The following is a 72089-nucleotide window of genomic DNA, read 5'->3' on the forward strand; positions in this document are numbered from 1 at the left end:
TGCGAAAGGTGTTTTCTTCAAGGACGCATGCAGAGTTTGCAGATGTTGTTAAGCGGTGGCTGCGGTATGCCCCAGAGCGTGAGGGTGGCAAGCAGCGCAAACCTTCACAGCCTTAAGATACTTGTTGCACTTTTTAAAAAATATTTTTGTATTATTTTATTTTTGATGTTTTGTTTGCCATTTTACTAAAAAGGCAGGCAGGTGAATATGTTGTTTAGGTTTTTGACATGAGTACAACAAATAAAGGTGAAGTTTCCTTATTGTCAAAGTCACTACTACATGCTGTTTGAAAAATGCTTTCCCCCCAAACCCTGAAGTTGGCTGAAAGTAAATGTTGTAAATTTAATTGTTAATAAAACGTTCTATTATTTGTACTTGCTGGTTGTTTTGTGATAATTGGAGGTAGCCAGATAAATACAACATATTAATTTAATGTTAATTCAATATTAATTCTACCAAAAAACAACCATAAACAGTAATTGAAAATAAGTTGTTGTATTGTTGTAATACATCAAAATATAACATTGAATCAACGGTATTTCAATCAAAAGTCGATGTGCGCTAATGAGTTTATTCTGATGTCAGAGATAAACATTGATTCAATGCATTAGATGATATAAAAAAGAACGTTGATTCAATGTACATTTGCTATCTGGGGATAGGTAGCTCACCAGTCCAAAGCTCGGATAGAGGAGGAGGGTTGGAATTGTGATATAAAAAAATGAATCGACAGAAGAAAGTTCATTTGTAGTTCTAAACGTATTAACCACCTTTTGTCTCTCCCACGACATTATTCCTCTCTCCTACAGTGTCCATTACAATTATATGCGCATTATGCAAATTAGGCGATGGCGTCATTTAGTGATTTCTAGCGACTTTTGGGACAACCAATAGCGACTTTCCTTGCTGAGGAGTTGGCAACAGTGTTTCCCAGTAGTCTGGGGTACTGCGGGCGGCTCCGATAGCGGATCCATCGGTAGTCCGCTGTCCAAATCCACCTGCTGCCTATTGACCTCAGCCACTACTTCCCTGAGCTGCCGTAAGTTTAGCCAAACCTCCGCGGCTAGGAAGGCGTCCTTCGTCGGGGAAATCCCCCGCAGAATATCCCCCCGTATGGATCGCCAATGCGCTAGCTGCGGGGTCCTCCTGGACCTCTGGCTGTTGTAGCCAGTATACCGCCTTGCCGACCAGATCGCCGTATTCAGCTTCCGTTAGCTGAGGTGTCTTCTTCGAGAGATCCGTTGTTCTGTCACGTCGCGTTTCTGACGAGCAGGCAAATAGATGAGTGGAGCCATAAATACGGGCAAACACAGCACACAACATCAATGACGGATCTGGGAAAAAGACGAAGACGTGGACTGATATACACAGAACAAGCCGAAAATTATGGAGGGAAATCCCTGACATTTTTCAAAAGAAATTTCAAACTGCATTTGCAATTGCATTTTGCATATGTGGACACATAAAGTGTGACATAATTCAAATGCAATTGCAAATTTTGCAAATTTTTCGCTTTCGCGAACGAACACTGACTGCCAAATTTCAAATGAAAAAGCAAAATCCATTTGCAGATGCATTTCCCATGTCTTACAAGTTATGAGCCTGTCATATTTAAATAGCAAAATCAATTATCACTGCTTTTTCACTTTCTCTGCATCGCGTATGTAGCCTGCCAAAACGCAATCGCAATTCATTTTGCATTTGAATTTCCGACGCATTACACAGAAACCTGTCAATCAGCGTCAGGGGTGGGTCTATACTGTGGGGCGTAATTGTATGGGGAGTGACGTCACTTCCAGTCGACGACCAAAGAGGGGGAAATTTGAGCAATGGAGGTGATCGGTGAAATTGTGGAAGAAGTTGAGGAACTTATGATGCTAGCGCAGCAAGTTGACGATAGTTCATACTCTGCAATTTTTCTTGTGCTCAGAAGTCATTTAGTTTTGGACAGGTTAAATGAGTTTGTCGCCCTGACGAACAACAACATCAGTAATGCTGTCTTCGCCAAACTGAGTGAAGTGGCTGACAGGCTTTTTGTAAGGGACAGAACAACTAAAGGACCAGGACGTCCTATGTTTTTTGGTGTACTGATCAACATGTTTATAACCACACAAATACCTTAAAGTATGATTTTTGCAGAACAATCTTATCCGCAAAGGGTCAGTGTGTATGCAGGTTTTTGGGTTATCTTTTAGGTAAGCTGCTCAAACCCAGGTATGAGGACTTACCAGCCAATCAGTCCTCTAATTAGTAATCTAATTAAGGAGTTGCAGCAGAAACCCGCATACACAGCGGCCCTTTCTGGATAAGATTGCTCACCCCTACTCTAGGGAATAGAGTGGGATGTGCTGTCCAATCCATGGAGTTCCCACCTCATGAATTACAGGATGTTAGGTACCGTAAGGTTTTAAGTCCGTACTGAAGGGTTCACATGTAATACATATTGCTCAATTTGCATCTGTTGCGTTATGGTGTTTCAATGGCTCTGCCCAACATGGAGATCCTCTCCTGAGTCTCTCTCGATGGACGTCATCACTTCAGCATTATGTGCAGAAGAGGGCCGACGATGCTGAATCCCCCAACTCCTCACTATTTTTGGCTTGCTCTTTTGTTGGTGGTTTGTGCTTTATTCTAATTACTTGTGTATGACTCTGGATTGTCCCAGGTTGATCACTTTTTGCTTTGCCCCTCGGTTGTTTGTCTCTGTATTTACTTTTCCTATGTACCTACCATTTTGCTTGTGTTCCTGACTACAAGAAAGCCTAGCCCTTGATGCTGATGTTCAGAATGTGTATCGTGTCTGGTGTAAAGAGTGAATGCCATTTGCTTTGTTCAATTTCTTTGTATATTTGGATAGGAAGATAGCGAGAGTGTCTTTTTTTTATTTATGTAGGTAAGCTAGTTTGGGACTTGTGCAATAGATTGTTTGTTTTTTTTTTTGTTGTGTTGGCCTGCATCACTCTTGAAGTCTGTACCTACACTGTGGTGAGCAAACTTTTAAATACACACTTTATTTATACTACCCGTATTGTGCACTGTGTTTGTTCTGTCCCCATACCATACGTCCACCTATGCATCTATTCTGTAAGTAACCCCTTAGACTGGGGCTCATAACAAGGACTTAAAGGACCTTCAAAGGTCTTGTAGAGTCCATGCCTTCATGAGTCAGAGCTGTTGTTGTGCCAAGAAGGGGACTTATGCAATATTAAGCAGGTGGTTTTAATGTAATGGCTGATCGGTGTACACAGGAACAAAGGAGGGACTCCAGTCTCGAAACCTGAGGGCTAGACTTCCACCTTTACCTTGAAAGAATAGTGGAAGGCCAATAACTGATGGCACCCCTGTAAGTAGCTGATCATCCACCCTCCATCCTATCATCCCCCCCAGGATACAAGCACTAATATAAATGTTAAGTTTGTTGTATTCATAACTAAATTTGTCCTTTTCCCATTTTACCTGAGAATGGCTGGGAGTTTTATATTAACTTGTCAGTTTTAGGCATTGATACTTATCAGACTTACTTTGTGATTATTATTTATAATCATCTGAATTTACTTTAGTTTTATTTGGTGTTGCTCTTGGGTCCTTGCAATCCAGTTTATGGTTCATCACCCTTCAGCCTAGCTGAGATCCGCTGGTCCGTCACCCTTAATTAAGGCCCACTACTGCCCCCTACCTCCTTTGATACCATCTTTCCATTTAAGGAATGCTGGGTTGTGAAATGGGATTGCAGAGATTGAGAGTGAGTCACATGATTTTAAGTTTTGTGGAATTGTATTGGGATATCTAGGTACACAACCTTTTTGTTTTTGCTGTGATTCTGTGGATTGTGATATGATTTTAGTTGCCTTCAGAGCTACCGTGTAAATGGTGTATTACTGTGTAGAATATGTATATATTTTGCAAATAATGTATGTATGCTTGTTTTTGTATTCCACGTCGAAGCTAGCAAGAATTTTTGTGTGCATGTGTGTGTTAGTGTGTATGTTTATGTCTTTTGTAATTATTACATTGTGGAGACCAGATTTCCCCATAATGTGATTAAGACCTGTAACTGTTTACCTTGTGGGGACATTTTTTCAGTCCCCAGGATAACCTGAAAGAACTAAAAAGGCTGAAAGTCTTGTATTTTGTTTGGTTACTTACGGTTTTGGTTAAGGCTGGGAAGGGGTTAAGGTTGTCATTGCTGGGATGACGGTTATGCCCATAGAAATAAATGGAGATTCTCCATAAATAAATGAATACATGGACTGTGTGTATGTGTGTTTCCTCTTGAGATGCCAGGTCAACTGGGGATTGTAGAACAGTATAAAATAAAAGCAGGCAGGTGGAAGAGCACCTAGGAACCCATCACCAAAGGGCTGCAGTGAGTCTGAAGAGACCTCCCTGTTTGCCCAAGTACCATGAATCCAGCAAATCCAGTGAGTCAACACGGAAAGATGAAGACACTGAAAGTCAAGTAGTGCTGGTTGCAGAGCTCAAGGGATGTGGAATCTCCAGAAAAACCTCAAGGGGCATTTCTACCAATAATTCTAGAATGCTGAGCACTAGTTAAGGCACAAAATGCAAGTTGCAATAAATCGCAATCCTCAACGCTGAATTTGCAAAAACACTACAAAATAATATTAGTTGGTACAATGGGAGGAGCCTAATGAGGTTCCCCGTCTATGACGTCATAAGCAGGAGGCGGCGTATCCCTTGTTCTGATTGGTCAGGATAGTGCGAGGATTGCTGGGATTGCTGCGAGAGAGTGGTGTTGAGCTGCAGCGATTGTTTGGGATTGTTTTTTTGGAGTGTTTTGAGTGTTTGTGTGCTTTACCTGTTTACGTGGGTGGCTGTTTATTTCTATTTATTGTTCTTATTTCGGTCAGCGTGAGTGCTTGTCTGTCCTGTCTGTTAATCAACAGCGCGATTATTACCGACAGAGAGCTGCGGGTGTCGCGTGCGCGGCGTTTTTCTGTCCGCGTTTAAACTCCGTAACAAACACCCGCGGGGCGATTATAACTAATAACATCTAACGTCGGTATCGCTACCAAGCGTCGGAAAAGGACAGTTGCTCCTGAGCTTTGCTCGGTCGCCAGTCGGGGCCGGGAGGACATTTTCCACTTTTTTCCCGCTCCGGCAGTAGCCTGCTGTGAGGGGGTTTTTGTGGTTTTTCGACCTCCCAAGAGCAACTTCGATTTCGCCTTGTTTTTAGTTCATACTTGGTTCAGGCAGAAGTTCTTCTGGTAAGTAGTAGTAAGTTTATCAGGTTTAAAATTTTTAATAAAATAATAATTAAGTTCCGTTTTAACACAAGTAATAACTTATTTTAGTGTACTCCGCACGTTACTGCATTTATTGTTACGCAAATTAATCTTTATAGTTAAATACACTATATAAATTTACTGGGCTGGGAGTACGGGGTCATAGTGAGTTAATTATGGGGCCAGCTCAGTGTTGCGTTTGCAAGATGTTTGCCCTTCTGGACGTTAGTGTCCAGTCGGACTTCATCTGCGAGCGATGTAAGCTAGTGGACTCACTCATGGTCAAGGTTCGCGACCTTGAGGAGCAACTGGCTCGCATCCAATGCAACAGTGAGTTAGATGAGCTAGTTGATACGCCGTTTAGGGAGACGGTGTGTACGCCACTAACGGGGGGGAGGGAGAATGAAGAGCAGAGAGGTCGAGAGAGCTGGGTGACCGTAGGTCGTAGACGCAGGAAAAGGCGTACACACGTTACAGAGGCGGCATCACCTGAGGTGTCTGTGTCTAACAGGTTTCAGGTGCTTCCAGCTTTAGAGCCGGAAGGGACTGGGGAAGCAGGTGGGCCCTTGGGCACTGAGGAGCCCCCTCCCCCCAGAAAGAGGGAGGTTGTGGTAGTGGGGGATTCAATTATTAGGGGAGTAGACAGTTATGTGTGCACGCGTGATAGAGGGTCCCGTACGGTGTCTTGCCTGCCTGGTGCCCAGGTAGGAGACCTTCCAGATCGTGTGGACAAGCTTTTGGCCCCAGCTGGGGTGGATCCAGTTGTCGTGGTGCATGTTGGCACCAACGACATAGGCAAGGGTAGAAGGGCTGTTCTGCAGGATAAATTTATAGAAGTCGCCAATAAGCTTAGAAGCAGAACGTCCATGGTGGTATTTTCCGAAATACTCCCCGTGCCACGCGCAAGTGAGGCTAAGTTAGCTGAGATAAGGAGATTAAATGCGTGGCTAAAAGGATGGTGTAGGAAAGAGGGGTTTAGGTTTATGGGGCACTGGAGGACCTTCTGGAACAGGTGGGACCTGTTCAAGCCGGATGGGTTGCATCTGAACCGGAGGGGAACCAGTGTACTGGGAAGGCGTATTTGTAGAGTAGTTGAGGAATGTTTAAACTAGGGACTGGGGGGGCAGGGAGGTTAGTTAAGTATGTAACTGGGGGGAAACGGAAAGCCCAAAAAAATCATATTATAAGTAGGCACTGTAATAAGCCTACCCTTTGTTGTCTGTATTTAAACGCCAGGAGTATTAGGAATAAAATTCATGATTTAGAGGCTCTTATCTCATCGGACTCTTATGATATTATAGCAATAACTGAAACGTGGTTGAGTGATAAGGATGGACAAGAATATAATATGGATGGTTACACATTGTTCCGTAAAGACCGTATAGGTAAGAAGGGAGGTGGTGTTGCAGTATATGTAAAGGAAATCTTGCAGGCAAGGGAGCTTACTGATATAAGTAAAAGTACGGAAGCTATATGGGTAAAATTAGATGCTACAAACTCAAATAGCCTAATTGTCGGTGTTTGTTACAGAGCACCCAATGTAGCTGTTGAGGAAAGCAGATTGTTATACAGTGATATTAGGATTATGAGCAATAAAAATGATGTGGTAGTTATGGGTGATTTTAATCTACCGGGGATACAGTGGGACATTGTTGCTGGCTCTTCTGAAAATGAACTTGAGATGGTGGAATTAGTACAGGATTGTTTTTTTACTCAGTTTGTTAACACCCCTACCAGGGGAGATGCCATTCTTGATCTTGTTTTGTCTAATAACCAGGACAGGATTGGTAAATTAGATGTTTTAGAACCACTTGACAGTAGCGATCATAACATGGTTAAATTTGAGGTTAAGTTTAGTGCCCGAAGAGCAAAGTCCAAATCAAAAATATATAATGTTAGGAAGGCTAACTTCAATTGTATGAGATTAAAACTAGAAACCGTGAACTGGATGGAGTTAAATAACAAAACTGTTGAAGAGGCATGGGAATTTTTTAAAAGCACATTATTGCAAGTACAAGAGGACTTCATACCTGTTTCTAGCAAGAATAAATCTAGGAAATTGCAACCTAGGTGGTTTAATAGGGACATAAAGTATAAAGTAAGGAGGAAAAGGGCTTTGTTCCAGAGATGTAAAATAACTGATGATGACATAATAAAGCAAGAGTATCTAAATCTACAGGCTGAATTAAAAAATGACATTAGACGAGCTAAAAGGAATGTCGAAAGGAAGATCGCATTGGAGGCTAAGGATGACGTTAAAAGTTTCTTCCAGTATTTTAACTCTAAAAGAGCTCTAAAAGCTGAAATTACTAATCTGCAGGATAGTAAGGGTCTTATAATTGAAAACGATATTGACATAGTAAATGAGTTCAATGATAGTTTTGCACGGGTATTCACTGTCGAGGACACTAGTAACTTACCAGTTCTTATTACTAATTCAACATCGTCTATAACTAATATATATATAACTGAAGCTGATGTTTTGCAAAGCCTAGCTAAGCTCAAAATAAATAAATCACAGGGCCCTGATGGCATCTTACCTATAGTGTTAAAAGAGATGAGGGATATTATTTGCCGACCCTTAACATTACTGTTTCAAAAATCCTTATCTGAAGGTGTGGTACCTTCTGATTGGAAGCATGCCAACATAACGCCCATTTTCAAAAAAGGGGATAGAAGTAATTTGTCAAACTATAGGCCAATCAGTCTAACTTGTATAACTGGTAAAGTTATGGAGGCTATAATCAAAGAGAAAATGGTAGATTACCTGGACTCAAATAACATTTTGAGGGATAGCCAGCATGGATTTAGGAGAGGTAGATCCTGTTTAACAAATCTGTTGGAGTTTTTTGAGGAAGCTACTCAGGAAGTTGATGATAAGAAGGCCTATGATGTCATCTATTTAGATTTCCAAAAGGCTTTTGATGTTGTTCCCCACAATTTAACATAGACAAATGTAAGGTACTCCATGTAGGGAGCAGAAATATAAAGTACAGGTATTTTATGGGACCTACTGAAATAAAGGTAGCTGATTATGAGAAAGACCTTGGTGTGTATGTTGATGCTTCCATGTCTCATTCTCGCCAGTGTGGGGAAGCAATAAAAAAGGCCAATAGGATGTTGGGGTACATCTCCAGGTGTGTGGAGTTTAAGTCAAGGGAGGTAATGCTAAGATTATACAATTCCTTGGTGAGACCTCACCTAGAATATTGTGTACAGGTTTGGTCACCATATCTTAAAAAGGACATAGCGGCCTTAGAAAAGGTGCAGCGTAGGGCCACAAGAATGATTCCTGGTCTTAGAGGAATGTCATACGAGGAAAGGTTATTTGAGCTAAATCTGTTCAGCCTCAAGCAAAGGAGACTGAGGGGGGACATGATCCAGGTCTATAAGATTCTAACAGGTTTGGATGCTGTTCAACCGAATAGTTACTTCAGCATTAGTTCAAATACAAGAACTCGTGGCCATAGGTGGAAATTAGCGGGAGAACATTTCAAACTGGATTTAAGGAAGCACTTCTTTACACAGCGTGTAGTCAGAGTATGGAATAGTCTTCCTGATAACGTAGTGCAAGCTGAATCCTTGGGTTCCTTTAAATCAGAGCTAGATAAGATTTTAACAACTCTGAGCTATTAGTTAAGTTCTCCCCAAGCGAGCTCGATGGGCCGAATGGCCTCCTCTCGTTTGTATAGTTCTTATGTTCTTATGGTCGAGGATTATGTCCATATGGTATCATACATGCTTATGCCACGTGTTGCCGATAGGGGGCGTATGGTTTGGGGAGCTAATGGTTGCCGTTAAACTTCAATAGAATAATAAATACATGTAATGTATTTTTAATGTGTTATTTTTAATTACGTTTTAACGAATAATAAAACATATAGCAGAATGAACGTAAGCTAGCACATACACGGTGTAGACAATCGCGCCCCGGGACCGTATTTTAAAAGAAAAAGAACGTAAGCTCATTATATTTAACCGAAATGTTTAAAGAATACTCCGTATTTTAAGCACAAAACGACACAAGTCCCAAACTTCTAACTTTTAACCCTCTGGAGCCTAGGGGTAGGAAACACACTCTCACTGACTGGGGCATGATCACACATTTCTTCAAATATCATAAACTTAATTCATGACAAATAAATTATTTCTTATATATTTGTTTTGCCATCACACTCATCTTTATTTTAATATATATTGTAAATATGTTAGATTTTTGTTAAGTTTTAAATTTGACATCAAAATATAGACATTGCAAAATGCAGTTTGGAACATTTGCAGAAACATTATAAAAGTACATCGTAAGCAATGCTGGCAGTTTGTTTTGATCCCAGATATCTGATCACCAAAGTCTTGGCTACATGAAGATGACTAAATGGTGTAGTTGCAACATTCATTTGGATAAATAAATAAGAAAAACCTAACTCATGTAACTATTTCTGGCTCCTTTCATTGAATATGTAGCAACTTTCATGTGTATGAATGAGCCATTGTCACCTGGCCACGTCCCCAACCCCCTTTTATGGCGCTGAAGGGGATGTATCTGGATCGCGTTTCACCGTTGCGCTGTTAATCAAATTACCATGCGAATGCGATTTGAATACGCGCTAATGCGGCTATTTAAAATGTGAATAGCGATCTTCAGGTGAGAGCGGTATACACGATATATTACCGATGCAGGTAAAACAAAGTAAGATGACAAGGTTTACTTTTTTGCCGATTTAACCTAATTAAAAAAACTTTAATACTTCCGACAATGGACGTTTTGAAAAGAAGACAGATTACAGATTTATCCAGCGTTTTTTTCATGATTCTACATTAAGATTTCAGCGAGATATAAACTGAAATAGACGCGAAAAGTACGCGATGTCGCCGACGACATACTCGACCCCAGAGAGTTAAACAAGGAGAGGCATGCCCGAGCGAAACACTATCAAAAGAGCAAATGCGAAACAAGCACAAATATTTTAGCCCAAGTTTTTTAAAATGAGAAAAAGCCGTAATCAGTTTAACAGTTTTATTTCAATATAAAATAGAAAATGTATTTGACCAAACGCGAAGATCCATCGATAGCGGCTCTGGGTTCCGTCGATGTCTCACAAACAGCGGGGTCAAGGCGGCCATTATTCCGCAACGGAGCGAACCGACATGCTACCGGTCTGTTCAAAAGTTGTGCGTCAAATGATTGTCCGTGGGGGGCAGCACTTGACGTATGCGCACTCACCCCTGATTTACACTGGATGCGTATCCGCTGCGGTGCGAATGCACTGCGTTCCCATTCCGTCCGAGGCCGTCCGCCAATTCACACTGGATGCGTTTGTGGTCCGTATCTGATCCGGCACGCCGCTGGTTTGCGAGATCACATGACCATGGGAGAATATCATTTAACATAACATGTATCTATGTTTCTATGGATAAAATAATGTGTCACTCCCATATAGCAGCAGCGGTTACAGCACAAAGTGTACTGTACTGTTACGTTTTACATGACAGTGTCACGCACGTAAAGGCAGTGTCCCGTGACTACGCCGGCACTGTCACGGGACAGTGTACTGTACCGTTACGTTTTACATGGCAGTGTCACGCACGTAAAGGCAGTGTCTCGTGACTACGCCGGCATTGTCACGGGACAGCGCTGCACTGTCACGGGACAGCGCAGAACTGTACTGTTACGTCTGGCATGCACGTATTGGCAGTGTCTCGTAGTACAGTCTGACTTGTCTGATTATCCCGTGGCAGAACGTTGAGTGCCACTGAAGGTATATTCGTCCAAAACAAACCAATATTCAATCATTAGCAGTTCTGTTTTTAATCACCACTTAGTCTTGTCGTATTTATTAGGCTATATTAATGGAAACATAATACGTGGGAAGATGTGAACGTGATTTCTACTGTTACTTAATGACAAAACAAAGAAGTTATGGCAATGATATGCTATTGTTTTTCATCCAAAGACGCGCCCCTAGTGGTACATGACAGTTACTTCAGATTGTCACGCTGCGGGGGAAATACAATTTCTGGCAGCGCACTCATAATCCAACGCTTTGTATAAGCGTATTTTTTCACATCGCTGTAAGCATTACACTGCTGAGAGAACGTGAATGCAATATCTACCATTTATTAATAAAAAAAACATTGAAAACCTGATGTGTAACGAAAGCTATCGTAGCTATTCCAAAGACGCGCCCCTAGTGGCACATGCCAGTTACTTCAGATTGTCACGCTGCGGGGGAAATACGATTTCTGGCAGCGCACTCATAATCCAACGCTTTGTATAAGCGTATTTTTTCACATCGCTGTAAGCATTACACTGCCTTGAGAGCGTGAATGCAATATCTACCATTTATTAATAAAAAAAACATTGAAAACCTGATGTGTAACGAAAGCTATCATAGCTATTCCAAAGACGCGCCCCTAGTGGCACATGCCAGTTACTTCAGATTGTCACGCTGCGGGGGAAATACGATTTCTGGCAGCGCACTCATAATCCAACGCTTTGTATAAGCATATTTTTCACAACGCTGTAAGCATTACACTGCTCTACCATTCATTGATTAAAAAACGATTGAAAACCTGATGTGTAACGAATGCTATCATAGCTATTCCAAAGACGCTACCCCTAGTGGTACATGCCAGTTACTTCAGATTGTCACGCTGCGGGGGAAATACGATGTCTGGAAGCGCACTCATAATCCAGCGCTTTGAATAAGCGTATTTTTCACAACGCTGTAAGCATTACACTGCTCTACCATTCATTGATTAAAAAAACGATTGAAAACCTGATGTGTAACGAATGCTATCATAGCTATTCCAAAGACGCTACCCCTAGTGGTACATGCCAGTTACTTCAGATTGTCACGCTGCGGGGGAAATACGATGTCTGGAAGCGCACTCATAATCCAGCGCTTTGAATAAGCGTATTTTTCACAACGCTGTAAGCATTACACTGCTGATAGAACGTGAATGCAATATCTACCATTCATTAATAAAAAACGATTTAAAACCTGATGTTTAACGAATGCTATCATAGCTATTCCAAAGACGCTACCCCTAGTGGCACATGCCAGTTACTTCAGATTGTCACGCTGCGGGGGAAATACGATGTCTGGAAGCGCACTCATAATTCAACGCTTTGAATAAGCGTATTTTCCACAACACTGTAAGCATTACACTGCTCTACCATTCATTGATTAAAAAAACGATTGAAAACCTGATGTGTAACGAAAGCTATCATAGCTATTCCAAAGACGCGCCCCTAGTGGCACATGCCAGTTACTTCAGATTGTCACGCTGCGGGGGGAATACGATGTCTGGAAGCGCACTCATAGTCCAACGCTTTGTATAAGCGTATTTTCCACAACACTGTAAGCATTACACTGCTCTACCATTCATTGATTAAAAAAACGATTGAAAACCTGATGTGTAACGAATGCTATCATAGCTATTCCAAAGACGCTACCCCTAGTGGCACATGCCAGTTACTTCAGATTGTCACGCTGCGGGGGGAATACGATGTCTGGAAGCGCACTCATAGTCCAACGCTTTGTATAAGCGTATTTTTCACAACGCTGTAAGCATTACACTGCTGATAGAACGTGAATGCAATATCTACCATTCATTAATAAAAAACGATTGAAAACCTGATGTGTAACGAAAGCTATCATAGCTATTCCAAAAACGCTCCCCCTAGTGGTACATGCCAGTTACTTCAGATTGTCACCTTGTTTTAAGAAATAGGACGTCCAGTTGGCAAATGTAATGCAGTATAACATAAACAATATGGCAATATGTATATGAATTTCAATTCAATTTTACATGGCGCCTTTCACAACAGTCGTCCCAAGGCGCTTGACATGGATGTGTTGTAATACATTAATACATTACAACATCATTAGACAGAGTAATACATAACGGCAAGTAAGTCATTGTGTTTGTGTGTGTGTGTGTGTGTACACATCTGTCCCTACACTGACAGCCACAGTAAAATTTGCTGTACTAGCTTGACACAATAGTTTTGACACATGCTAGTGATGCTTGTTAGAAGCTAAGAAAAGACTGATTAAAATAATATGACTTTACAATGCTTCACGCAAACAATTTAGACAGTATTACGAAACCTTTGATCGTCATAAAATGTACTTTTTTAACCTGAAAAGTATTTTTTGCGGAAGGAATGGTCATATGTGGCTCCATTCTTCCAGGAAGAAGGAGGGGCTCACTGAGTGTGTGCAGTGTGAATATCATCACTACAGTTCATTCTTGATTTTAGGAACAAACAGACAAATGCCAATGTCACAAAGAAAAAGTCATGCACTATTGACAACTACTGATTCTAAACATTACGGGCACCTGCACAAGTTCCTATGTCAACTTAGCCTCACTGTAATTTGTAAGCATATACATTTTTCTAGAATTATGTTTGCAAATCCTATACTTGACAGAATACTGGAGCCTATTTATTCATTTACCTTGCACTTTTAATCCAAATTTAGCTATTTCAATTTGTACTCATTTCTACCTTCAACACAATATTACCTTCTGGTTCATAAATTTTAAACCAATTCCATTTTCTGTACTTCTCTAGTAGTTTTTTTTTTTAACAGAATGGTACTTAAATTACTGTATATTTCTTGTCCTGTGGAACATTTACTGATTTATGTTCATTGTTGAATTGTGGCTTTGGTGAAACACTGTTTGATTCTGCTTCTGTTATTCTGTAAAATGTACTGTGAATTATAACAGGCCTAAAATTACTCAGTGTATGATATAGTTCCCGTGTGTTGTTTCTCATTAATAAAATCACCAATGATAACCAAGATGATCCTTTCCCTCTCATTTCATGAACGATGTATCTTCATCGTTCATAAATTGGAGTGATTTCTGAAATAATTTCACTGTTATTATGAATAACCTATCGACATTGCAAGCTTCAACACAAACATTTCTGACTAATCTTAATATTTGTTAAATAAAAACAAACACTTTACAATTTAAAGACGCGACCCGACAGAGTCGCCAATGTGTCTGCTAAATATCAGGCGCGATAAAAGACTTTGCCGGCGACTCCAAATCCTGCAGGTGTGAAAAGTCTCATAGCAACAGCCAATGAGAACGCAAGACACGGGGTGAGGTGAAACCCGAGACGAGAGTTGAGAAAGGAGTTGAAAAGGCATAAAAGTTCAGTTTGTTTAGAACGCATTCAATTCTAGTGTTCAGATAGTTATTTTTCTTGTAACATTTACTTTACTCAGATAGATATGACTTGTTACTAGTCAAAATTGAATTGAGGATATGTCAGGCAAAAATACAATGGAAGTCAATGGGAATATATAACTAGTAAAAATTTAATTATAGAGCTCTATAATATTAATTCTTACTAGTAAAAATACAATTCTTACAAGTAAGAGTTGCATTGTGGATATCTTGAATACATTTTACTACTAAAAAAAATCTATGTTATTTTTACTAGTAAGAATTAAGTTATGATGAGTAAGCCTTATGCCAATTAAAGACAATTTGGTTCGCCATAGGGGCGAGTCTTGGAACATTTCACCTGTGTATTGGGGGGTGGGGGTGGGGGGCTATTGTACAATTTAAATGAAGTCAAAATGTATTTGGTACAGACGATTTCTGACTATTCTTCTTTATCTTACGATTACACACCATAAATCCTAAGTAATCCCTCCTCAGATGATTCCAAATTTCTGTAACATTAAGGATTAGTTTTAGAGAGGTCTCCCTTACGGTCAATGGTTGAAAATCAACTGAAACTCCTCCCTTTTAGAGTTTGTCTATGGTCGCATCTTCATCTAGAATCAAACAGGAGAGCGTCACTGTTTAAAAATGACTCTGCAAAGTTATAATTTTACCTCATGCGAAGAATTAATAAAAAACGAAAACTGCCAATATTGTCGCGATCCAGTTTTTGCATCGTTGACACACGTTCAACAAAAGCATTGGAAATTTGCAATATGTTTTATTGACAATAACGAAGGTGAGTACATGCGTTAAATTACACCAAACTGAGAAAGATACCCATTGGCTTATATGCAAGATCTACAAATATAAATAATTTCCTAAGACGATATTTGATCATTTTAGGCCTTCTACACTCTAAGCTAAAATTGTAATTATTATTTTTTTGCTTTTCCTCTGTTTGTCATTGGGGCTGTACCCTCAAGGGTTTGCCAATTGTTCCATTAGCTGTAAGAAATTGTACCTTTTAAGGTACAGAAATGGACTATGGGCAAAATTTCTGTACACCTGATAGTACATTAATGCTGTTTGTACCTTTTGTATGTTCCCCAGAGTCCATTTCTGTACCTTAACATGAACAATTACAAGGGTACAGCCCCAGTGACAAGGAAAGAAACTATTTGACCCTTTTTTCTGAGAGTGTAGGTACTGATAATACAGGCCAAAATAATCAGCAATGCATAAATCCTTTAATTTTTAAAATTTCTGCTTTTAGTAAAGCTGAAGGACCTGTACATGTTTTGAGCTCACTCATATTGTTTTTCAACAGAAAGGTTCACCATCCCTTGTTTTTGCCATAAAGGCAAAGAACAAAAAAGAGCTCATTGGCATTGCCCTAGGTGTGAAAAGGTGGTGTTGAGGCATTGCAACTTTGCTGCGCATCTGGAAAAACATGGTAATAATTTGGAATGAACGTTGATAAACTGCACATATGTTTTAAGCATACATCTGCACAAATTAATTAAAATTACCAAGATATAATTTAATCTTGTAATCTAAACAATTAACATGTACCTATTTATTTACATTTCAGGACTTGTTCTGGCTGCGAAAAAGACAGAACTTGAAAAAGGTTTGTGAAATGATTAGCAACAGTTATTAAATTTCACAACTTTGAGGATTGGCTTTTATGTTTCTAAATAGTGTAAGGGCAAATCATAAGATGTAATTAAGGTATATTTTTATATCATTTTAAAAATTATTTTTAAATTAAATTGAGTTAGTTTGAATATAGTAATTCTTTTAGCCTTGTCTCTGTCCACTGCTTATTTTCCAGTATATAACTTTGTGTAAACTATACTCCTAACAAAGATAGAAATAACAATATAAAATACAGACAAATTAGAAAAGTCTGACATTATACAATTTTTAATTAACCATTGACAGATACATACATATGTCTGTTGGTAGAGAGATGTGAGTGCAAAATTTTGTCTCCATCATCATTCAGAATATCTGATGCTGAAATAATTGATAATTCACCGTATATTCTAAAGAACCATAGAAGTATATTTAGCAAATTGCTTCCTTTTCATACAATCATATCGTGTTGATCCGAATACAAAACGAGTATTTTCCTCAAAATACATTTGCGGGCCAATATGATAATACCTCTATATTTCTGCATTACTGTCATTTTTAAAAATTACATTATGCATATATAGATAATTCACATAATTGAAATAATATATTTTATGTCTAAAATATTTAATTTGTACCTATTGTTAATGTTATTTTTATTTTCAGACAGTGGAAAAAGATCATTTCAGGACGAGCCAAACAGTGAAAAAAAGGTTGTCGCTGCTACAGCTGTGCAGCTACATAACTGCTCCATTTGCAAGGTCTCTTTCACCTGTACTGCAAGCCTTAGGAGACATGAAAAAAAACATCATAGCTGGGATTCAGAGCCCATTGTATGTGTTGATGTAGAGAAAGGCATCTTTTTTACTGCTAAACATAAACAAGGACTTAGAACTCCAATTCATGTCTGTAAGTCTACGCCATCACAAGCAATTGACTGTGAATTGCAAGATTGCAGGGAATTTATGTCCTTAGCAAAGCTTAGTGGTAAACCAGGTACGGAGTGTGAACATCTCAGAAGAGTTTCCAATGCACCTGTTTATGTCAGTCCAGAAGAACTTAAAGCAGAGACTATGGAATCAATGGCCGATCGGGGGTTAATATCCAAAGAGAGGAGGCTGGAATGCATTAAGATTGACACTGCAGCGGCTGCTGAAGGTGCCTGCACAGTCTACCCAATCTTCTATGATCAGTATGGTTATTCTGGAAGACATGTTTATTTTTCTGTATATACAAATGAAAAAGAAGCATGGTGTCTATTTGGCCGAACCAGAGTGACCTTTGACAAGGTGTCTGGCAAGTGGTATTGCCCTTGCAGAAGCACTAGAAAGCTACGCAGATGTTCTCACATGTGCCTGGCAATGTGGTGGCTTTATCAAGAGAAAGAGGACCTTTTAACAGCAGAAGACCAGGAGATGAGCGATACAATTGAACCTGAAGCTGAAGATTTGGAAGAGACTTCTGATTTTTTTTCTTCAAGTGAAATACAGAAGATGACATGCTATTTATGGGAATTTAAACGAATTCCAGAAAGTCTTCCCCCAGATCTGAAAAGGGAACAGAAGCCTCTTCCAGCTGCCTTTGTCCCCGAAGAATCTCTATGTCCATACTGTCCTGGTCCCACACGACCACAACTTTCAAACCCTACAGTTGTGACTTCAAATGCCATAATCTATGGTCTTTATTCAGTGACAAAAGGTTTGTGATACAATTAAGGTATATTCTTAACAGCAATACTTTTCTTCAAACAGACCCTGATTAACCAATTGTTCTTTTTTGATGTAGGTGTTCAAATATCTGTCAAAAACTGTTTAGCATGCAACATGAAGGTGCGCTTCCAGGAGTATAAATCTGGCTACCACAACTTCAATAATAAAGTGCTGTTGAGCATTCCACTGTGTTCCATGCTTACTACAGCAGTTAAGGTAAAATCGCCTTTAATCACAGAACTACAGTGTCACTTTCATTCTTTTCATATTCTGCAATTATACTAATAAATATGTACTTTTTATGCAGCGCAATACTGCAATCGGCCGTTTCCTTTCAATGATGGAGGATCACCTTGATGTTCATCTACATCACAACACACTGAGGAAAGCATTTTTCCATTTCTCTGCACTGACCGATTACAAATATGAATTCTGTTGTAACCGCTGTGGACACCATCCTCCCATCCTTATTGCTGATGCTAACTGGAAAGTTGCCTTCGAACTACCAGGTGAGTATCTTATGGCAAAATTTCCTTATAAGATTAAAATATGTATAATGAGAACTAAAATAAAAATGAATTTTAAAATGTGTATTTTTTTCACAAATAACAGTAAACCTGTTGAGAAGGCCACCAGAAGATATTCAGCAGACTGATTTGTCTGTTAACATTGAAAGGAGATGGGAAGATCTTGAGAAAGAACTCATTGCTGTTGGATTCTGTGATGGTAGTATTTTACTTACATATTTATGTAGTTGATCATTTTATACAAAACAATTACATTAGAATACATTGTTACCAATTACACAGACCCCTGGCATAACTTTAAGGTTAAGTGTCTTGCTCAGGGATACTGTGATATACTAGCTGCATTTGGGAATCAGACCTGTCACCTTGTCACCTGGGTTTATAGTGCAATACAGTTTTTGTTGCATTTTTGTTCTTTTGATTGAACTTAACATTTTACGTTCCTTAGGTACAAAGTCAAAGAATCCATTTACTGGTAAAGTTTCCTACTCTGCTTTCGCCCCTTGGATTGGAGCATTGAGTAGAGTGGGACCTGTTGTGCCAAAAACAGAAGTCCTAAAAGGGTTTTCAAGACATCTGTCAGATTCTGATGCTAAACCCAAGGGTTCAATTTCAGAAGACACCTTTCTTCACCTACTTGAATCCAAGAAGGTAGTAACATTGTGCTATTTACCTGAAGCTGCTCTAGAGAGTGACCAACATTCATTGATTATTGAGATGTTTAATTGCTTATTTTATCAGATGCTTTTGTCTAAAGTGGTTTATATCTAGATTTATATGAACAATCCCATAGAGTAACCTGTGATTATGTACCTTGCTCAAGAATACAGTGATGGTGGGTATTTAGTGTGGGAGTTGCACCTGTGTGTTGCACATAGTCCAGCATCCTCAAGTGGTGTGCAAATATCTGATCAGATGGTTAAAGCAGGATATTTATTAGTATCTTTATTCATTCAGAGATCGTCTTTTGTATATTACCACACTTATCCAATAAATCACATTTAGATGTATTTTTAACATGTTTATTTCTATTTTACAGCCACAAAAGTCAGAGCTGGTTTCTGCTTGTTCTGAACTTGGTGTTTCCTCAGAAGGATCTGTATCAGATATATTGAATCGCTTAGAGGAGCTTCTACTATACAAAGACATCTATCCTAAGATGTTTATTAAACTTCAAAAAACAGGAGGTACATATTTCAAAATCAATTACTTTATGAATACTGTAAGAGAGTGGAAATTTATATATAATATGATATGTCATATTTCTTTAGGTGGAGTTCTTCATGCAAGTTGCATGCACTCAGTAGTTTACTACTGCTCTCCCCTCTGGTGGCAAGAATCAGCTAGAGACCACACTGATGGTCTTCTTAGCTTCAAAATTCCACCAACGATATACATCTCAGATGTTGCTGGACGCGTCGCAAGACACACAAACAACCGAACAGCACAGCAGTTTTTTCAACCTAATGATGGAAGGCTAATTTCGGCAACACCTGAAAATATCTCCAAGGCTTCACAAGGAAAAATCCACTTCAATTTCTCATGGGTTAAATTTTTAACCCAACCAGGAGGTCCTGTACTCTCAATGTCTAAGAACCCAAGCCTACAATCACCACATCCAGTTACACGAACAGCTGACAGATTTTCGCTTTATGATCGGTTTCACCAAAGAAACCAAAAAAGACCAGAAGAGAAGCTCAGGAGCCTTGAGCTGCTTCCAGATTTGGCAAACATCCTCAACAGCTCCTTGGCTGAACAGCTCAATAAGGAGCTTGCTAATTCAAGATACTTTTTGTGCCAGCTCAAAGATTTTCACTATATGTTTATGCTGAGACTAGTCTTCCATCTGCATAATCAACGGATCAACTTGGCATTCTTCTCCAAGATGCAAAAACAGACAGATCACCATACAGATATTGGCTGTGATGGGAGGATAACCCTTTTTGGCACATGTAAGTTTGCAAATTTTCTTAAGTTGTAAAGTATTCCAAATTGATTTCATTATTGATTGATTTCAGTATTGATAACTGATTTCATAATTTCACATTACACTTTGTGTTTACATAGTTCAACAGAAACAAGGTCCAATGGGAAAGAAGCCTTACCCATTAGCAGGAAAAAAAGAGACAGAAGGTCAAGAAAAGATTAGTTGTTCAGAAAAAGATGGAAAGCAAAGACATAAGTTCTCTTTGATGCTGTTTCCAACTGAACCACAAAACAAGGTATTCCATTATTTTTGGTAGGACACAATCAATAAACTTAAACAACTTAAACAAATGCATGTATTTATTATATTTCTTTTCTTGTCAAATAAGGACAAACTGCTGGAGTTGCATAAAAAGGTAAAAGACCGGAAGCATCTCCTCGTTAAGTTTGGCTTGAGTGGTGCAAGCTTAGAAGATCTTCGTAGCCTCCTGCCCCCAGAGTACCTAACAATGGAACATGATGCACCTACTGCTCCGCTACCATGGTTAACAGATGATGTAAGTTTTACTGACAAGATTATCCTTCCATATGAACTATCTGATTAACCCGGCATTTATTCAACTCTTTTTCTTCCCCCAGGTGGTAAATTGCAGAATTGCCCAACTTGCACAAGGCAATGAGAAGGTTTGTGAGAAAATAATCAACAATTACTGATGTATTTACATATATGTTATTACATGTATGTCTTTGTGAATACAGGTGAAGATACTGCCCACATATGTCTTTGTTTGCTGGTGGCGTGACTGGCATACACTTCTTCAGATATCAGATCGCACTCTTGAGTGGTCCTTGAAGGTAATCATGCAAACATGGAAATAGGAAGATTATGTGTTTTTCTGAGAATCTTTGCATTCATATAGATAGTTATCAGCCTTGGAACCCATGAAAATTAGCCATAAATTGAAGACAGTTAAATACATTATTATACAAGGAAAAAAGTCCCTCAATTACGATGGTCTTACAATCCAGGATCCAAATACATTTCCAATAAAAGACAAAAACAAAAGTTATTCTTGCTCTCATACTAATCAAAGATGTTGTTATCCTCTGGCAGGATATGCAGTCTCAGTGTACAGTGTTGTTTCCAAGATGTGTTGGAGGAAAAACACCAGAAAAAGGAAACCACTTCATACTTTGGGTACGAACTGTACTTGTATGTAATACACTTGTTCTCAGAAATAGTATTGTATTTCTAATTATACCACTGCTTTGCAGGTATTTGATGGGGCTCATAAAGAAATTAGAATTTATGACTCCATGCAATACCATTCCAAGATTGATAAAACAGATATGGAGATTCTAAGGTATGGAATGCAAAATTGCTTTAAAGTGATTCTAAGTTTTGGGTCAATTATTCTCTCTCTCTGTCAAAGTTAATTGCTACTCAAGTGAGAGAGTTAAACATATTAAGCTCTTGATTGACTAAAGATTTCAACTATTTAATAAAATATGACTATATTCTGAAGAAAAAAACCTCACAAAATGTATTTGCATTTTGTATGCCAGGTTTGCATTTCAGTTATACTGGAACCTGGATGAATGGTCCATCTGTTTCCCAAGTCAGTGGTTTCAATCAGATCAACAGAACTGTGGTGTCTTTGTGTGCACGGTATGTATAATTATTTTAAAAATATCTAATTATTTACATTAATGTTTCTGTTTGTAATGTTATTGATCCGGAAATTCAATATGTGACAGATGGCAGAAATGGAGGTCAGAGGAATGTTTGTTGAGACAGAAACACTGAAGATGCCTCAGCTAAAATATCTTCGTCAGTACCACGCTACATCCCTCATAAAAGACGGAGTAATCCAGGTGAGATAGAGTCCCAGGTTAGGTTCTTAATATTGATAGATACTGTACAAATAATTTTAAATCACTTTTCTGTTTCAATGAAATGGGTAACAAACATGTGAGCTGTGCATCAATCATTCTGTACCATTGTGTTTATGGGTGTCTTGTTACCAGGTTAAAAAAAGTAGAGCCGAAGTTTGCATGGCAGCTGCCTTGCATGTATGTACATTTCAGAAGTTAGCAGTAGAAGGGTAAGAACATTCAATTATACACACTACATTTTTGTAAAACTCTCCAGATTATTTTACCTAATGTTTGTCTTTCAATATTAATTTCACACCAACAGTTCATTGTATCCCGAGGTCACTGTGCTAAGCTGGGTTCAATGTGACCATTGCAATGGATGGCTACACACAGACTGTGCTGGTGTTCAGGAGAAGAGTCTAAAAGGTAGCTTTAACTGCGGCTGTCAATTGCCACTTCAGAGATCCTTTGACAGGTATGTAAATACCATACACAAAAGTTTCTAACAATAATAATAAAATTGTGTAAGACTGAAAACATGATAATGAGTAATAATGTGTACAGAACAAGAGTCGCTCTGCAGCAAAAAGGTATTGGAGGCCTTATTGAAGACAGTGGAATTGTGGTAAGCTGGACTATACATCACCATGTTAAATATTATATGGATTTCACAGAAACTTTGTCTCAGCAAAATATAGTTTTCGTTTTGCTACTTAAATCCATGAGCAGGAGAACATATCCCATTAAATTACAGTAATAACTGAGGTTTTAAACTTCCCTTTTTCCACTGAAACAAAACTGTACTGTACCGTAACCTCTTTGGCATACACAGAAAAAAATTGTGACACAGCAGAATACAGCTGTCCCAACAACATTGTTTCTGTACATCATTGAAAACTTACCATAATCTACTGTCACAGTATATTCACAGAAAAGTAATGCAACCAGCAAAATACTGTTAAATTACAATGTATTTTTATATTGTGAGGGTTGCCTGCTCTCACGCATCTGACACTCACGCTTTCTGACTCACACTCGTACAAGAAATCTTACAGCAAATCTATACAATTCCTTTATAAGTCTAAAAAAATAGCTACATCAAAACCATTGCAGTAGTTTGCAAACCCTATAGATTATTTACAAGGCAATAAACTGTTAAATACATATAAATGCATGTGCACGTATGTACGGTCTTGTCTTGAATTGAAAATCTCACTCCAGCCAGCCGATTGAAGTTGGCAGCCCTGCAGTGGGCAGTTACAGCATCAACTGTTAGTGTTTTTAATGTTGTTTTCTACAGGATTTACATGATGCATTGCTGTCAAGACAACAGAGATCATGTCGGATGTATCTATGGGAGCATCCAGAGACTTCCCTGAGACTCAAACAGCTATGCAAACCAAGGTCTTTATTCTTCAGTGAAGATGATGTAAGTGATTTAAACAAGAGTCAGGTAAAATTGGTTTCTAAAAACTGAAAACTAGGCTCATACATTTTCTACACTCATTGCAATGTAATGTCGTATCTGTTAAACAGACCAATCAGCTGGCTGAGAAAATCAAAAGGGCTCTGAAGCTCAGTGATGACCCAGACATGGTGAACTTCATGTTTGATATCATGATTCCTGAGGTAATACAAAAATGCACGAAAAAATATAATTCTGTATATTAGATAAAAGAAGCTCAGACTATGCTTAACTTTGTTATCTGTTTTAAGGTCACCATCAAAATTCTGATGACCCATGAAGGCTTTTGTCGCTACAAAGCTGAACTCTGCCTTCAGTCTGGAAATTTAACACCATGAAAAATGCATGCAGAAAACTTATAATACTGAATTTAATAAAACGTTTGTTACTGTTTTTCCACAATATTTGTGCATCGTTCCCTTTATTTGTTCGATAAAGCAAAGAGAGACCTGTGACTGTTAAACCCTAATGTAATGGTTGTGATGTTAGTCTCTATGTTAATGACTGCTAAATGAAATCTAGTGGGTTGAGAAAATACAGCAAATGGTTCATGAAGCTTAATTTGATCATCACCACTCTCATGAGAAGAGCACCTCAGCACCTGTTTATAGCTAACAAACTGAGAAGGGTCTGACTGCAGAAAACTGGGCAACCTCTGCTAGGAGGATCTCCACTGTGGGGCCGCATATGACGTTAGGCAAACTTCAGGAACACTGGGCTAAATTATAGAATATTATTATTGTCATTAATGATAATAATAATAATAATAATAATCACTACTGGCATTAAAACCAGCAAATTTCTGATTGCTGGCACAGAACCCTAGCCTCAGAGCCACAGAGAGAAAAAAATTACAAATTTTATTAGCCTACAAGTGAGTTAATCTTAAATTCACATTTCGGATATGTGTATTTTCAGATCTCTCTGGTAAGGACTCAATTATGGATATATGGACCTGGAATTCTAACTAGTAAAAATGTAAAGTAAAATTACAGTTCTTAATAATAATTTTAAAAATATAGAGCTTTACACCATAACTTTTTACTAGTAAAAATTTAATGTAGGAAATGTGAGGCAAAACTGCAATTTCTCTTTTGCAGTTTCTTCTAGTAGGAATCAAGTTATTTCGACTAAGCCTTAAGCTATTGAAAGACAATTTGGCCTGCCATATACGCATGGCATTTTAGTAAATGCTGTAATAAAAACGCCTCTGTAATTAATTTGTGCATGCAACATATTGATTGCATTGTAATTACCCTTTTAAACCCATCTAGCGTGACAATCTGAAGTAACTGGCATGTACCACTAGGGGGAGCGTCTTTGGAATAGCTATGATAGCTTTCGTTACACATCAGGTTTTCAATCGTTTTTTATTAATGAATGGTAGATATTGCATTCACGTTCTATCAGCAGTGTAATGCTTACAGCGTTGTGAAAAATACGCTTATACAAAGCGTTGGACTATGAGTGCGCTTCCAGACATCGTATTCCCCCCGCAGCGTGACAATCTGAAGTAACTGGCATGTGCCACTAGGGGTAGCGTCTTTGGAATAGCTATGATAGCATTCGTTACACATCAGGTTTTCAATCGTTTTTTATTAATAAATGGTAGATATTGCATTCACGTTCTATCAGCAGTGTAATGCTTACAGCGTTGTGAAAAATACGCTTATACAAAGCGTTGGACTATGAGTGCGCTTCCAGACATCGTATTCCCCCCGCAGCGTGACAATCTGAAGTAACTGGCATGTGCCACTAGGGGCGCGTCTTTGGAATAGCTATGATAGCTTTCGTTACACATCAGGTTTTCAATCGTTTTTTTAATCAATGAATGGTAGAGCAGTGTAATGCTTACAGTGTTGTGGAAAATACGCTTATACAAAGCGTTGGACTATGAGTGCGCTTCCAGACATCGTATTCCCCCCGCAGCGTGACAATCTGAAGTAACTGGCATGTGCCACTAGGGGCGCGTCTTTGGAATAGCTATGATAGCTTTCGTTACACATCAGGTTTTCAATCGTTTTTTTAATCAATGAATGGTAGAGCAGTGTAATGCTTACAGTGTTGTGGAAAATACGCTTATACAAAGCGTTGGACTATGAGTGCGCTTCCAGACATCGTATTCCCCCCGCAGCGTGACAATCTGAAGTAACTGGCATGTGCCACTAGGGGCGCGTCTTTGGAATAGCTATGATAGCTTTCGTTACACATCAGGTTTTCAATCGTTTTTTTAATCAATGAATGGTAGAGCAGTGTAATGCTTACAGTGTTGTGGAAAATACGCTTATTCAAAGCGTTGAATTATGAGTGCGCTTCCAGACATCGTATTTCCCCCGCAGCGTGACAATCTGAAGTAACTGGCATGTGCCACTAGGGGTAGCGTCTTTGGAATAGCTATGATAGCATTCGTTAAACATCAGGTTTTAAATCGTTTTTTATTAATGAATGGTAGATATTGCATTCACGTTCTATCAGCAGTGTAATGCTTACAGCGTTGTGAAAAATACGCTTATACAAAGCGTTGGACTATGAGTGCGCTTCCAGACATCGTATTCCCCCCGCAGCGTGACAATCTGAAGTAACTGGCATGTGCCACTAGGGGTAGCGTCTTTGGAATAGCTATGATAGCTTTCGTTACACATCAGGTTTTCAATCGTTTTTTTAATCAATGAATGGTAGAGCAGTGTAATGCTTACAGTGTTGTGGAAAATACGCTTATTCAAAGCGTTGGACTATGAGTGCGCTTCCAGACATCGTATTCTCCCCGCAGCGTGACAATCTGAAGTAACTGGCATGTGCCACTAGGGGCATGTCTTTGGAATAGCTATGATAGCTTTCGTTACACATCAGGTTTTCAATCGTTTTTTTAATCAATGAATGGTAGAGCAGTGTAATGCTTACAGTGTTGTGGAAAATACGCTTATTCAAAGCGTTGGACTATGAGTGCGCTTCCAGACATCGTATTCCCCCCGCAGCGTGACAATCTGAAGTAACTGGCATGTGCCACTAGGGGCGCGTCTTTGGAATAGCTATGATAGCATTCGTTACACATCAGGTTTTCAGTCGTTTTTTTAATCAATGAATGGTAGAGCAGTGTAATGCTTACAGTGTTGTGGAAAATACGCTTATTCAAAGCGTTGGACTATGAGTGCGCTTCCAGACATCGTATTTCCCCCGTAGCGTGACTATCTGAAGTAACTGGCATGTACCACTAGGGGTAGCGTCTTTGGATGAAAAACAATAGCATTTCATTGCCATAACTTCTTTGTTTTGTCATTAAGTAACAGTAGGAATCACGTTCACATCTTCCCACGTGTTATGTTTCCATTAGCCTAATAAATACGACAAAATGATGATTAAGAACAGAACTCCCACTGACACTTAAATTGCTAATGTTTGAATATTGGTTTGTTTTGGACGAATATACCTTCAGTGGCAGCTGTACTGCAACGGGACAATCCGCCAAGTCAGACTGCACTACGAGACACTGCCAATACGTGCATGCCAGACGTAACAGTACAGTTCTGCGCTGTCCCGTGACAGTGCAGCGCTGTCCCGTGACAATGCCGGCGTAGTCACGAGACACTGCCTTTACGTGCGTGACACTGCCATGTAAAACGTAACGGTACAGTACACTGTCCCGTGACAGTGCCGGCGTAGTCACGAGACACTGCCTTTACGTGCGTGACACTGCCATGTAAAACGTAACAGTACAGTACACTTTGTGCTGTAACCCCTTCTCCCATATAGGTTACTGAACACTTTATTAGGAGTTTACAAGTACTTCACAGTACAGGTTACTTTCATTAAAAATCAAGTATATACATAGTTAATTGGAAGATTCAACTTATCGTCAAATCCCAAAACTTCTGAAGTTTCACTCCACGCCTTCTCCCTTCTACTATTATCCTTGTAAAAAGGATGTCTGGGGTCGTACACAATTCCGTGTTTCTCCACCTCCAAAATGAATTTTTCCTAGTCCATGATGTGACGAAGAATTGGCGCATGCGCTCTGTGTTGCGTTCTTGATCCGTATCCGTCAAAAATAGACTTGATGCGCATCTCGACGGACTGCCGGATGCGTGACGGAACAGAGACGTAGCGGAGACGCAACGCAGCGGATCTGGTGTAAACTGATGCATTGACTTTATTGGCGGCGATTGCCTGCGGCTGCCGTGTCGGAAACGCACCGCAGCGGATACGCATCCAGTGTAAATCAGGGGTTACGCAGACATCCCATTTCAAAATGGCGGCACCGAAGGGGCGCCTGTTATTTCAAATAAACCCTTTAACCATAACGTTTTTTAAGTAATGAAGCACTTTTCTGCCAATGTGAATAATAAAGTAAAGCGCCCTAAGCATTTCGACAAGAATCAAGGAATAACGCGGGTAATCCTTGTTAAAATAAGCATATGGCATTAACCCAGAAGCGGAGTGGCTATTTGCATATGCCACAGCATGCCGCACTGTCGTACTGAAAGTAGCGCAGTCTACTGTTTTAAACTAGAAATAATTCTCTTTAACATGAATGTACTGTTTTAATACACTGTCTGATAGTGTATGTGAATAGACTAGACAATACATTTTAGGGCCGAACTCATGTTTTAACAAAATGTGGCGTCGACGATACTGTCGTACTAATGTTTTAAACTAGAAATAATTCTCTTTAACATGAATGTGCTGTTCTTAATACAATGTTTAATACAATGTATATGAACAGCCTAGACAATAAGTTTTAGGGCTGAATTTCATGTGTTTTAACATAAGGTGGCATAGAAGAACCAACCCTGAAAAACCCCGAGCATCAGCCTTGGGTACTACTTTTTCAGACCACCAGTGGAGGGGTATCCTAGAGTTAGACATGGGCTCTTGCACTGTAAGCTGCTTTATAAAGCTCATTTTACCAACGCTAGGCTGTCTAAAATAACCCCTGCAGATGTGTCGGTTGCAATAGGCGTGGGGCCCCTAGCGGGCTGCTTCCACATGTTTTCGGATCTGTCCTTGATTATCTGAGTTCAGGACAGACATATTCAAAATCATCGTGCAGACCCTCAACATAGTTCTATCTCCTAATCCTCTAACACCCCTGTTCGGCATTCCAACATCCAATACCATGACACCCTTACTGGTTGGCATCTCATCCTTTAAAAATGGAGACACACCACCCCCTCCAACATATGACGGGTGTATACAACAAGTTTTACGACCTATATATCTTGAAATGTTATGAATTTCATTGCAGAGGTCCTCCTATCTAGTACTTAAAAGCATCAGTCTCCTCTAGTGTAAGAATTTGGTCTTTGATAAACCTCAGGACAGGGCCCCAAGTCTTATGAAAGGTCTTTAAGGACCCTCCAATTCTGGTTGCCGTTAGGGGTATGGAGATACATCTTTTGCACAAAGTGTCCGCTTTGAAATAAATGAAACAGATGATTCTTTAGCGGGTTATACTTGACAGTTAGGATTGTGAATGTTTTCAGGGTTCAAGTGGTTACCCTTTGTTAGACATAGTGAACATTTAGCAATAATGACACTATGTTGTTGAGGCAGATCATTTAATTAGAATGATTACAAACAAATAAAAAATATTCAAACATATTTTTGACCAGAGTCAGTTACATTCAGTGCGCAACATCTGTCGGTACATGCTTGTCCCTCATCATATCCCAGAATGCTTGAGCAGCTGCATCTACATCATTACTGTATTCATTGACCATAACACCGCGTATCAATTCATCCATTTTGCTATGTATGTCCCTCTCATTTTTCAACTTATTTAAAACTGTATCAATAACCCTCTGAACCATTGTGGGAGATGTCGGAATTGGGTTAAACCTCAAGACCCCCTTCACTACAACATTTTTCAACCACAGTCTACAGTTTTTTGACCACTTTTCAAAACTGTCAAAAAGGTATTGCGGTTTTGGATTGTCGAGACATGAGTGCTGCTGTGGGTCTGAGCAGAATGTGGCACACGCCTTACAATTCTCCTCTAGGTTCTTGTCTATTATCGTATCCAGAATCCATACCACTACTCCTATAATAAATTGTATAACATTCAGTGGTCTCATGCTTTCATCCCCGTTGTCTTCCACCGTTGATGATGCCAGCTCTGTAAATCCCTTGTTGACATGCCTAACAATCTGTGCAGCCATTTCTGGGGTATGCCATCCATTCCCTGAAACTGAGAATATAAACACATTCAGACTTTGTCCAATTTAAAACAAAAACAAAAAACACCAGTACGGTAAAGTAGGTACACTCACCATTAAAACTATCAACACTTTTTCGCTTAAGGTTGTCCATCTCCTTCAGGGATCCATCTCCGAGGTCTGGTGGCGGATTGCCCCTCTGGGGGCGGTGGTGCCTAGATCTCGGAGTATAGAGTATATATGGGGAGTGTGAATGTGTGTACGGCGTTCATTTCTGTGTCTTCATGTTGGGCGAACGGGTGAATATTTGTTTATGTGTGCATGAGGGTGGGAACGTATGCTTGTGTATGTGTACGCCTGTTTGTCTATACGTATGTGTCAGGTTGGGTCTTAGACTCCACCTGAAATAACATCTCAGGCTCTATTCCCCCCCGCCACACTCCCTGCTGGTGGATGAGGCCCCCGGCTGCCGATGCGTTGGTGGTTCTCGAAGTCCGGGGCTGGATGCTCTGGTGTGTGCTGGCTCACTCTCGGCGGTTGCCTGCCGGGGCCTGGCCCTTCCGGCTCTGTCGGGGCCCTGGCTGGGGGGTGGGGGGGCCCTTGGATCTCTGGGCCCGGGGTCCGGTCTGCCCTGGTGTGGCCGGCCACCGGCGGGGCCTGCGTGCTCGTCGCCACGGCCCCCTGGGGCTCCTGTGATGTGGCTGCCGGATGGCCCCCCTCCGGAGCGCTCCTCTGCCCTTAGCTCGGTGGGGGCTGCAATTGTCCCTGCGGTGGTCCTCCTGGGGTTCCCGTGCCCTGGGGGGCCTCTGGATATCTGGGGCCCGGGTCTCCTCCGTGTCGACTTCATGTCCTGGGTGGGCGGGGCTGTGGCTCCCCACACACACTACTAGACAATTACATGGAGAAACCTTAGGAACACCAGCGCGCTAACACACAGGTGTACACACAGGTGCTCACGGACACATGCTCACGGACACACACTGTCTTGATCGGCTGTTGTTTCTGGGCATGGGTTGTAAGGCTGGTTGTGTGTGCTGTTCAACAACATTTAACGTTTGATGGTCGTTGTGATTAGTACAGATGTTGTATGTTGTCTTTCTCTTTTCAACAGACATGGAAGCAGATTATCTGTTTTGTTTTTTTTTGTTTTTTTTCTCTTTTGTTTTTTTTCTGTTTTCTTTCCATTCCTCTCTCTCCCTCTCTCTCTCTTCCCTCCTTCTCCTTTGTCCCCCCCCTCCCTCTCCTTCTTTTGAGGAAGTAAATAAAAATATAAAATAAAATAAAAAAAAATAAATAATAATAATAATAATAAAATAAAAGATAACTGCAAGCAGTGACAATCGGGTCCAAAGCAAATGGACAGAAGCAATGAAGAGGAATGAAGTGAATGGCATAAGATTAGAAGTTCACTAATTATTGTAAATGAAGTACAGACTGTAATTGATGAGCAATGCATTTAAATAGTCAGAAAATAGGAAATGCTACTATGAGATGATACCTAACATTTGAACATTACTGTAGAAATGTTTATCAAGGTACAATAAAGGGAAAAGGGTAGATGAGAAACAGAAGGGATATGTGGTGACTAGTTGTTGGAGAAATATTGCAATTGCTGCAGTGTACACAGGCTGAAGTATCATTGAAGTTTGATAGATTTCTAAAAGTTAAATGGCAGTAATATATGAGATTAAAAATATGGACTTAGATGAAGGGAACGGTGATTAATATTTAAATGTTTAAATAAACAATAAGGAGATGTCAGCTGCATTAACCAAGGTTGGTCTTAGACATATTATGACGGTGGCTAAATTGTAAATGAAGTGCAGACTGTAACGGATTTCCAATGCATTTAAATAGACAGAAAGTAGGAAAATGGTAGATGAGAAAGAACGGACATGTGGTGACTAGTTGTTGGAAAAAATTGAAATTGCTGCAGTGTACATCACTGAAGTTTGATAGATTTCTAAAAGTGAAATGGCAGGAAAATGAAAGCAATTTAATAATATGGACTGAGATGAGGGGAAAGATGATTAATTTTTAATATTTCATGAGAAATAAGCTAATTTCAGCTGCATTATCGAAGGTTGGTCTTAGACATGTTATGACATTGGCTAAATTGGAAATGAAGTACAGACTGTAACTGATGGCCAATGTTTTTAAATAGTCAGAAAAAGTAGAAAATGCTTCTATGATAAGATAATACCTGATATTTTGAACATTGACTTTGATATGTTGATTAAGGTACGATAAACGGAAGAGGGTAGATCAGAAACAGAAGGGACATGTGGTGACTAGCTGTTGGAAGAAATTGCAATTGTTGCACTGTTCACAGCCTGAAGTATCTCTGAACTTTGATACATTTCTAAAAGTGAAATGAAATGAAAATGTCAATGATCTTTGAAGGTTTGATGAAAAATAAAGAAATTTCAGCTGCATTAACTATGAGTATATTTTGACAGTGGCAGAAGCGCCCCCGTTTAACCGAATGTCACCAAAGTTAGATGGTCTATTCATAGTCCAGTGCTACAGAAGTGAGTCAAATTTTGTGAGAATTCGATGAAGTATGAATGAGGTTTAGCAGACTTAATGAATTCGGTATGGAAATAGTGAGGCCAGCAGGTGGAGTTAGCACTACATTTGATAATTGGTAGTATGCAGTCCCTGGTGTGGCAGTTTGACTACTGCCATTAGCAGAAGCAGCCTTAGTAGAACAATATAAGACACAATATATAACCATTTGCTGAAGTGCCTCAGCCCAAAAGAATTTGTTTTTTGTGTCAGATGGTCTAAGTAGACGGTAGAAATAGGCACCTGCATAACTAATATTTTAAGTCTAGATCATACAAGTTAAGCTTACTTTACAGTACCTCAGTGAACACATGCCGTCTTGTATATTAAAAAAACAACAGTGGCTTACTGCATTTGTAAAGTATTCTTCTAGACATGAGAAGCCCTGAAAGAATTTAATGCCATTAATGAAATACAGGATGAACTCCACCTGCTGGCTAATGTATAAAAAAAATCCAAAAAACTGCAATATAAATAGAGCACCATCTCCACCTACTGGCCAATTTAATACAAAAAAGCAAAAAATCTGCAATATATACTGCCTGGCTTATAATTAAAATCTGATAATTTTCTATAAGTCAAATAGCAGAAAAATGAAAGGAGCTTAATAATATGGACTGAGGTGAAGGGAAAGTTAATTCCTTGAAAGTATTATGAAGGATATTTCAGCTGAATTAGCCAAGGTAGGTATTAAACATAATATGACAGTGGCTGTACCGCTCCAGATTGACTGATCGCCACCAAACTTGGAAGATTTGTCTGTAGTCCAGTCATACAGAAGTGAATCAAATTTTGTAAGGATCAGATGAAGCATGCCTGAGATTTAGCTGTTTGAATGAAATGGGAATGGAAATGGTGTGGCCAGAAGGTGTAGTCAGCGCTCCATTTTAGAAATGATATTAAATGCTTTCTGACTTTCTCATTTGTAAATGAAGTCTGATAATGTTGTATAAGGCAAATTGGTGAAAAATGAAAGGAAATTAAAAATATGGACTAAGGTGAAGGGAAAGGTAACAATTCTTTGAAGGTTTCATGAGGAATAAGGACATTTCAGCTGAATCTGTTAAGGTGGCTCTTAGACATAATACAACATTGGCTGTAGTGCCCTCATTTGCCCGATCACCACCAAACATAGATGGTCTGTCTGTAGTCCACTCCTGCAGGAGACAGTCAAATTTTGTGAAGATTGGGAGAAGCATGCCTGAGATTTAGCTGTTTGAATGAAATGAAAATGGAAATGGTGTGGCCAGCAGGTGGAGTCAACGCTCCATTTTAGAAATGCTATTTAATACTTTTAGGCCTTCTCATGTTTAAATGAATTCTGATAATGTTCTGAGGCAAATGGGTGAAAAATGAACAGAAATTAAAATATGGACCTAGTTGAAGGGAAAGCAAACAATTCTTTGAATGTTTGAAGAGAAATAAGGACATTCCAACTGAATTTGCTAAGGTGGGTCTTAGAAATATATAGACAGTGGCTGTAGCTCCCCCATTTGACCGATCGGCACCAAAGTTGGAGGGTCTGTCTGTGGTCTATGGTTACATTAGCTGGTCAAATTTTATGAGGATTGGATGAAGAATGCCTCAGATTTAGCTGTTTGATTGAAATGAGCATGGAAATGGTGCAGGTTTGGTGTAGTTGGTGGCCATAGCATACAGGTAGGTCAAGTTATTTTTATAAATTATCCATAAGGGCCGTGTCATGATTGATCTACTACCAGAATGACCATCTTTGGCTGGACATTGTAGTAGTTATAGCAATATGTTATTTATTAAGTTTTTAAATGTCACAAGGGAATGCAAATGACAATCATTAGGCATTGCATATTTCTTGATTTGGCATAACTAAGAGAACTTGCAATACAAAAGATTTCAACCAGTCATATGTCACTGGAACAGAAATGAGATAAATGTAAGTTGTACTGATTTTGCAGGTTTATAAAGACATGTTATACTGCTGTAGCGCCCCCGTTTGACTGATCGGCACCAAATTTGGAGGGCCCTTCTCCAGTAATATCCTACATTACATATTTAAGTTTGGTGATGATTGGTTGAGGCACGCCTGAGATATAGCTGTCTGATTGAAGTGGGTGTGGCACCACTATGGTTTGGGTGTGGCTGGTGGTCGTACCTCATGGAAAGTTTATGATTTTTTTAATAATTTTATATAGGGACTGTCTCCTGATTTAAATGATACCAGATTTGTGTAGGTTTGGTGAAAATCCTAGGAGGATAAGAAAAAACCCTGTTTTCAGACTGTTACAAAATAGGCAAAAACGGCAAGAGATATGATGAAGTTCTTTATACCATTAAATTTGCCATGAGCGAGTGGATAGGATTCGCAACAATTCTAAATTTAATCTTTATCAGTTCAAGAGAAATAGACAGAAATGCAAAACTTGTTGCTGTAGCGCCCCCATCTGGCTGATTGCGGTGTCCTTAACAGGGTATGCTAAGGGTCGGGAATCAAATGTGACCGCCTGTTTTGGTTGAGATTCGGTATTGTTTAGCCTGTCAAATGGCTGCTTCATTTTGATTGGCTGATGATGACCATGATTTTATGATCAATGACTGCTATGATATATGGCTGATCTCAGAATTGGCCATAGTTTATATATGTCAAATATTTGTTTGATTGGTCAAGGCAGTCAGGAGATATTGGAAGTTTTTAGTTGTAGCGCCCCCTATTGACAAAATGGGGCCAGCTTTACAACAACTCCCCAGAATGGCACTCGGAGGTAGGATTTCAAATTTGGTTAAGATCAGCTAAAGCAGGGCCAAGTTATAGCAGTCAGACTGAAACTGGCCAAATTAAGGTGTAGTTTGGGCGTGGCTGATGGCTGTATGATACAGAAATTTTAAGATTTTTTTAATTAGTCTTGATCAGTTCAGAGAACTGATTGGTTTGACACCTCATATGTCTGATTTGGACAGATGGGGTAGGACTTGAGGGCAGAAGTAGGATTTGCAAATTATGCAAATTAGCAAAAAATCTAAGTAGGCGGAGCTTCATAGTCCAAATGGGAAGTTGGTAGAGAATGGATGTCTGTATCAGAAGAAAAAATAATTTCAATTGTAGGACTAATAAGACAGGAGATATGGACTGAAACGCATTGGGGGGCGCTAGAGCGCCCCCATCTGGCTGACAGGCCTGCTTCGGAGAATCTGAGTAGCGGGTAGGAATTGACATCATCTGACCAAGTTTGGTAGGTCTAGCTCTTACGGTTTAGGCTGTACATTCAGTTTTAGGGCGGAAAAATAATAATAATAAAAGAGAAAAATCCTAAGAAAAACAATAATGGTCCATAAGCATTTCATGCTTTGGACCCTTAATAATAATAAAAATAGTCAGAAAATAGGAAATGCTACTATGAGATGATACCTAACATTTGAACATTACTGTAGAAATGTTTATCAAGGTACAATAAAGGGAAAAGGGTAGATGAGAAACAGAAGGGATATGTGGTGACTAGTTGTTGGAGAAATATTGCAATTGCTGCAGTGTACACAGGCTGAAGTATCATTGAAGTTTGATAGATTTCTAAAAGTTAAATGGCAGTAATATATGAGATTAAAAATATGGACTTAGATGAAGGGAAAGGTGATTAATATTTAAATGTTTAAATAAACAATAAGGAGATGTCAGCTGCATTAACCAAGGTTGGTCTTAGACATATTATGACGGTGGCTAAATTGTAAATGAAGTGCAGACTGTAACGGATTTCCAATGCATTTAAATAGACAGAAAGTAGGAAAATGGTAGATGAGAAAGAACGGACATGTGGTGACTAGTTGTTGGAAAAAATTGAAATTGCTGCAGTGTACATCACTGAAGTTTGATAGATTTCTAAAAGTGAAATGGCAGGAAAATGAAAGCAATTTAATAATATGGACTGAGATGAGGGGAAAGATGATTAATTTTTAATATTTCATGAGAAATAAGCTAATTTCAGCTGCATTATCGAAGGTTGGTCTTAGACATGTTATGACATTGGCTAAATTGGAAATGAAGTACAGACTGTAACTGATGGCCAATGTTTTTAAATAGTCAGAAAAAGTAGAAAATGCTTCTATGATAAGATAATACCTGATATTTTGAACATTGACTTTGATATGTTGATTAAGGTACGATAAACGGAAGAGGGTAGATCAGAAACAGAAGGGACATGTGGTGACTAGCTGTTGGAAGAAATTGCAATTGTTGCACTGTACACAGCCTGAAGTATCTCTGAACTTTGATACATTTCTAAAAGTGAAATGAAATGAAAATGTCAATAATCTTTGAAGGTTTGATGAAAAATAAAGAAATTTCAGCTGCATTAACTATGAGTATATTTTGACAGTGGCAGAAGCGCCCCCGTTTAACCGAATGTCACCAAAGTTAGATGGTCTATTCATAGTCCAGTGCTACAGAAGTGAGTCAAATTTTGTGAGAATTCGATGAAGTATGAATGAGGTTTAGCAGACTTAATGAATACGGTATGGAAATAGTGAGGCCAGCAGGTGGAGTTAGCGCTACATTTGATAATTGGTAGTATGCAGTCCCTGGTGTGGCAGTTTGACTACTGCCATTAGCAGAAGCAGCCTTAGTACAACAATATAAGATACAATATATAACCATTTGCTGAAGTGCCTCAGCCCAAAAGAATTTGTTTTTTGTGTCAGATGGTCTAAGTAGACGGTAGAAATAGGCACCTGCATAACTAATATTTTAAGTCTAGATCATACAAGTTAAGCTTACTTTACAGTACCTCAGTGAACACATGCCGTCTTGTATATTAAAAAAAACAACAGTGGCTTACTGCATTTGTAAAGTATTCTTCTAGACATGAGAAGCCATGAAAGAATTTAATGCCATTAATGAAATACAGGACGAACTCCACCTGCTGGCTAATGTATAAAAAAAATCCAAAAAACTGCAATATAAATAGAGCACCATCTCCACCTACTGGCCAATTTAATACAAAAAAGCAAAAAATCTGCAATATATACTGCCTGGCTTATAATTAAAATCTGATAATTTTCTATAAGTCAAATAGCAGAAAAATGAAAGGAGCTTAATAATATGGACTGAGGTGAAGGGAAAGTTAATTCCTTTAAAGTATTATGAAGGATATTTCAGCTGAATTAGCCAAGGTAGGTATTAGACATACTAGGAAAGTGGCTGTACCGCTCCAGATTGACTGATCGCCACCAAACTTGGAAGATTTGTCTGTAGTCCAGTCATACAGAAGTGAATCAAATTTTGTAAGGATCAGATGAAGCATGCCTGAGATTTAGCTGTTTGAATGAAATGGGAATGGAAATGGTGTGGCCAGAAGGTGTAGTCAGCGCTCCATTTTAGAAATGATATTAAATGCTTTCTGACTTTCTCATTTGTAAATGAAGTCTGATAATGTTGTATAAGGCAAATTGGTGAAAAATGAAACGAAATAAAAAATATGGACTAAGGTGAAGGGAAAGGTAACAATTCTTTGAAGGTTTCATGAGGAATAAGGACATTTCAGCTGAATCTGTTAAGGTGGCTCTTAGACATAATACAACATTGGCTGTAGTGCCCCCATTTGCCCGATCACCACCAAACATAGATGGTCTGTCTGTAGTCCACTCCTGCAGGAGACGGTCAAATTTTGTGAAGATTGGGAGAAGCATGCCTGAGATTTAGCTGTTTGAATGAAATGGAAATGGAAATGGTGTGGCCAGCAGGTGGAGTCAACGCTCCATTTTAGAAATGCTATTTAATACTTTTAGGCCTTCTCATGTTTAAATTAATTCTGATAATGTTCTGAGGCAAATGGGTGAAAAATGAACAGAAATTAAAATATGGACCTAGTTGAAGGGAAAGCAAACAATTCTTTGAATGTTTGAAGAGAAATAAGGACATTCCAACTGAATTTGCTAAGGTGGGTCTTAGAAATATATAGACAGTGGCTGTAGCTCCCCCATTTGACCGATCGGCACCAAATTTGCAGGGTCTGTCTGAGGTGCAGTGCTACATTAGTGGGTCAAATTTGGTGATGATCAGATGAAGTATGCCTGTGATTTTGCTGTTTGATTGAAATGATCATGGAAATGCTGTAGGTTCAGTGTGGCTGGTGGCTATACTGTACAGGCAAGTGAAGTTATCTTTATAAATTATACATATGGGCAGTGTCCTGATTTTTCTACTACCAGATTGACCTACTTAGGCTGGACATTGCAGTAGTTACAGTAATATGTTATTAATTAAGTTTTTAAATATGACAAGGGAATGCAAATGACTATCATGGGACATTGCATATTTCTTGATTTGACATGACTCACAGAACTTGCAGGGCAAAAGATTTTAACCAGTAATATGTCACTGGATCAAAAATGAGATAAATGTAAGTTGAGCTGATTTAGCAGTTTATACAGTGATGTTATATTGCTGTAGCACCCCCGTTTGACTGATCGGCACCAAATTTGGAGGGCCCTTCTCCAGTAATATCCTACATTATATGCTTAAGTTTGATGATGATTGGTTGAGGCAGGCCTGAGATATAGCTGTCTGATTGAAATGGGTGTGGCACCACTATGGTTTGGGTGTGGCTGGTGGCCATACCTCATGGAAAGTTTATGATTTTTTTAATAATTTTATATAGGGACTGTCTCCTGATTTAAATGATACCAGATTTGTGTAGGTTTGGTGAAAATCCTAGGAGGATAAGAAAAAGTACTGTTTTAAGACTTTTACAAAATAGGCAAAAATGGCAAGAGATATGATGAAGTTCTTTATACCATTAAATTTGTCATGAGCTAGTGGATAGCTTAAGCAACAATTGTCAATTTTATAATTAACAGTCCAGGAGAAATAGGCAGAAATGTGCTGTAGCGCCCCCATATGGCAGACTGACATGTCCCTTACAGGGTGGGCTCAGGGTCAGAGGACAAATGTATAACCCAAATTTGGTTTGGATTGCTCATTGTTTAGCCAGTCAAATGGCTGCTTGATTTTGATTGGCTAATGGTGGCCAGTATTTTACAACTAATGACTGCCATGATACTTGCCTGACCTCAGGCTTGGACATAGTACATATCTGCCAAATTTCAATTAGATTGGTCAAGGCAGTCAGGAGATATTGCCAGTTTTTAGTTGTAGCGCCCCCTATTGACGAAATGTGGGCCGCATTGTATGGTGACCCCATAATAGAGCAGGGAGGTTGGATTGTAAGTTTGGTTCAGGTAGGCTAAGGTATGGAGAAGTTATAGCATTCAGACTGAAATAGGCCAAATTTAGGTGGGATTTGGGCATGGCTAGTGGCCATAAAATAGACAAATGTCAGACTTTCTTGAATCTATTTTGATCAGCTAAGTGGACTGATCGGTTTGACACCTCATTTGTCTGATTTGGTCCAATATTGTAGGACTTGAAGGCAGAAGTCAGTTTCACAAATTATGCAAATTAGCAAAAAATCTAAGTAGGCGGAGCTTCATAGTCCAAATAGCCAGTTGGTAGAGCAAAGCTGTCTGTATCAGCAGAAAAAATAATTTCAATTATAGGACTAATAGGACAGGAGCTATGGACTGAAACGCGTTGGGGGGCGCTAGAGCGCCCCCATCTGGCTGACAGGCCTGGGTCAGAGAATCTGAGTAGCGGGTAGGAATTGACATCATATTACCAAGTTTGGTTGGCCTAGCACTTACGGTTTAGGCTGTGCATTCAGTTTTAGGGCGCGAAAAATAATAATAATAATAACTAGAAACTGCAGGCAGTTACTGAAGGGTCCAAAGGGTATGACAAGTAGGACAGGTAGGACAGGTAGGACAACAGATGGTTTGAGTAGAAGGTAGAAATCAGGATGGAGATTGTTGAGTGTCCGTCTAACAGGTCAGGAAATGTAGGACAGAATGTAGGACCCTGTGGTGTAGTGCCTGAACCTGACTGAATGCAATGTTTTGGTGAGATAGTCTGAGTAGTAGGTAGAAATCAGGATATAGACTAGTTAGTATCGGTCTAACAGGTCAGCAAATGCAGGACAGAATGTAGAACCCTGTGGTGGAGTGCCTTAGCCTGACTTAATACATGTTTTGGGTCAGATGGCCTGACTAGTTGGTAGATTTAGGGACCTTCATACCTGGTCTGGTAAGTGTAGATATTACATAGTTGCTTTTTTATACTGCCTGTGTAAACATAGGCTGTGTTGCATATTCTTAACAAAGTGCTGAGTTGCGGGAGTGTGACATGTAACAGCAGTAATATCATGCTGTATGCTATTCTAGGATGTATATTTAGACAGGAGAAAGGCTAAAAGTATTGAAGGCATTATTGAAATGGAGCGCTGACTCCACCTGCTGGCCAATTTATTATAAAATTGTAATTGCTGTAGTGTACACAGCCTGAAGAAAGATTAAAGTTTGAAAGATTTGTAAAAGTCAAATGGCAGGAGAATATAAGCAGATTAAAAATATGGACTTAGATGAAGGGAAAGGTGATTAATATTTTAATTTTTAAATAAACAATAAGCAGATTTCAGCTGCATTAACCAAAGTTGGTCTTAGACATATTATGACAGTGGCTGTAGTGCCCCCGTTTGACTGATTGCCACCAAACTTGGAAGGTCTTTTGCAGCTTGGCTGAGGCAGTCTAGTAACACAGCCGTGCATCAAATTTTGTGAGGATTGGATGAAGCATGCCAGAGATATAGCTATTTGAATGAAATAGGCATGGAAACAGTGTGGCCAGCAGGTGGAGTCAGCGCTCCATTTTAGAAATTGTATTCAATACTTTCAGGCCTTCTTATGTGTAAATTAAGTCTGATAATGTTCTATGAGGCAAATTGGTGAAAAATGAAAGTGAATAAAAAATATGGACTCAGGTGAAGGGAAAGGTAACAATTCTTTCAAGGTTTTATGAGAAATAAGGACATTTCAGCTGAATTTGCTAAGGTGGGTCTTAGACATATATGGACAGTGGCTGTAGCGCCCCTGTTTGACCGATTGGCACCAATATTGGAGGGTCTGTCTGAGGTCCCTTACTACATTAGGCCGTCAAATTTGATGAGGATTGGCTGAAGCACGGCTGAGATTTAGATGGTTGATTGAAATGAGCATGGATATGGTGCAGGTTTGTTGTAGCTGGTGGCCATAGCATACAGGTCAAGATATTTTTATGAATTATCCATAAGGGCAATGTCCTGATTGATGTACTACCAGAATGACCTACTTGGGCTGGATATTGTAGAAGTTACAGTAATATGTTATTTATTAAGTTATTAAACATCACAAGGGAATGAAAATGACTATCATTGGGCATTGCATACGTCTTGATTTGGCATGACTCACAGAACTGGCAGTACAAAATATTTTAACCAGTAACATGTCACTAGAACAGAAATGAGATAAATGTAAGTTGAACTGATTTTCAAGGTTTATACAGACATGTTATGTTGTTGTAGCGCCCCCGTTTGACCGATCGGCACCAAATTTGGAGGGCCCTTCCGGACTACTATTCTACAGGATATATTAAAGTTTGGTGATGATTGGCTGAGGCAGGCCTGAGATATAGCTGTCTGATTGAATTGGGCATGGCACCTGTATGGTTTGTGTGTGGCTGGTGACTATACCTCATGGAAAGTTTATGATTTTTTTATGAATTATTTATTATGACTGTCTCCTGATTTAAATGATACCAGATTTGTGTAGGTTTGGTGAAAATCCTAGGAGGTTAACGAAATGTCTTGTTTTCAGACCAATATGAATTATGCAAAAACGCAAAGATGCAGAAGCAAGTTCTACATGTTGTTTGATTTGGCATGTCGTACTGAATTGACCGGGCAACAATTAGACTGCCATAACAGGATGGAGATTTAGCGTAGCTCTAATGTGACAGGAGATGTAGGGCAAACCGTAGAGGAGGATACTAAAAAGTCAGACAGAACTACAGGTCAGCAGATGTCAGACAGAACAGAACTTGTTTAGGTCAGATGGTTTGAGTAGAAGGTAGAAATCATGATGTAGATTGTTGAGTGTCGGTCTAACAGGTCAGGAAATGTAGGACAGAATGTAGAACCCTGTGGTGTAGTGCCTGAACCTGACTGAATGCATTGTTTTGGTCAGATGGTCTCAGTAGTAGGTAGAAATCAGGATATAGATTAGTTAGTATCGGTCTAACAGGTCAGCAAATGTAGGACAGAATGTAGAACCCTGTGGTGGAGTGCCTTAGCCTGACTGAATGCATGGTTTGGGTCAGATGGCCTGACTAGTTGGTAGATTTAGGGACCTTCATACCTGGTCTGGTAAGTCTAGATATTACAGAGTTTTCTTTTTTATACTGCCTGTGTAAACATAGGCTGTGTTGCATATTCTTAACAAAGTGCTGAGTTGCGTATTGTGACATGTAACAGCAGTAATATCATGCTGTATCATATTCTAGGTTATACATTTAGACAGGAGAAAGGCTAAAAGTATTGAAGGCATTATTGAAATGGAGCGCTGACTCCACCTGCTGGCCAATTTATTATAAAATTGTAATTGCTGCAGTGTACACAGCCTGAAGAAAGATTGAAGTTTGAAAGATTTGTAAAAGTCAAATGGCAGGAAAATATAAGCAGATTAAAAATATGGACTTAGATGAAGGGAAAGGTGATTAATTTTTTAATTTTTAAATAAACGATAAGCAGATTTCAGCTGCATTAACCAAGGTTGGTCTTAGACATATTAGGACAGTGGCTGTAGTGCCCCCGTTTGACCGATTGCCACCAAACTTGGAAGGTCTTTCTGAAGTCTAGTAACACAGATGTGCGTCAAATTTTGTGAGGATTGGATGAAGCATGCCAGAGATATAGCTATTTTAATGAAATGGGCATGGAAACAGTGTGGCCAGCAGGTGGAGTCAGCGCTCCATTTTAGAAATTGTATTCAATACTTTCAGGCCTTCTTATGTGTAAATTAAGTCTGATAATGTTCTATGAGGCAAATCGGTGAAAAATGAAAGTGAATAAGAAATATGGACTCAGGTGAAGGGAAAGGTAACAATTCTTTCAAGGTTTTATGAGAAATAAGGACATTTCAGCTGAATTTGCTAAGGTGGGTCTTAGAAATATATGGACAGTGGCTGTAGCGCCCCCATTTGACCGATTGGAACCAAAATTGGAGGGTCTGTCTGAGGTCCCTTACTACATTAGGCCGTCAAATTTGATGAGGATTGGCTGAAGCACAGCTGAGCTTTAGATGGTTGATTGAAATGAGCATGGATATGGTGCAGGTTTGTTGTAGCTGGTGGCCATAGCGTACAGGTTAAGATATTTTTATGAATTATCCATAATGGCAATGTCCTGATTGATGTACTACCAGAATGACCTACTTGGGCTGAACATTGTAGAAGTTACAGTAATATGTTATTTATTAAGTTTTTAAACATCACAAGGGAATGAAAATGACTATCATTGGGCATTGCATATGTCTTGATTTGGCATGACTCACAGAACTGGCAGTACAAAATATTTTAACCAGTAACATGTCACTAGAACAGAAATGAGATAAATGTAAGTTGAACTGATTTTCAAGGTTTATACAGACATGTTATGTTGTTGTAGCGCCCCCGTTTGACCGATCGGCACCAAATTTGGAGGGCCCTTCCGGACTACTATTCTACAGGATATATTAAAGTTTGGTGATGATTGGCTGAGGCAGGCCTGAGATATAGCTGTCTGATTGAATTGGGCATGGCACCTGTATGGTTTGTGTGTGGCTGGTGACTATACCTCATGGAAAGTTTATGATTTTTTTATGAATTATTTATTATGACTGTCTCCTGATTTAAATGATACCAGATTTGTGTAGGTTTGGTGAAAATCCTAGGAGGTTAACGAAATGTCTTGTTTTCAGACCAATATGAATTATGCAAAAATGCAAAGATGCAGAAGCAAGTTCTACATGTTGTTTGATTTGGCATGTCGTACTGAATTGACCTGGCAAGAAATGTCGATTGTAGGCTTCACCGTTCTCGAGAAATAGGCAGAAATGCAAAAGTTGTCACTGTTGCGCCCCCATCTGGCCGAGTGAGGTGTCCTTTACAGTTTAGGCAGAGGGTCAGAGCACAAATGTATCACCCAAATTTGATTTAGATTGGTCATTGAGAAGCCTGTGAAATGCCTGCTTGATTTTGATTGGCTGATGGCGGCCACTCTTTAAGGAATAATTACTGCCATTGTAGGTGACTGACCACAGGCTGCTTCCTAGTACATATCTACCAAATTTCAGTTAGATTGGCAAAGGCAGTCAGGAGATATTGCCAGTTTTTAGTTGTAGCGCCCCCTATTGACGAAATGCGGCCCGCCTCGGACCGTGTCCCCAGAATGGTGTAGGGAGGTAGCATTTCAAATTTGGTCAAGGTAGGCCAAGGCACGGCCAAGTTATAGCCGTCAGACCAAAACGGGCCAAATTTGGACATTGTTTGGGCGTGGCTAATGGCCGTAGGATATAAAAATGTCTGAATTTTGTGGATAATTCTTGATCAGCAGAGAATTCTGATTCGTCTGACACCTCATTTGTCTGATTTGGTAGGACAAGCCAGGACTTTAAGGAAAAAGTAGGATTGGCAAATTATGCAAATTAGCAAAAAATCTAAGTAGGCGGAGCTTCATAGTCCAAATGGCAAGTTGGTAGGGCTTTGCTGTCTGTATATGTAGAACAAAGAATTTCGATTGTAGGTCTAACAGGACAGGAGATATCGACCGAAACGTGTTGGGGGGCGCTAAGGCGCCCCCATCTGGCTGGCAGGACTGGGTAGGACAACCTGAGTAGTGGGTAGGAATTGACATCATCTGACCAAGTTTGGTTGGTCTAGCTCTTACAGTTTAGGCTGTACATTCAGTTTTAGGGCAGAAAAATAATAATAATAATAATAATAACTAGAAACTGCAAGCAGTTACTAAAGGGTCCAAAGCGTAGGACAATCGGACTGGTAGGACAGTAGAGGAATAAGGGCAGAGATCTGGCGGCCATGGTAGTAGAAAGTCAGACAGAATTAGTCAGCCATAACATGATGGAAATTTTGGCATAGGTCTAATGCGATATGACTATATATGTTCCTGGATTTGGTACGACATAGTAAATTTGACTGGCAATAAAATTTAAGTGTAGGACAATTAGTACAGGAGATATCGACCAAAATGTGTTGTGGGGCGCAACGGTGCCCCCCTCTGACTGACTGTGATGGGTCAGAGAGGCTCAGTAGTGGATAGCAATAGGAATCTTACTGCCAAATTTGGACGGCCTAGGACTTACGGTTTAGGCTGGGCATTCAGTGTTAGGGAAGAAAAATAATTATAATCAAACCCTCTAGAGGAGTGCCTAAGCCCGTCTGAATGGCTGGGTTAATAACAAAAATAGAAGCTTCATTGACCATCATGGGGAAAATGCCTATATGTCTCCTCAGCTTGCTTTACAGAGAGCATGCTGTGCACATCGGGCTGCCTAGCTCAAGTACCAACCGAAGCTGGGTTCGAACCGGTGACCCTCTGATTACAAGCACACAGGTTTAGCCCACTGAGCCACCCGCTTCTGATGGTAAGATGGGTGAGATCAGTAGACACTTTCATATCTGATCTGGTAACTCAGTATAGCTGAATTGGCCTAGGTTGGTCTTAGTAACATATAAACAGTGGCTGTAGCGCTCCTGTTTGACTAATCGACAAAAAATTTGGAGGGTCGCTCGTTGTTATAGCACTGCATTAGTGAGAGAAATTTGGTAATGATTGGCTGAAGCATGCCTGAGATATAGCTGTCTGATTGAAATGTACGTGGCACTAGTATGGTCATGGTTTGGCTTTTGGCCGTACCTTACTGAAAGCAAAAGATTTTTTCTATAAATCATTAAATGGACTGTCTCCTGATTTGAATGACAGCAGATTTAAGTAGGTGGGGCAAAAATTCTAGGAGGGCAACGAAAAAGCCTGTTTACAGACAATTGTAAATTATGCAAAAATGCAATGATATATAACCAAGTTACATATGTGTTTAGATTTACCATGACATATCGAATTAGACTGGCAATCAATTTTAACTGTAGGCTTGACAGTTTTGTAGAAATAGGCAGAAATGCAAATGGGGCCACTGTAGCACCCCCATCTGGCCTAGTGAGTTGTCCTTTACATGGTTTGCAGAGGGTCAGAAGGTGAATGTAGCATCCAAATTTTGGTTTGATTGGTGATTGTTAAGCCTGTCAAATGGCTGCTTGATGTTAATTGGCTAATGGCAGCCAAGCTTTTATGATTGATGACTGGCATTGTATGTGACTGTCCTCAGGCTACGTCGTAGTATATGTCAGCAAAATTTCAGTTGGATTGGCCAAGGCAGTCAGGAGATATTGGCAGTTTTTAGTTGTAGCGCCCCCTATGGACGAAATGCAGCCCGCCTTGGACTATGTCCCCAGAATGGTGTCGGAAGGTAGGATTTCAAATTTGGTCTAGGTACGCCAAGGCACGGCCAAGTTATAGCCATCAGACCAAAACGGTCCAAATTTGGACATTGTTTGGGCGTGGCTAATGGCCGTAGGATATAAAAATGTCTCAATTTTGTTAATGTTTCTTGATTAGCTGAGAATTCTGATTCGTCTGACACCTCATTTGTCTGATTTGGTAGGACAAGCCAGGACTTTAAGGAAAAAGTATGATTTGCAAATTATGCAAATTAGCAAAAAATCTAAGTAGGCGGAGCTTCATGGTCCCATTGACTTTTTGGTAGGGCAAGGCTGTCTGCATCAGGAGAAAAAAGTATTTCGATGGTAGGACAAACAGGACAGGAGATATCGTCCAAAACGTGTTATGGGGCGCTACGGCGCCCCCCTCTGGCTGAGTCGGACGGGTCAGAAAACCTGAGTAGTGGGTAGGAATTCCAATCATCGTACCAAATTTGGTAGGCCTAGGACTTATGGTTTAGGCTGGGCATTCAGTTTTAGGGCAGAAAAATAATAATAATAAAGATAACTGCAAGCAGTGACAATCGGGTCCAAAGCTAATGGAAAGAAGCAATGAAGAGGAAAGAAGTTAATGGCATAAAATTAGAAGTTCACCTTTTATTTGTAAATGAAGTACAGACTGTACTGTAATTGATGAGCAATGCATTTAAATTGGTAGAAAATATGAAATGCTACTATGAGATGATATCTAACATTTAAACATTACATTTGGAAATGTTTAACAAGGTACGATAAAGGGAAAAAGGTAGATGAGAAACAGAAGGGAAATGTGGTGACTAGCTGTTGGAGAAATATTGCAATTGCTGCAGTGTACACAGGCTGAAGTAACATTGAAGTTTGATGGATTTCTAAAAGTCAAATGGCAGGAATTTATAAGCAGATTAAAAATATGGACTTAGATGAAGGGAAAGGTGATTAATATTTAAATGTTTAAATAAACAATAAGGAGATGTCAGCTGCATTAACCAAGGTTGTTGTTAGACATATTAGGACAGTGGCTAAATTGTAAAAGAAGTATAGACTGTAACTGATGGCCAATGCATTTAAATAGTCAGAAAATACGAAATGCTACTATGAGATGATAGCTAACATTAAAACATTATTGTGGAAATGTTTATCAAGGTATGATAAAGGAAAATGGTAGATGAGAAACCGAAGGGAAATGTGGTGACTAGCTGTTGGAGAAATATTGCAATTGCTGCAGTGTACACAGGCTAAAGTAACATTGAAGTTTGATAGATTTCTAAAAGTGAAATGGCATGATTCTATAAGCAGATTAAAAATATGGACTTTGAAGAAAGGAAAGGTGAATAATATTTAAATGTTTAAAAAAATAATAAGGAGATGTCAGCTGCATTAACCAAGGTTGGTCTTAGACATACAGTATTAGGACAGTGGCTAAATTTGAAATGAAGTACGGACTGTAACTGATGGCCAATGCATTTAAATAGTCAGAAAGTAGGAAATGCTTCTATGATAAGATAATATCTGACATTTTGAACATTGACTTTGATATGTTGATTAAGGTACGATAAAGGGAATATGGTAGATGAGAAACAGAAGGGACATGTGGTGACTAGCTGTTGGAAGAAATTGCAATTGTTGCACTGTACACAGCCTGAAGTATCTCTGAACTTTGATACATTTCTAAAAGTGAAATGAAATGAAAATGTCAATAATCTTTGAAGGTTTGATGAAAAATAAATTTCAGCTGCATTAACTATTAATATATTTTGACAGTGGCAGAAGCGCCCCCATTTAACCGAATGTCACCAAAGTTAGATGGTCTATTCATAGTCCAGTGCTACAGAAGTGAGTCAAATTTTGTGAGATTTCGATGAAGTATGAATGAGGTTTAGCAGACTTAATGAATTCGGTATGGAAATAGTGAGGCCAGCAGGTGGAGTTAGCGCTACATTTGATAATTGGTAGCATGCAGTCCCTGGTGTGGCAGTTTGACTACTGCCATTAGCAGAAGCAGCCATAGTACAACAATATAAGATATAATATATAACCATTTGCTGAAGTGCCTCAGCCCAAAAGAATTTGTTTTTTGTGTCAGATGGTCTAAGTAGACGGTAGAAATAGGCACCTGCATACCTAATATTTTAAGTCTAGATCATACAAGTTAAGCTTACTTTATAGTACCTCAGTGAACACATGCTGTCTTGTATATTAAAAAAAACAACAGTGGCTTACTGCATTTGTAAAGTATTCTTCTAGACATAAGAAGCCCTGAAAGAATTTAATGCTATTAATGAAATACAGGACGAACTACACCTGCTGGCTAATGTATAAAAAAAATCCAAAAAACTGCAATATAAATAGAGCACCATCTCCACCTACTGGCCAATTTAATACAAAAAAGTGAAAAATCTGCAATATATACTGCCTGGCTTATAAATAAAATCTGATAATTTTCTATAAATCAAACAGCATAAAAATGAAAAGAGCTTAAAAATATGGACTGAGGTGAAGGGAAAGTTAATTACTTGAAACTATTATGAAGGATATTTCAGCTGAATTACCCAAGGTAGGTATTAGACATACTAGGACAGTGGCTGTACTGCTCCAGATTGACTGATCGCCACCAAACTTGGAAGATCTGTCTGTAGTCCAGACTTACAGAAGTGAATCAAATTTTGGAAGGATCGGATGAAGCATGCCTGAGATTTAGCTGTTTGAATGAAATGGGAATGGAAATGTTGTGGCCAGCAGGTGGAGTCAGCGCTCCATTTTAGAAAAGATATTAAATGCTTTCTGACCTTCTCATTTGTAAATGAAGTCTGATAATGTTGTATAAGGCAAATTGGTGAAAAATTAAAGGAAATTAAAAATATGGATTCAGCTGAAGGGAAAGGTAACAACTATTTGAACATTTCATGAGGAATAAGGACATTTCAGCTGAATCTGCTAAGGTGGGTCTTACACATATATGGACAGTGGCTGTCACGCCCCCATTTGACCGATCGGCACCAAATTTGCAGGGTCTGTCTGAGGTGCAGTGCTACATTAGTGGATCAAATTTGGTGATGATCAGATGAAGTATGCCTCTGATTTAGCTGTTTCATTGAAATGATCATGCAAATGCTGTAGGTTCAGTGTGGCTGGTGGCTATACTGTACAGGCAAGTGAAGTTATCTTTATAAATTATACATATGGGCAGTGTCCTGATTTTTATACTACCAGATTGACCTACTTAGGCTGGACATTGCAGTAGTTACAGTAATATGTTCTTAATTAAGTTTTTAAATATGACAAGGGAATGCAAATGACTATCATGGGACATTGCATATTTCTTGATTTGACATGACTCACAGAACCTGCAGGGCAAAAGATTTTAACCAGTAATATGTCACTGGATCAAAAATGAGATAAATGTAAGTTGAGCTGATTTTGCAGTTTATACAGTGATGTTATATTGCTGTAGCACCCCTGTTTGACTGATCGGCACCAAATTTGGAGGGCCCTTCTCCAGTAATATCCTACATTATATATTTAAGTTTGATGATGATTGGTTGAGGCAGGCCTGAGATATAGCTGTCTGATTGAAATGGGTGTGGCACCACTATGGTTTGGGTGTGGCTGGTGGCCATACCTCATGGAAAGTTTATGATTTTTTTAATAATTTTATATAGGGACTGTCTCCTAATTTAAATGATACCAGATTTGTGTAGGTTTGGTGAAAATCCTAGGAGGATAAGAAAAAAGTACTGTTTTAAGACTTTTACAAAATAGGCAAAAATGGCAAGAGATATGATGAAGTTCTTTATACCATTAAATTTGTCATGAGCTAGTGGATAGCTTAAGCAACAATTGTCAATTTTATAATTAACAGTCCAGGAGAAATAGGCAGAAATGTGCTGTAGCGCCCCCATATGGCAGACTGACATGTCCTTTACAGGGTGGGCTCAGGGTCAGAATACAAATGTATAAGCCAAATTTGGTTTGGATTGCTCATTGTTTAGCTGGTCAAATGGCTGCTTGATTTTGATTGGCTAATGGTGGCCAGGATTTTACAACTAATGACTGCCATTTTACTTCTCTGACCTCAGGCTTGTACATAGTACATATCTGTCAAATTTCAATTAGATTGGTTAAGGCAGTCAGGAAATATTGGCAGTTATTCGCTGTAGCGCCCCCTATTGACGAAATGTGGGCCGCATTGTATGTTGACCCCATAATAGAGCAGGGAGGTTGGATTGTAAGTTTGGTTCAGGTAGGCTAAGGTATGGAGAAGTTATAGCATTCACACTGAAATAGGCCAAATTTAGGTGGGATTTGGGCATGGCTAGTGGCCATAAAATAGACAAATGTCAGACTTTCTTGAATCTATTTTGATCAGCTAAGTGGACTGATCGGTTTGACACCTCATTTGTCTGATTTGGTCCAATATTGTAGGACTTGAAGGCAGAAGTCAGTTTCACAAATTATGCAAATTAGCAAAAAATCTAAGTAGGCGGAGCTTCATAGTCCAAATAGCCAGTTGGTAGAGCAAAGCTGTCTGTATCAGCAGAAAAAATAATTTCAATTATAGGACTAATAGGACAGGAGCTATGGACTGAAACGCGTTGGGGGGCGCTAGAGCGCCCCCATCTGGCTGACAGGCCTGGGTCAGAGAATCTGAGTAGCGGGTAGGAATTGACATCATATTACCAAGTTTGGTTGGTCTAGCACTTACGGTTTAGGCTGTGCATTCAGTTTTAGGGCGCGAAAAATAATAATAATAATAATAATAATAAAAGAGAAAAATCCTAAGAAAAACAATAATGGTCCATAAGCATTTCATGCTTTGGACCCTTAATAATAATCCTAAGAAAAACAATAATGGTCCATAAGGACTTCGTCCTTTGGACCCTTAATAACTAGAAACTGCAGGCAGTTACTGAAGGGTCCAAAGGGTATGACAAGTAGGACAGGTAGGACAGGTAGGACAAGTAATAGAGCAATAACGGCAGGGGACTGGTGACCAGGAAAGTAGAAAGTCATACAGAATTAGACTGCCATAACAGGATGGAGATTTAACGTAGCTCTAATGTGACAGGAGATGTAGAGCAAACCGTAGAGGAGGGTACTAACAAGTCAGACAGAAATACAGGTCAGCAGATGTCAGACAGAACAGAACTTGTTTGGGTCAGATGGTTTGAGTAGAAGGTAGAAATCAGGATGGAGATTGTTGAGTGTTGGTCTAACAGGTCAAGAAATGTAGGACACAATGTAGAACCCTGTGGTGTAGTGCCTGAACCTGACTGAATGCATTGTTTTGGTCAGATGGTCTGAGTAGTAGGTAGAAATCAGGATATAGATTAGTTAGTATCGGTCTAACAGGTCAGCAAATGTAGGACAGAATGTAGAACTCTGTGGTGTAGTGCCTGAACCTGACTGAATGCATTGTTTTGGTCAGATGGTCTCGGTAGTAGGTAGAAATCAGGATATAGATTAGTTAGTATCGGTCTAACAGATCAGCAAATGTAGGACATAATGTAGAACCCTGTGGTGGAGTGCCTTAGCCTGACTGAATGCATGGTTTGGGTCAGATGGCCTGACTAGTTGGTAGATTTAGGGACCTTCATACCTGGTCTGGTAAGTCTAGATATTACAGAGTTGCTTTTTTATACTGCCTGTGTAAACATAGGCTGTGTTGCATATTCTTAACAAAGTGCTGAGTTGCGTAGTGTCACATGTAACAGCAGTAATATCATGCTGTATCGTATTGTAGGTTATACATTTAGACAGGAGAAAGGCTAAAAGTATTGAAGGCATTATTGAAATGGAGCGCTGACTCCACCTGCTGGCCAATTTATTATAAAATTGTAATTGCTGCAGTGTACACAGCCTGAAGAAAGATTGAAGTTTGAAAGATTTGTAAAAGTCAAATGGCAGGAAAATATAAGCAGATTAAAAATATGGACTTAGATGAAGGGAAAGGTGATTAATATTTTAATTTTTAAATAAACAATAAGCAGATTTCAGCTGCATTAACAAAGGTTAGTCTTAGACAGATTAAGACAGTGGCTGTAGGGCCCCCGTTTGACCTATTGCCTCCAAACTTGGAAGGTCTTTCTGAAGTCTAGTAACACAGATGTGCGTCAAATTTTGTGAGGATTGGATGAAGCATGCCAGAGATATAGCTATTTGAATGAAATGGGCATGGAAATAGTGTGGCCAGCAGGTGGAGTCAGCGCTCCATTTTAGAAATTATATTGAATACTTTCAGGCCTTCTTATGTGTAAATTAAGTCTGATAATGTTCTATGAGGCAAATGGGTGAAAAATGAAAGTGAATAAAAAATATGGACTAAGGTGAAGGGAAAGGTAAGAATTCTTTCAAGGTTTTATGAGAAATAAGGACATTTCAGCTGAATTTGCTAAGGTGGGTCTTAGACATATATGGACAGTGGCTGTAGCGCCCCCGTTTGACCGATTGGCACCAAAATTGGAGGGTCTGTCTGAGGTCCCTTACTACATTAGCCGGTCAAATTTGATGAGGATTGGATGAAGAATGCCTCAGATTTAGCTGTTTGATTGAAATGAGCATGGAAATGCTGTAGGTTCAGTGTGGCTGGTGGCCATACTGTACAGGCAGGTGAAGTTATCTTTATAAATTATACATAAGGGCAGTGTCCTGATTGATCTACTACCAGAATGACCTACTTCGGCTGGACATTGCAGTAGTGATAGTAATATGTTATTTAAGTTTTTAAATATGACAAGGGAATGCAAATGACTATCATGCGACATTGCATATATCTTGATTTGGCATGAATCACTGAAATTGCTGGACAAATGATTTTAACCAGTGAAATGTCACTGGATCAACAATTAGATAAATGTAAGATGAACTGATTTTGCAGGTTTACACAGACATGTTATGTTGCTGTAGCGCCCCTGTTTGACCGATCGGCACAAAATTTGGAGGGCCCTTCCGCAGTAATGTCTTACATTATGGATTTAAGTTTGGTGATGATTTGGTGAGACATGCCTGAGATATAGCTGTCTGATTGAAATGGGCGAGGCACCAGTACAGTCAGGGTGTCCCTGGTGGCCATACCTTACCGAAAGTTTATGTTTTTTCTGTAAATCTTTAAAAGGACTGTCTCCTGATTATAATGACAACAGACTTATGTAGATTGGCCGAAAATCCTAGGAGATGAATGAAAAAGCCTGTTTTTATAAAAATATAAATTGTGCAAAAACGCAAAGATGAAGAGAAAAGCTCTATATGTTGTTTGATTTGTCATGACATAGTGGATTAGACTGGCAATAAATTTCAACTGTAGGCATGACAGTTCTGCAGATATAGGCAGAAATGTAAATCAGGGCACTGTAGCGCCCCCATGTGGCTCAGTGAGGTGTCCTTTGTATAGTGGGCTGCGGGTCGTAGGCCAAATATACCACCAAAAGTTGGTCTTGATTGGTCATTGATAAGCCTGTCAAATGGCTGCTCGATTTTGATTGGCTGATGGCGGCCACTCTTTAAGCAATAATGACTGCCATTGTATGTGACTGACCTCAGGCTGGGCCCTAGTACATATCTGCCAAATTTCAGTTTGATTGGCCAAGGCAGTCAGGAGATATTGCCAGTTTTTAGTTGTAGCGCCCCCTATGGACGAAATGCAGCCCGCCTTGGACCGTGTCCCCAGAATGGTGTAGGGAGGTAGCATTTCAAATTTGGTCAAGGTAGGCCAAGGCACGGCCAAGTTATAGCCGTTAGACCAAAACGGGCCAAATTTGGATATTGTTTGGGCATGGCTAATGGCCGTAGGATATAAAAATGTCTGAATTTTGTTAATGATTCTTGATCAGCTGAGAATTCTGATTCGTCTGACACCTCATTTGTCTGATTTGGTAGGACAAGCTTTGACTGTAAGGAAAAAGTATGATTTGCAAATTATGCAAATTAGCAAAAAATCTAAGTAGGCGGAGCTTCATGGTCCCATTGACTTTTTGGTAGGGCATGGCTGTCTGCATCAGTAGAAAAAAGAATTTCGAACGTAGGACAAACAGGACAGGAGATATCGTCCAAAACGCGTTGGGGGGCGCTACGGCGCCCCCCTTTGGCTGAGTCGGACGGGTCGGACACGCTGAGTAGTGGGTAGGAATTGCAATCATCCTACCAAATTTGGTCGGCCTAGGACTTACGGTTTAGGCTGGGCATTCAGTTTTACGGCAGAAAAATAATAATAATAATAACTAGAAACTGCAAGCAGTTACTAAAGGGTCCAAAGCGTAGGACAATCGGACTGGTAGGACAGTAGAGGAATAAGGGCAGAGATCTGGCGGCCATGGTGGTAGAAAGTCAGACAGAATTAGTCAGCCATAAAATGATGGAAATTTTGGCATAGGTCTAATGCGATATGACTATATATGTTCCTGGATTTGGTACAAGATAGTAAATTTGACTGCCAATAAAATTTAAGTGTAGGACAAGTAGGACAGGAGATATCGACCAAAACGTGTTGTGGGGTGCAACGGTGCCCCCCTCTGACTGACTGGGATAGGTCAGAGAGGCTCAGTAGTGGATAGCAATAGGAATCTTACTGCCAAATTTGGACGGCCTAGGACTTACGGTTTAGGCTGGGCATTCAGTTTTAGGGAAGAAAAATAATTATAATCGAACCCGCCGGAGGAGTGCCTAAGCCCGTCTGAATGGCTGGGTTAATAACAAAAATAGAAGCTTCATTGACCATCATGGGGAAAATGCCTATATGTCTCCCCAGCTTGCTTTACAGAGAACATGCTGTGCACATCGGGCTGCCTAGCTCAAGTACCAACTGAAGCTGGGTTCGAACCGGTGACCCTCTGATTACAAGCACACAGGTTTAGCCCACTGAGCCACCCGCTTCTGATGGTAAGATCAGTGAGATCAGTAGGCACTTTCATAACTGATCTGGTAACTCAGTATAGCTGAATTGGCCTAGGTTGGTCTTAGTAAGATATAAACAGTGGCCGTAGCGCTCCCGTTTGACTGATCGACACAAAATTTGGAGGGTCGCTCGGTGGTATAGCACTACATTAGTGAGAGAAATTTGGTAATGATTGGCTGTAGCATGCCTGAGATATAGCTGTCGGATTGAATTGGGCATGGCACCTGTATGGTTTGTGTGTGGCTGGTGACTATACCTCATGCAAAGTTTATGATTTTTTTATGAATTATTTATTATGACTGTCTCCTGATTTAAATGATACCAGATTTGTGTAGGTTTGGTGAAAATCCTAGGAGGTTAACGAAATGTCTTGTTTTCAGACCAATATGAATTATGCAAAAACGCAAAGATGCAGAAGCAAGTTCTACATGTTGTTTGATTTGGCATGTCGTACTGAATTGACCTGGCAATAAATGTCGATTGTAGACTTCACCCTTTTTGAGAAATAGGCAGAAATGCAAAAGTTGTCACTGTAGCGCCCGCATCTGGCCGAGTGAGGTGTCCTTTGCATGGTGGGCTGCGGGTCAGAGGACAAATATACCACAAAAATTTGGTATAGATTGGTCATTTATAAGCCTGTCAAATGCCTGCTTGATTTTGATTGGCCGATGGCGGCCACTATTTAAGGAATGATGACTGTCATTGTATGTGACTGACCACAGGCTGGGTGCTAGTACATATCTGCCAAATTTCAGTTAGATTGGCAAAGGCAGTCAGGAGATATTGCCAGTTTTTAGTTGTAGCGCCCCCTATTGACGAAATGCGGCCCGCTTCGGACCGTGTCCCCAGAATGGTGTAGGGAGGAAGCATTTCAAATTTGGTCAAGGTAGGCCAAGGCACGGCCAAGTTATAGCCATCAGACCAAAATTGGCCAAATTTGGACATTGTTTTGGTGTGGCTAATGGCCATAGGATATAAAAATGTCTGGATTTTGTTGATGATTCTTGATCAGCTGAAAATTCTGATTCGTCTGACACCTCATTTGTCTGATTTGGTAGGACAAGCCAGGACTTTAAGAAAAAAGTATGATTTGCAGATTATGCAAATTAGCAAAAAATCTAAGTAGGCGGAGCTTCATGGTCCCATTGACTTTTTGGTAGGGCATGGCTGTCTGTATCAGGAGAAAAAAGAATTTTGAAGGTAGGACAAACAGGACAGGAGATATCGTCCAAAACGTGTTATGGGGCGCTACGGCGCCCCCCTCTGGCTGATTCGGACGGGTCAGAAAACCTGAGTAGTGGGTAGGAATTCCAATCATCGTACCAAATTTGGTAGGCCTAGGACTTACGGTTTAGGCTGGGCATTCAGTTTTAGGGCAGAAAAATAATAATAATAATAATAATCCTAAGAAAAACAATAAGGTTCCATAGCATTTCATGCTTTGGACCCTTAATAAAAGAGAAAAATCCTAAGAAAAACAATAATGGTCCATAAGGACTTCGTCCTTTGGACCCTTAATAATAATAAAAGAGAAAAATCCTAAGAAAAACAATAATGGTCCATAAGGACTTCGTCCTTTGGACCCTTAATTAATAAATAAATAAATAGATACAGATAAAGTAGTCCCCCGCAGAGGGGGGGTGGAGGAGGGAATTAAAAAAAAAAAAGGTTGTCTTGCTTGGTCTCAGGCCCTTCATGGTTGTCTCTGAAAGTAGCGGCTGGTGTGCTTAATAGATCGCCCTTATCTGCAACTGTGAGCATAAACACGTTCTTTTTTTCCCGCATTTAAACAATAAAACCTGTTGAGATAACTAACTATGAACAATAACTTACCGCCATTCCAATCCTCTGTTTCACGGTCCTTACTCGGTCTTGACAGTATAGGAAAAAAACTTTTGGTCAAAAATATTCGTGATATGTTTTCACAGTACCGACAATTCTAACGAATACGGTAAAAGATTTAGCATACCTCCAGTTTAGCATTTCCATTGTTGCGTTGAAAGTTGCCTGTCTGTTTCAAGCTTTCAGATGTATCTGTATTTTATGCTCGCCACTCGCTCGCTTAATAAAGCGTGAGATGGGTTACCCCCTCCCAGCTGGGCGTTTCCATCAGGACAACTAGACATTTATTCTACCAAAGTTTTTCCATGCATATTTGATGCTTGATTCTAAATGTAGCTTACTAGGTACTATTAAATGTGATTAAATAACCATGTCCACCTTCTTTAAATAGCGAAATAACAGTTAGCCTACTGTTTTATTCCTTGTTTGAATCATCAGTGGCTATGCCCTGCTCATTGAGTGCGCGCTTGTGCGTGTACCTGTCGTTTTAGCGGCGCTCGTGGGGTGTTCGTCTTACTCCTGTAGTTAAGGTTGAATTTTTATACCAATTTAACAAGTACAGCTAAAGTTTTTTATACCTTTAAACATTAACAAAAACAGTCTTCAGTAGCTGAACCTCGTTCCCCCCACTGTGATCATTAGCTGTTTGGCATATAAAAAACAAGTGAAACAATGCTAGACCGTATAATTTCACCCTAAAAACATACTGGCTACGCTTTTACTGACAAAATAGCGCATTTGCTTAAAATAACAAAACAAAGCTATTGTTTTTACCATGCAATACCCTCTTTCATCTCTAGCTAGAAAAGATTGACGAGCCCCAGAGCACGGTTAAAATTACGCTGCTAAAGGTTTTATTATCCTTAAAACGCATTTAAACCAGTACATTAATAAACACCTGTATTGTATTTTATTCTTTTAAAGACTATTGACCCCGCTTTGGTGCCATATGGTTTTACCTTGTAGGTCGTAGGACAGGCTATCAGTATGGTACATCTGCCTAGCGAATAATTCAAAATGCAGCTTACTAATTCCTATTAAATGTAATTAAATAATAATGTCCACCTTCTTTTAAATAATAAAAAACAATATAATAAATTCTTGGCCGTTGGTGACCTGGGCTATAAAAAAAACACACTTCTGTTACTATACTCCGCGCGACTGCGGTCAAGCTATCTGCGCTTTGCCGAAGCGCGTTCAAGCTATCCGCGCTTTGCCGAAACACGGTCAAATCATCCGCGCTTAAAATGTGAGGTGCACGCATAGACATGACATTACGGCATCAGCCATACGGTTTAGGAAAATAACATACTCCAAGCGATCGCGCATAGGAAATGGGTGAGTAGCTGTTTGTACAAGGTACAGGATATACTTAAATGCAATTAATGTCTTACTTTCCCATAATGTATGAACAAGTCATATGGCATCTGAAAGGCAACGTTCAAAGCTATTTCCTAAACAAATCTGGTCAGATTTAATATACCATTTAAAAGAATGCACTTTGAAATCCATATAATTTTATGTTATGAGCGAGGTGGGACAGCTCATTTCTCAGGATTATCCCATAAGGTACAAACATATCTGGTACCCTATGAAAGGCAAGGGCCTAGGCTATATCGCCAGCAAATTTGGTGAACTTTCACTGTAGCACTTTAAAGAAAATCCACTTTGAAATCGATGGGTTTACAGTATATGTATTGGAATATATGAGCCAGGTTTGACAACTCATTTCTCAGGATTTCCCCCTAAGGAATAAACATCTCTGCAAGCACATGAAAGGCAAGGTCCTACACTATACCTCCACCAAATTTGGTCAACATTTATTGTACTATTTTTAACAAAATGCATTTTGAAATTCATGGTTTTACAGTATATGTGATGGCATATATGAGCCATGTTTGACAGGTCATTTCTCAGGATTATTCCAAAAGGTACAAACATATCTGGTACCCTCTGAAAGGCAAGGGCCTCCACCAAATTTTGGCAACTTTTACTGTACCATTTTAAAGAAAATACACTTAGAAATCCATGGGTTTACAGTATATGCATTCAGTCAGACATCTGGTGGACAAATTTGGTGGAGATATAGCCTAGGCCCTTGCCTTTCAGGGGGTACCAGATATTTTGTACTTTATGGGATAATCATGAGAAATGAGCGGTCCCACCTGGTTCATAACATAAAATTATATGGATTTCAAAGTGCATTCTTTTAAGTGGTATATTAAATCTGATCAGATTTGTTTTAGGAAATAGCCTTGAACGTTGCCTTTCAGATGCTACATGACTTGTTCATACATTATGGGAAAGTAAGACATTATAATTGCATTTAAGTATATCCTGTACCCCAGAAGCGGCTTCTCCAAGCACCAACGACATGACGGACATTTTGGAGTCGATAGATAAAAGACTATCTAGCTTAGACGCGCGTCTGTCGCTAATGGAAATTCTCCATAAAGAGTTTCAGGCTTTGCGCGAGTCAGTGGAGTTCAGCCAGCAACAGGTGGAAACACTCGTTGTGGAAAATGCGACTCTCAGGGAATCGGTTAAAACCCTCACAGATGGAATGACACACCTTGCAGAAGAAAATAAAAAAATAAAAGAAACTGTCATTGACCTCCAGGCCCGCAGCATGAGAGACAACTTAGTATTTTCAGGCATCCCGGATAAAGCATGTTCTGTCGAACAATACTACCTATCGAGACGTGCTATCGAGCCTTTCTGCGCATGTGCAGTTCCACCGTTTTGGGATTAGGGTTAGGTTTTAGGGTTTAGGGTTAGGGTTAAGGTAAGGGTTTTAGGGGTTTTGGGGGGTTAGGGTTAGGGCTATCTATTAGCACTACGGTAGCATTTTTCGACAAGGCAGCATATATCGACAGAACAAGGAGATGAAGACCCAGAAACAACAGTAAAAGAGTTCATTCAAACTCACCTAAAACTTCCGGAGGACACAGTGAAAACCGTCAACTTCCATCGCGTACACCAAGTAGGAGACTTCGGTAAAGTTGGAAAGACATTGGCAGATTCGAACTTCGCGGCTCAATAAATCTTAAACAAAATGTTCTTACAACACAATATACTGGTCTATTTAACAGTGGTAAGGTAGACAATGAGCTACAACCAGATTTTCGTCCAAACAATATGTATTTACAGAAATACGGATAACATTGCTCCCTATGAGAAGTCCGCTGTCAGAGGAGAGCTTAGGGACCGTCTACAAAGTGCAAATCGACAACGGATAATGTCAATAACTTCACTTCCAAAGAGTGAAGAGCCACCAAAATCACTAAAGGCTTTTGCAATGTTATCATGGTCATACTACCCCTTAGTTTGGTGAAATGTACCATAGTCTATTTTTAAAGATTTTTTTTATTAGGAATAACATTCAATAACTTTGCTCATGTCAACTGTACTACCACCAAAATCACTACACACTTCTACAGTCTGATTATGGTCATACTACATCACTTAGTTTGGTGAAAAAAAATCATTATTATTAAATAAAATGCAATAACTTTGCTCCTATCAATTGTAGTGCCACCAAAATTACTATATACTTTTGCAATTTAATTATGGTAGGACTGCACCAATTAGGTTGGGAAAATGTGGCTTAGTCTATTGTTAAAGGGATTTTAGTGGCAATAAAATTCAATAACTTTATTCCTATACACCAAAATCACTCTACACATCTAGGGTGTCACGATACGGGGCGGGCGAGCCGTGGAAACAGGCGACGTGCAGCCAGAACATCAGGTAACCGGGATTTATTTACACAGACGGACAGGCACGGACATCTACGCACAGTACAACAATGACTGATTTGGGGATGACTGACTCTGACAAGGACTAAATACACTAAACAAGCTGAGGGAAACGAGCAACAGGTGAGATCCATCAGGGAAGAACACGAGGTAATGAGGGGGGCGTGGCACACATCGGGATCGTACGGAGCAGGGTGTGACAGAACCCCCCCCCAAAGGCGCGCACACCGGGCGCGCCCGAGAGGAGGCGACGGACGGGACGAAACCGGGGAACAGGACCTGAAAAACAAAAGCAAGACATCAACCAAAACCGGGGAACAGAACGGAGACGCAGAACAAGGACGAGAAGAAGGACAAGACACTACACAGAACAGGGAAGGCAGACAGGCAGACAAGGAAGGGAGACACAGAAGGGGAGAAAGGCGGAACAAAAGGGCCAGGAGTGAATGAAGGAGACAAAGAGGGACGAGGAGCAGAGACAGGCGGGACAAACGGAAAGGGAGGAGGAACAAGGGGAGCACGAGGGAGCCCAGGCGGGCGACGGGCAGCGGCCGGAGGGGCCGCAGGGGAGAGGGAGGAGGGAGCAGGAGGGGACCACCCAGGGGCTAAGGGAACGGGAAGAGGCAGTGACGGAGGGGACACGGAGGGAGCAGGAGGGAACACCAGTGAAGGCAGGCAGGAGGGGGAAGCCGCGGCAGGCGAAGGCGCAGCCGAAGCCAGGGAAGGCGCCGTCCGACGCCCAGCCGGAGCAGGGGGGCCGGAGGCGGCCGACAAGGACCCGGAGGCGGGACCGACGACCGGCACCGAGGATCCAGGGGGGGACCCGGAGGGGACCGCCGACCCCGAGCCGGAGGACCCGCAGGCAGCCACCGAGCCACAGCCAGGGGCCGAACGGGCGAGCCAGGGGGCAGGGAGGGCGGGACCCGGACCCGACGCCTGTGTCCTCTTCCCTTCCGGGACACTGAAAGGCGGGGTCCCGGGTGGTGTTGGCTTTCTCGGGGCAAGGGCGAGGGAGTCAGGAGGGAGGTGCCCCAGCGTGTAGACTCGGGCAGAGCAGGGGGCGTGGCTGCAGGTGATGCAGCCGGAGCCGCGGGCGTGGCCGCAGGCGGGCAGGACAGGCGAGACAGGCAGTTCAGGCGCCGGCAGGACAGGCGAGACAGGCAGTTCAGGAGGGAGCGCCTCGGCGGGTGCCTCTGGCGTGCGGCCAGCAGGGGGCACCCTGGTGGGCACCGCCGGCACGTGGCCAACAAGGGGCGCCTCAGGCGTGCGGCCCGCAGGGGGCGCCTCGGCGGGCGCCGGGGTCCCGTGGCCAGCAGGGGGCGCCGCAGACACTTGGCCAGCAGGGGGCGCCCCGGCAGGCACGTCAGTCGTGCGGCCAGCAGGGGGCGCCTCGGCGGGCAGAGCTGAGGCGGCTGTAGGCGTGCGACCAGCAGGGGGTGCCTCAGCAGGCGCCGCCGTCACGTGGTCAGCAGGGGTCGCCTGGGTAGGCGCCTCGGGCATACAGTCAGCAGGGGGCGCCTCGGCGGGCGCCGCCAGCACGCGACCAGCAGGGGGCGCAACCGCGGCCACCTCACGCAGCTCAGGCGGTGTGACATAGGGTGTCATCATGGTCATTCTACCGGACTTAGTTTGGGGAAATGTACCTTAGTCTGTCTTTAATGATTTTTTATTTTTTTTTAAATTAGGAATAGGATAACTCCATAGTTATCAGTGATCACGCACCAGTGTCCCTCTTGCTGGCAAAGGAAAGAGTCACACCACCAAGTAGGAACTGGAGATTCAACACATCCTTACTTGAAGAACAAGATTTTATTAATTATTTAAAAAATGAGTGGGCAACATATTTGGATAACAATGACTTACCAGAAGTTTCACCATGTATTCTTTGGGAAGCAGGAAAGGCAGTAATGAGAGGAAAAATAATATCTTATTGTACACATAAAAAAATGAAGAAAAAACATGTTGCAGAATTAGAACAGAAGATTAAATCACTAGAAACAGCATATGCTTCCTCACCGCAAGAGCATATACTTAGCAAACTGAGAAAACTAAAATTGGAATTTAATGAATTAAATGATAAGAAGACAATTTCTGGTAAACAGACTACGTTTGGAAAACTTTGAACAAGGCAATAAATCTGGGAAATTCCTTGCTAACCAGTTAAAACTCAGTAAAGAAAACACAACAATCTGTTCTATTAAAGACTCGACAGAGAATGTAACTCATGATCACGAACAAATTAATAAATCTTTTAAAGAATTTTATAATGTTTTATACTCATCACAGAATAATCCATCTGATGATGACATCAACAATTTTCTTAGCAATATAAATCTGGCAAAACTAAATGATGAACAAATTAGGGTTCTAGACTCTACTCTATCAATATCTGAATTCAATGAAGCCATACAATTTCTACCAAATAATAAAGCTCCAAGTCCAGATGGTTTCCCAGCAGAATTCTACAAAGTATTTTGGCCAACGCTAGCACCCGTTTTTATCAGAATGGTTACTCAAATTCAGAACGATCACACGCTATCTTCAAACATGAACTCTGCCAACAATAGCCCGCTTCTAAAACCTGGTAAAGACCCAACACTAACATCCAGCTATCACCCAATCTCACTGATAAACGTAGATCTTAAAATAATTTGCAAAGTTCTTGCCAAAAGATTAGAAAAGGTCACGCCATTCCTTATACATCCCAACCAAACAGGTTTTATCAAGGGTAGACACGTAGATTAATAAATGTTATAGACTACTGCTCCATTAACAAATTAGAAACCACGGTTATCTCTCTAGATGCAGAGAAAGCATTTGATAGAGTCTGTCACGCCCCGCTCCATCCGCTCCTGATGTGTCCCACGCCCACCTCGTTACCTCGTGTTCATCCCTGATTGTTCTCACCTGTGGCTCGTTACCCGTAGCTTGTCTTTTGTATTTAGTCCTTGTCTCAGTCAGTCTGCCCAGATCTGTCATTGTAATGTCTGTAGTGTCCGTAGATGGCCCTACCTGTCTGTCTGTCAAGCAATAAAACCCCGTTTACCCGACTTCCTGGCTGCTCTCGCCTGCTTCCTCGACTCGCCTACCTTCCGAACGTGACAGAATGACGGATCTCTCCAAAGACTCACCGCGGCAGGACGAGGATCTATGGCTCGTCCTGCTGCACGAGGTGAGTTACTGGCGAGAGCAGCCGGAGATCCGAGAGTATCCCGGCTTATTCGCCCTGGCGGAGAAGAGCTGGGCCCTACTACAGGGAGTCACTCCACGTACCGAAGCGCACGCAATGGCGGAAGTGCGCGCTCTCCTGCAGAGAGAGCCCACCTCGTTACCTCGTGTTCATCCCTGATTGTTCTCACCTGTGGCTCGTTACTCGTAGCTTGTCTTTTGTATTAATCGTGCATTCCATTTGCCTCGGATTCCGATTTTCGGAATCCGAGATTACGTCACATCCGGTAAAAACTCGGAAAAACCGAGTTGGATACGTTCCATTTGCCAAAGAAGTAGCAATACCATCGACCCATATGAAAAAGCAAGATTTTTTGCTTAGCCGGACAACTTGTCGGATTTAAGGTACCTCAGTTTAAATGGCCTTTATTTTCGTTCACTTACAATTAGCCCGAACTACCTTAAATCCGACAAATAATCCGACTAATCATGAAATCCAATTCTAGACCGGTTAATTGGTAGCCATTGTTAGCCATATCACTTGATAACACATTACGCGCGGTGCTTCACGTATAAAACTCCGTAGCAACACGTCCACAGATAAGTTGGACGGTATAGTGTGTGCGACCGATTTAATGAGCCAGAAATGAGAAGTAGTGCTTAAACAGGATAAAACTACAACTTTCCCTTCTGTTGATAAAGGGCGCAGCCATCTTCGATTCTGAACTCGGGATCCTCTGCGTTATCCGAGATCATTCTCGGATCTCCGAGAAACGGGAGCGCGCATGTCGTCACTTCCGGCTTTGAAACTCGGAATCCAACTCGGAATCCGAGTTCCCAGGGCAAATGGAACGCACCATTAGTCCTTGTCTCAGTCAGTCTGCCCAGATCCGTCATTGTAATGTCTGTAGTGTCCGTAGATGTCCCTACCTGTCTGTCTGTCGAGCAATAATACCTCGTTTACCCGACTTCCTGGCTGCTCTCGCCTGCTTCCTCGACTCGCCTACCTTCCGAACGTGACATAGTCAACTGGAAATTTCTATTTGCAGTTCTACACAAATTTGGATTTGGGTCATCCTTCATAAGTTGGATTAAAACACTATACTGCTCCCCAAATAATAATAATAATAATAGATTTTATTTATAACACACTTTACAATAAATCTCAAAGTGCCACAAAATGAGTCATCCTAAAAAAGTGAAAAAAACACATATTAAAACAACAATTAAAACAAGCAAGTCAATAAATAATTAAGAAACCTACAAAATTAATTAAAATCCATAAGTTCTATGAAAAAGAAATTTTTTTAAATTTTCAAGTCTGTGGGGCCCTCAAATGGTCTGGGAGGGTGTTCCATAGACGCGGGGCGGTAGAACAGAAGGCCCTATCACCCATGGTGCTAAGTTTGGTCCTGGGAAGTAGGAGACGATTTGCATTTGTAGATCGTCGAGACCATGTTAAGGTTAGGGGGGTAAGTAGTTCTTTTAAGTAAAGGGGGGCATTTCCATGGATGCATTGGTGAGTGATAAGGGAAACCTTGTATTCAATCCTTGCGGAAACGGGAAGCCAGTGCAGTGATTGAAGAATGGGTGTAATGTGTTCATATTTTCGAACTCTCATCCTTGCTGCACTGTTCTGTATGTATTGGAGCTTTGAAGATGTTTGTTGGGCATTCCAATGAGAAGTGCATTGCAGTAGTCGATTCTGGAGGAGATAAAGGCGTGAACCAGTTTTTCAGCATCTGGCAAGGTGAGAGTAGGACGGAGTTTTGCAATATTTCTGAGGTGGTGGAATGAAGTCTTGCAGAGATGTTTAACATGAGCTTCAAAAGTGAGTTGAGGATCAAGTCTAACACCAAGGTTGATGACTGACGAGGCAAGGGAAATGTCATGACCGGAGACCGTAATACTCAGTATGGAGGCTGACTGAAGCTGATGCGGGGTACCAACCAAGATTGCTTCAGTTTTAGAGCAGTTTAACTGGAGAAAGTTTTGTTTCATCCACACACTGATCTCCTCAAGACAGATGCTGAGTTTCGATGAAGATGATGCTGCAGAGGAGTAGTTCTCAGTTTTCATGTAAAGCTGTGTGTCATCAACATAACAGTGAAATGAAATTCCATAGCGGCTAATGATTTGACTAAGAGGGAGCATGTATAAAGTGAAAAGGATGGGGCCGAGAACTGACCCCTGCGGGACTCCACAGGTCACAGTGTGCGTCCGGGACCTTGCTTTTCCAAGGGAAATATACTCTATTCTGTCTGTAAGATAAGATTGAACAAAAAGAACAAATGCATGTGTTAGGACAAACAAATTAATTTCCCAAAGCTTCCGTTTGCAGAGGGGCACCAGGCAGGGCTGGCCGCTCTATCCCTTGCTTTTTGTTATCTTCATTGAGCCACTAGCAACAGCAATTAGACAAAATGTAGATATTAAAGGAATTCAAACAGAAAAAACAGACCATAAGATAAGCCTTTATGCAGATGACGTATTACTTTTTCTTAGGAATTCACCAACCTCTCTTCAGAAGACAAATCACTTATAGATAAGTTCTCATCTATACCAGACTACTCCGTCAACTGGAGCAAATCAGCAGTTTTGCCTTTGAATTGTAGTTTCCAAAACACAACTACTACTCCTTTACAGTCAGGTAACCTTAGATAGGCATACATTTTTGCACCAGGCTCTCAGATCTAGTACAGGTGAATCATATTCCTTTGTTAAAAAAGGTGGAAGAGGATTTTGTGCGGTGGAAATCTCTACCTATATCACTCATTGGAAGAGTTGCCACCATTAAAATGATGGTCCTGCCTAAAATCAATTACTTGTTCTCAATGATCCCTAATAAACCCTCCATGGCTTGGTTTAAATCACTAGACTCAAGCATCTCGTCATTTTTATGGAAGAACAAACCATCATGAATAAGCTTGAAAACTCTGCAAAAAGCCAAAGGTAATGGTGGTCTAGAACTACCAAGTTTCTATCACTACTTCTTAGCCAACAGACTGCAGTATATATCAAATTGGATCAAATCAAGCCCGATAGATAGTCCATGGCTGGACTTAGAACAAGCAATCTGCGGAGAGGTAAAATTGTCTGATTTGCCTTTTATAAGTCCTACCATTTACCATTATAAGTGTTTTAAGAGCCTTAGTATTAACACCTCATTAATAGCCTGGTGGGAATTTTTAAAAATAACTAGGTCTCCACTTATCCCCTGCAAACTAACACCCATTTGGAACAATCCAGATATTTGCCGAAAAAAGATAACATTGAACTTTCACTTATGGCATGATAAAGGGATTAGAAATCTTGAACATGTTATTCAAAATAGGAAATTTATTTCATTCGACGAACTAGTCTCAAAATACAGAATTAGCAACAGTAAATTTCTTGAGTACCAGCAACTGAAGTCCATTATTCAGGCAAGGTTCAATCTTAAGCAGTTTAACTTAGAAATACCTCCATGGGTGCTAGAATTGTCTGTGGTCTTGTCTCCACGTGATTCTGGCGGGTGGCGTGGGTTGGGCCCCCGGGCTATCGGCAGCTAGTGGCTTCTTGGAGCTGGGGGGACTGTGGCTGCCGTCCTGTGATGTCTGGGTGTCTGCCCTGACCGGTGGTGGGGGGGGGGGGGGCTTGGGCAGGAGCTGCCTGGCAGTCATGGGGCGTGGGGTCTGGGGTGCTGGTGGTGGCAGGGGCTGACCCTGGGATGGGTGGTTGGCCTCTTCGGGGGTGGCCTGTGCTCCCTCTGGGGCACCGCCGGGGGGGTGGGTCGGTCCGTGTCTGGGGGGCCAGCCTGCGCTGTTTGGGGGGTCGCATGTCTCGAGCCCGGGCTGGTCTGCCACTTTTTGTCGTCGAATAAGTGGGTGACTGAGTGCGGGCTGCCCTTGGGGGTGGGGGGGGGCTAGCTCTTGGCGTCAGCACTGCTCCGGGGTGTTGCCGCCGGGGGCCCCGGGTCCGCTCCTTCCCATGCCATAGTGGGGGGCTGGGGTGCCTAATGAGCCAGCTGGTTAGCTGGCTCTCTTCTGCCGGGGGGTAGTAATCTCCCCCCCTGGTACTATGAATCCCAGCCCCTCTCCCCCCTCACTCACATTACATGCCACGCACACATGTAGGATCTCGGGGTGGGAATGTCCCGCGCTGTGGCGAGGGGGGCCATTCACATGGCCTTACTCATTGTGTTGCACGGCCCTCTGCCTCCCCTTGTTTTAATTGCACTTTAGTCATCACATATCAGTATACACACAGGCCCTTGGGGGGTGGGGGCACTACTCAGAGGTTGGTGGGTGGGGCCGCTGAGGTGGTCTCACTCACCTCTTCACTGTTGCCTGCCCCTCAATTTTACTCACACCATATACATTGAGGGTCTTGGCGGGAGGGGTGATGGGGAGGAGAGCTGTTCGCAAGCAGCGCTCCTCCGCGCTTCCCCCGTCAATTTTAAATCCATCTTAAGTTTCTCAACAGTCATACTCATCCCTTACACCACATACACTCACATGCACCAACACATGCATCCAACACTCCACCTCTCACACAGGTGCATGGGGGAGGAGAGTGGGCGGGTCTTCCTACACCCCTGCTCCCTGCCCGCGATGGTGGTCGTCCGGCTGGCAGCACCCTAGGGTTGCGGCTGGCGCTGGGGGTGGCGTCCGTTCCCCCGCATGGCAGAGGGTGGTCCGGAGTGTCTTTTTGTCTCTGTGTATGTGTCTGTGTATGTTGTGTGAGTGGGTGTATGGTCTATGTGAATGGCTGAGAGGTGTGTCTGCAAGGTGTCTGTGAACTAGGACTGGACGATATGGCAAAAATTTATATAACGATATATTTCTTAATTTTGGTCGATACGATATAATTCCGATATCGATATGGACAATATTAAAAAGCCTCAGGAAAAAACTGCCGAGGACACACACAATGGATGTCTGCAAACTGAATTTGCAAAGTCTATAATACCTCCAGGTTCCTCCTATTAAAATTATATAATTTTTTTTTAAAATAAAAACAGTACAAAAAAAATAAGGTTCACTTTTTATTTGTATTTAGCCTTTACAAACAAGAAATGTGAAATAAACTATCAAATAAATAAAACTGTCAGACTCAGCTTATTAACAATAATACATTTCCATTTAAACTAAAACAGGCTGATTATTCATATACTGTATATTATATGATACAGTATATATGTATATCGAAATATCGGAAATGTGTTTAAAAATCGTATCACCGTTATTGAAAAAAATTATATCGCGATATATATATTGATATCGAATTATTGTCCAGCCCTACTGTGAACATAAGAACATAAGAACTATACAAACGAGAGGAGGCCATTCGGCCCATCGAGCTCGCTTGGGGAGAACTTAACTAATAGCTCAGAGTTGTTAAAATCTTATCTAGCTCTGATTTAAAGGAACCCAAGGATTCAGCTTGCACTACGTTATCAGGAAGACTATTCCATACTCTGACTACACGCTATGTAAAGAAGTGCTTCCTTAAATCCAGTTTGAAATGTTCTCCCGCTAATTTCCACCTATGGCCACGAGTTCTTGTATTTGAACTAATGCTGAAGTAACTATTCGGTTGAATAGTGTGGGCGGTGTGGGCCTGTGTCCGGGGCTAGCTGCTCCTTCCTGGGCGTGGCTGCCTCCTTGGCATGGTTGCTGGCCCTCCTCCCTGGGTGGTGGCCTGGGGGGGGGGCTCGGGCCTCTCCAGTGTGGGTGGGGCTCTCTGCCGGGGGCCGGTTGGCTCCCGGCCGTCTAGGGTCCTGGGGCCCTGGCCTTGGCCCGTGCGGGAGCGGCTGTCCACCCTCGCGGGGTCGGCTGCCTGTTGCCTTTGGTTCTCTGGAGCTCGTGCCCTTTTGGCTGCGGGGGCTGCGCCTGGGTCCTCCCTACTCCTCCTGCTGGGGTGGGGACGTGGCTGTCGTGGGGACGTGGGGCCTTGGCTCTTCCATGCTCTTGGGGGGATGCGGACGCCTTGGATCTCCTGGGCCTGTCTCCGCCGGCCTCTGGCTCTTGTGGGGTGGGGTTGCAGCCCCACACCCTCGCATCAAGTACATTCCATGGAGAAATTCACACGCACCCAACACACACATATGTGTTTACACGCCTCCCCCACATAGATGAACACACATGCAAATACACTTCCACGCTCCCTTCCAAGCACACACAACAATTCTGTGTGTCTGTATATCTGTTTTATTTTCTTTATTTCTGATTGTGTCTTTGTATTTATCCATTTTTGTTGTATTTCAAATGCTGTTTTTTTTTTGCTTTGATATGTGCTTTTTACATTACTCCTGTCTTTCTTAGTCTCTCTCTCCTACTGTTGTCTCCCCCTTTGTTCTTTTTTTTTTATCTCTTTCCTCATTTTTAATCTCTCTACCCCTAATCTACCCCTTTTCTTCACACATTTTCCTCCTAATCTACCACTCCCTTCCGGACAGCTCAGCAACTGAAATATTGTACATGTTTTAAAAATAAAATACAATAAATAAACAACTAAAAAGAAATTGAGCAACATGAGGGGCCTATACAGAGTTTATAGAGCTCCTCATGGTAAAGCAAATACACTCACCTAAAGGATTATTAGGAACACCATACTAATACGGTGTTTGACCCCCTTTCGCCTTCAGAACTGCCTTAATTCTACATGGCATTGATTCAACAAGGTGCTGAAAGCATTCTTTAGAAATGTTGGCCCATATTGATAGGATAGCATCTTGCAGTTGATGGAGATTTGTGGGATGCACATCCAGGGCACGAAGCTCCCGTTCCACCACATCCCAAAGATGCTCTATTGGGTTGAGATCTGGTGACTGTGGGGGCCATTTTAGTACAGTGAACTCATTGTCATGTTCAAGAAACCAATTTGAAATGATTCGAGCTTTGTGACATGGTGCATTATCCTGCTAGAAGTAGCCATCAGAGGATGGGTACATGGTGGTCATAAAGGGATGGACATGGTCAGAAACAATGCTCAGGTAGGCCATGGCATTTAAACGATGCCCAATTGGCACTAAGGGGCCTAAAGTGTGCCAAGAAAACATCCCCCACACCATTACACCACCACCACCAGCCTGCACAGTGATAAGGCATGATGGATCCATGTTCTCATTCTGTTTACGCCAAATTCTGACTCTACCATTTGAATGTCTCAACAGAAATCGAGACTCATCAGACCAGGCAACATTTTTCCAGTCTTCAACTGTCCAATTTTGGTGAGCTCGTGCAAATTGTAGCCTCTTTTTCCTATTTGTAGTGGAGATGAGTGATACCCGGTGGGGTCTTCTGCTGTTGTAGCCCATCTGCCTCAAGGTTGTGCGTGTTGTGGCTACACAAATGCTTTGCTGCATACCTCGGTTGTAACGAGTGGTTATTTCAGTCAAAGTTGCTCTTCTATCAGCTTGAATCAGTCGGCCCATTCTCCTCTGACCTCTAGCATCAACAAGGCATTTTCGCCCACAGGACTGCCGCATACTGGATGTTTTTCCCTTTGCACACCATTCTTTGTAAACCCTAGAAATGGTTGTGCGTGAAAATCCCAGTAACTGAGCAGATTGTGAAATACTCAGACCGGCCCGTCTGGCACCAACAACCATGCCACGCTGAAAATTGCTTAAATCACCTTTCTTTCCCATTCTGACATTCAGTTTGGAGATCAGGAGATTGTCTTGACCAGGACCACACCCCTAAATGCATTGAAGCTACTGCTA

At 40.9% G+C, this 72089-nt stretch overlaps 3 protein-coding genes across 4 annotated transcripts in view; all 3 read left to right on the forward strand.

Moving 5' to 3' along the window:
• LOC140592657 (uncharacterized) overlaps window positions 1-406 on the forward strand; it is a 6602-nt gene extending 6196 nt beyond the window's left edge. For both annotated transcript variants that reach the window (XM_072716570.1, XM_072716571.1), the window contains exon 12: window positions 1-406. This exon is cut by the window's left edge and continues 6 nt beyond it. In XM_072716570.1, the coding sequence (XP_072572671.1) occupies window positions 1-116 (116 nt within the window). In that variant the 3' untranslated portion in view covers window positions 117-406.
• An 18078-nt stretch (window positions 407-18484) lies between these two features.
• Window positions 18485-21681, forward strand: LOC140592530 (uncharacterized). Its single transcript, XM_072715924.1, has 11 exons — window positions 18485-18517; window positions 18767-18969; window positions 19358-19505; window positions 19590-20270; window positions 20386-20540; window positions 20634-20801; window positions 20884-20928; window positions 21004-21099; window positions 21359-21442; window positions 21520-21608; window positions 21678-21681. The coding sequence occupies exons 3-11, from the start codon at window positions 19478-19480 to the stop codon at window positions 21679-21681; spliced, it is 1350 nt and encodes a 449-aa protein (XP_072572025.1). The 5' UTR covers window positions 18485-18517; window positions 18767-18969; window positions 19358-19477.
• A 153-nt stretch (window positions 21682-21834) lies between these two features.
• On the forward strand, window positions 21835-23989 carry LOC140592512 (uncharacterized). The gene is made up of 8 exons (XM_072715909.1): window positions 21835-21913; window positions 22003-22119; window positions 22273-22349; window positions 22445-22597; window positions 22687-22747; window positions 23423-23551; window positions 23659-23751; window positions 23839-23989. Exons 2-8 carry the CDS (start codon window positions 22003-22005, stop codon window positions 23923-23925), a joined length of 717 nt encoding a protein of 238 aa, XP_072572010.1. The 5' UTR covers window positions 21835-21913; the 3' UTR covers window positions 23926-23989.
• Window positions 23990-72089: the final 48100 nt, after the last annotated feature.

The sequence above is a fragment of the Paramormyrops kingsleyae genome, chromosome 9, assembly GCF_048594095.1.
Source record: "Paramormyrops kingsleyae isolate MSU_618 chromosome 9, PKINGS_0.4, whole genome shotgun sequence".
Taxonomy (NCBI): Eukaryota; Metazoa; Chordata; class Actinopteri; order Osteoglossiformes; family Mormyridae; genus Paramormyrops; species Paramormyrops kingsleyae.

Bases quoted from the DNA above. Each gene is read 5' to 3' on its own strand.
- LOC140592530 (XM_072715924.1), top strand. From the start codon at position 19,478: ATGTTTATTAAACTTCAAAAAACAGGAG. The intron at 20,541-20,633 runs GTATTCCATTAT...TTGTCAAATAAG, and splicing joins CAACTGAACCACAAAACAAG to GACAAACTGCTGGAGTTGCA. The intron at 20,929-21,003 runs GTTTGTGAGAAA...TTGTGAATACAG, and splicing joins TTGCACAAGGCAATGAGAAG to GTGAAGATACTGCCCACATA.
- LOC140592512 (XM_072715909.1), top strand. From the start codon at position 22,003: ATGGCAGAAATGGAGGTCAGAGGAATGTTTGTTGAGACAGAAACACTG. The intron at 22,350-22,444 runs GTAAGAACATTC...TCACACCAACAG, and splicing joins CAGAAGTTAGCAGTAGAAGG to TTCATTGTATCCCGAGGTCA. The intron at 22,748-23,422 runs GTAAGCTGGACT...TGTTTTCTACAG, and splicing joins TTGAAGACAGTGGAATTGTG to GATTTACATGATGCATTGCT.